Source organism: Trichomycterus rosablanca, chromosome 9, assembly GCF_030014385.1.
Source record: "Trichomycterus rosablanca isolate fTriRos1 chromosome 9, fTriRos1.hap1, whole genome shotgun sequence".
Lineage (NCBI taxonomy): Eukaryota > Metazoa > Chordata > Actinopteri > Siluriformes > Trichomycteridae > Trichomycterus > Trichomycterus rosablanca.
Window position 1 is genome coordinate 27,473,493 of NC_085996.1, and position 72,089 is coordinate 27,545,581.

General features: G+C 40.1%; 2 protein-coding genes and 1 long non-coding RNA gene across 3 annotated transcripts in view; all 3 read right to left on the reverse strand.

Annotated features, from left to right (window-relative positions):
- The window catches only part of LOC134320870 (desmoglein-2.1-like), a 25,431-nt gene extending 9,472 nt beyond the window's left edge, over positions 1 to 15,959 (reverse strand). Inside the window, exons 1-11 of the mRNA XM_063002504.1 lie at positions 15,858 to 15,959; positions 13,827 to 13,985; positions 12,121 to 12,259; positions 10,942 to 11,111; positions 9,158 to 9,292; positions 7,821 to 8,006; positions 7,539 to 7,701; positions 7,154 to 7,490; positions 4,962 to 5,104; positions 3,801 to 4,022; positions 331 to 570 (exon numbers count right to left, since the gene is read on the reverse strand). Of these exons, the coding sequence (XP_062858574.1) occupies positions 331 to 570; positions 3,801 to 4,022; positions 4,962 to 5,104; positions 7,154 to 7,490; positions 7,539 to 7,701; positions 7,821 to 8,006; positions 9,158 to 9,292; positions 10,942 to 11,111; positions 12,121 to 12,259; positions 13,827 to 13,985; positions 15,858 to 15,959 (1,996 nt within the window). The remainder of the gene's footprint in view (positions 1 to 330; positions 571 to 3,800; positions 4,023 to 4,961; positions 5,105 to 7,153; positions 7,491 to 7,538; positions 7,702 to 7,820; positions 8,007 to 9,157; positions 9,293 to 10,941; positions 11,112 to 12,120; positions 12,260 to 13,826; positions 13,986 to 15,857) is intronic.
- Positions 15,960 to 21,131: 5,172 nt separating this feature from the next.
- Positions 21,132 to 24,482, reverse strand: LOC134320028 (uncharacterized). Its single transcript, XR_010013600.1, has 3 exons — positions 24,367 to 24,482; positions 21,698 to 22,120; positions 21,132 to 21,281 (listed from the first exon to the last, which is right to left on the reverse strand). It is a non-coding gene; the product is annotated as an uncharacterized LOC134320028 (long non-coding RNA).
- A 7,821-nt stretch (positions 24,483 to 32,303) lies between these two features.
- On the reverse strand, positions 32,304 to 50,873 carry LOC134320871 (desmocollin 2-like protein). The gene is made up of 13 exons (XM_063002505.1): positions 50,847 to 50,873; positions 50,589 to 50,747; positions 50,317 to 50,455; positions 49,188 to 49,357; positions 46,728 to 46,862; positions 45,069 to 45,254; positions 42,188 to 42,435; positions 41,938 to 42,080; positions 38,097 to 38,318; positions 37,756 to 37,980; positions 36,498 to 36,610; positions 34,257 to 34,559; positions 32,304 to 32,595 (listed from the first exon to the last, which is right to left on the reverse strand). The coding sequence occupies exons 1-13, from the start codon at positions 50,871 to 50,873 to the stop codon at positions 32,380 to 32,382; spliced, it is 2,286 nt and encodes a 761-aa protein (XP_062858575.1). The 3' UTR covers positions 32,304 to 32,379.
- Positions 50,874 to 72,089: the final 21,216 nt, after the last annotated feature.

Genomic DNA, 72,089 nt, shown 5'->3' on the forward strand with positions numbered 1-72,089 from the left:
AGGAGTAACTGAACTACGCTGCCACTCTCGCCATCTTCCGGAAGTCCCCTGATCAGCTTTCTTAAACAACATCGGCACCCAGCCATACAAATGCTCTTTCACCTGAATGTGCACAAATTCCCATAAACATATTTCATAGTCTTGTGAGAATCCTCAAAAAAGTGGCTGTTGTTATAGCTAAAGGATCACATAAAGGTCATTCTATTGTAATACAATTTTTTTTAGAAATGGAATGTCCAACAAGCTCATGGTTAGGTGTCCAAATACTTTTGTCCATAATATGTATATAATCTTCTAGGGATTCACAAAAATAGACTTGGTTACACTCACATATGAACAGAAGCAGGCCTCCCATCATTGCCCTAATTGCCCAAACCCCAAATCTAGCTGAAGATTTTTGTAGTTTGGCTGCTCTGACAGCACAAGTGCTACCATCCTGACAGGTGCACACCTCCACTTTAAGTTTCTGACTGTCCGTACAGCCCAAACCTTCTGCATCAAAAATCTCCATTGTTAGTTCATACACCCCTGGCCACAGAGGCTCCACGGCATGGAAGCTTACAGATGTTCCTTAAAAAGAGAAACAACAGGTTAATATGTAGAAATCAGAGGTGAAACGAGAACTAAAATAATGTACTTAGGTAAAAGTAATATTACTTTAATGATTTTTTACTTAAGTACGAGTAAATAACTCATTTAAAAATGTACTCAGAGTAAACATTACTTAGTTACTTTTTTAACAGAAGGAGGGTGTGTCTCTTCTGTGTAATGCAAACAGGACAAGTGGATATAAATCTCACAATAGTTGTTTTTAATTAAAATGTAATAGAAAAAAACATGTTGATACAACATTTAAAACATTTAGGGATGTGTAATGTGTCATTTTAGTACAGACCATCCCATAAAACGTCAAACTGATTCTATTGAACGGCTCTTTAAAATGAACAAAAGGAACAGAGTTGTGCCTCTGGGAGTCGTTATACAGTATATAGAGTATCTCACAAAAGTGAGTACACCCCTCACATTTTCGTAAATATTTTATTATATCTTTTCATGGGACAACACTATAGAAATGAAACTTGGATATAACTTAGAGGAGTCAGTGTACAGCTTGAATAACAGTGTAAATTTGCTGTGCCCTCAAAAAAACTCAACACACAGCCATTAATGTGTCAATACTTTGTGTGGCCACCATGATTATCTAGCACTGCCTTAACCCTCTTGGTCATGGAATTCACCAGAGCTACACAGGTTACTGGAATCCTCTACCACTCCTCCATGATGACATCATAGAGCTGGTGGATGTTAGACACCTTGAACTCCTCCACCTTCCACTTGAGGATGCCCCACAGGTGCTCAACAAGGCAGTTGTTATCTTGGAGGTGTGTTTGGGGTCGTTATCGTGTTGGAAAACTGCCATGCGGCCCAGTTTCCGAATGGAGGGGATCATGCTCTGTTTCAGAATGTCACAGTACATGTTGGAATTCATGTTTCCCTCAGCTCCCCAGTGCCGGCAACACTCATGCAGCCCAAGACCATGATGCTACCACCACCATGCTTGACTGTAGGCAAGAGACAGTTGTCTTGGTACTCCTCACCAGGGCACCGCCACACATGCTGGACACCATCTGAGCCAAACAAGTTTATCTTGGTCTCGTCAGACCACAGGGCATTCCAGTAATCCATGTTCTTGGACTGCTTGTCTTCAGCAAACTGTTTGCGGGCTTTCTTGTGCATCAGCTTCCTTCTGGGATGACGACCATGCAGACCGAGTTGATGCAGTGTGCGGCGTATGGTCTGAGCACTGACAGGCTGACCTCCCAGCTCTTCAACCTCTGCAGCAATGCTGGCAGCACTCATGTGTCTATTTTTTTAAGCCAAGCTCTGGATATGATGCTGAACACGTGGACTGAACTTCTTTGGTCAAACATGGCGAGGCCTGTTCCAGTGGAACCTGTCCTGGAAAACCGCTGTATGACATTGGCCACCGTGCTGTAGCTCAGTTTCAGGGTGTTTGCAATCTTCTTATTGGCAATCTTCTTATATACAGCCCTGCTGCCCATTCACACCTGGGATCTTGACACGTCCCTCAGGGAGGGACAATGACACAATTAGGTACAATTTGGACATGTTCACTGTGGGGTATGCTCACCTATGTTGCCAGCTATTTAAACATTAATGGCTGTGTGTTGAGTTATTTTCTGAAGATATTAAATCTATACTGCTATACAAGCTGACTATGTGAGAGGTGTACTAACTTTTGTGAGATACTGTATATATTTACCAAGCCAAAAGATCCGACTAGCCATCGCAAAATTCACTGCAGCAGTTTCTCAGACGCAATTTTTTAGCGTTTATTTTACTCAGTAACAGATGTTATTTAAAATGTAGCGAATTACAATTCCTAATACAAAACATACTTAAGTTAAAGTAAAATTACTGGTTGTAAAATAAAAGTACAAGTACACAAAAAAAACTACTCAATTACAGTAATGTGAATAAATGTAATTCATTACTTTCCACCTCTGGTAGAAATGCAAACTAAAAGTGTACATTTGACAATAGAAGAATTATAATGGGTAATATTGGATATAAATTGGGTAATATTGGGTATCATTTTATAGATTTCTGCATTAATTAATAATTAAAATGTAGACTGATAATGAGACAGAAATGTTTTTTAAAACATTTAATGCTTTTATTAAACATTCAGTAGCTGGTAGAACCTTTATAGCATCATTATGTACATAAATATATATAAAATGCTTTTTTCCCATTTTCTCCCAATTTAGCATAGACAGTTTGTCTTCCACTGCTGGGGGATCCCCGATTTTTTTGCAGTTGAGGAGGGTTGCTGCTCACGCCTCCTCCGACCCACACACAGCCCTTAAAAGAAACCCTTTTCCACCCATGCTCAGATGCCTCTCTCCATCAATCAGGGTCCTTACACAGCGTTTAAAGACCCTGCCCACATATTCCAATCAGCCCTCCCTGCAGGCACTGCCAATTATGCCCGCTAGATGACGCCCAGTTGACCGGAGGCAATGCCGAGTTTCAAACCAAGGAGTTCAGAATCCCTTAATGAGATTACATCCTTCTCTTTGTCAAAGAACTTTACTCCATTTATGTTTTTTTTGATAATGAGTAATACCCCAGTACTGTTTGATGATACGGTAAGCAGCCCCATAGCCAAATTGTTACCACCATTGTTCTGATCTGTCTAAATACTTGCATCCTGCATTTTTTTAAATGACTCCTAGCTTCTCTATTATCTTCATTATTAGTAGTCTGAGGGCAAATTGTCTGGTACACCTGTTTTATTTAAAAATATATTTTAAACATTTTTCTTTATCTATGTTTTATAATAATGAATACAAACTTAAACAACAAAACTGGAAATCACTTGTGTTCTCCTTCACTGTATGTACATATGATGGGCAGCACAGTGGCTAAGTGGGTAGCACTGTCGCCTCACAGCAAGAGGGTCCTGGGTTGAATCCCCAGGTGGGGCGGTCCGGGTCTTTTCTGTGTGGAGTTTGAATGTTCTTCCCGTGTCTGCATGGGTTTCCTCCGGGTGCTCCGGTTTCCTCCCACAGTCCATGACTGTGTTTGATATAACCTTGTGTGAACTGATGAATCTTGTGTACTGAGTAACTACCGTTCGTGTCATGAATGTAACCATAGTGTAAAACATGACGTTAAAATCCTAATTAACAAACAAACATGTACATTATGATTGTATTATGGAAAGGAATGAATATTGTACAGTAATAGTTGAAGTGTTATTCTGTTTGCTTTACCATTGACAGGAACCATTTCCCACTTTCCTCTAGTCTTCTTCTCTATAAGCTTAAATGTATAAGGGTCTCCAAACGGATGCATATCCACATCATGTGCAGTCACATTTATCACTTTAACATCAGAACACACATTTTGATAGGTGCTGGTCAGTTCCGGACAGTGGTCATTTGCATCTTGCACCTTTATGGCTATCGTTCCAGTAGCTGTCTTGGGTGGCACATCTAAAAAAATAATTAATTAAAATAGATTGCAAACCGTGGAACATACACCGATCAGCCATAACATTATGAACACCTCCTTGTTTCTACCCACACTGTCCATTTTATCAGCTCCACTCACCATATAGAAGCACTTTGTAGTCCTACAATTACTGACTGTAGTCCATCTGTTTCTCTACATACCTTTTTAGCCTGCTTTAACCCTGTTCTTCAATGGTCAGGACCACTACAGAGCAGGTATTATTTGGGTGGTGGATGATTCTCAGTACTGCAGTGACAATGACATGGTGGTGGTGTGTTAGTGTGTGTTGTGCTGGTATGAGTGGATCAGACACAGCAGTGCTGCTGGAGTTTTTAAATACCGTGTCCACTCGCTGTCCACTCTATTAGACACTCCTACCTAGTTGGTCCACCTTGTAGATGTAAAGTCAGAGATGATCGCTCATCTATTGCTGCTGTTTGTGTTGGTCATCTTCTAGACCTTCAGCAGTGGTCACAGGCTGCTGCCCACGAGGCGCTGTTGGCTGGATAGTTTTGGTTGGTGGACTATTCTCAGTCCAGCAGAGACAGTGAGGTGTTTAAAAACTCTATCAGCGCTCCTGTGTCTGATCCACTCATACCAGCACAATACACACTAACACACCACCACCATGTCAGTGTCACTGCAGTGCTGAGAATGATCCACCACCCAAATAATATCTGCTCTGTGGTGGTCCTGACCATTGAAGAACAGGGTGAACGCAGGCTAAAAAAGCATGTAAGAAAACAGATGGACTACAGTCAGTAATTGTATAACTACAAAGTGCTTCTATATGGTAAGTGGAGCTGATAAAATGGACAGTGAGTGTAGAAAAAAGGAGGTGGTCATAATGTTATGGTTGATCGGTGTATATTTTATATAAGTTTATATGAAAAACCATGCAATAACTCAGGTTGTTTTACCCTTGTTTAAACAGAGTATTTTTGCTGTGTAAGTTCCATTGACCAGATATGGAGACTCTTGATCTGGAATCTTTGTCAGTTTAATTTCTGAAGTTTCCTCATCAATGGACAGCCAGTTGTCTGGATCAAATCCTTTGGCATACCTGTATTTGCAATTAAATTATAATATTTCATCATTATAAATTAATATATTGGATTAACTCTATATGTACAGAAATATTAGAAATATTTAAATTGATTACGTGCAGTTGTCATTTTATATTGAAAAATATCACACTACATGCAGTTTATTTTAAAGTTGTTTGAATGTTATTTTTGACCTGTATTAAACTTGATGCAGATATTTTTTTAATTCCCAGCATTGCCCCCCAGATTTTGTCATTGCCACTTTTCTCAAGGCTATTTTTTTTTTATTATCTCTGAACCAATCACAAAAACGTGTTTTGCTGTTCAGTGTGAAGTTATTTCCTGGCTTATTTCTGATTGGCTCTTTGAGTCATAAAAAAAAGGCAGACTGCTTCGAGCAGCTCGGTAACGCAGACAGGTTCTGTCAGTGTGAACAGGAGAGGTGATTACATAGGGCAGTTTAAAACACTTTTTCAAGTTTAAACTCACTTCCACATGGTACCGTTTGCTTAACAGGGTGATTCATTGCTTAATATTACTTACTTTTAATATATCATATATAAATATATTTTGTGCAATTGCACCTACAAAATACAACGCTATTAAAATAAAGAAGGAAATAATAGAGAAATATGAGAGTTATTGTTGTTTCTGCTAGATACATTTTATAAAAAAAAAGAAGGAAATGTATTATGGTGTTTGGTACAGAACACGTACTGTACTGAAATGTGATGTGTGTTTTTTATGTACAGTACTACTGTGTATTGTAATTTATTATTGTTTATTACAGGAATGTCTATTCTATTACTATTAAGATTTAAGGGAAAATATACTTGTATTTATAACAAAAAAGACCTTTTAAGACATTAGAAAGGTTAGGTAAAGGGTTTGGGAGGTCTGGCACGGATTAATTGTATTTACATTATTTCTTATGGGACAAATACAGTAGGTTTAACTAACAAACTTAAGAACAGCCCTTCGGAACCAATCAAATTCATAAGTCAAGGGTCTACTGTAGTTTGTTAGCAGTTAGCTGCTAATTAGTAGCAGCTAATCTGTCAGACTTAACTTTACTTGATACATTTCTGTATATTTTTTGTGTGAATTTTGCATTTAATTAACATACATTGTAGGAAAACCTATAACCATAATTTTCCGATTTAAAAAAACAACCTAACTTGCCAATGTCACATCTGACATCCCCCCCCCCAGGCAAAGCAGTCCAGAACCGGGGCTGATTCCCAGTATCTTTTGATAAAATGCAGTGTTTGGGGTAAATACCTAAAATCCTTGCAACTGCTCGTTAAGAAACGTCTTCTTAAATTACTAGGTTATTTGCTAACCTGTTTTTAGCTGTTACAAGTCTCATTCAATCTTGGTTAATAAACATTAACATTCCACAATGCTACAAATCCTCAATTACCCTTGTCCAAGAATTTCTGAACAATGCAGCTGTTTAGTATGTATACAGCTATTAATTTTTAATGTGTATTTATTAGTTTATATGGTAAAACATTAAACCATGTTTACTGTAAATACTTGTTAAAGTTACAAATCACTGCTTTGTTAATAAATATGATTGTGATCATTGCTAACACATGTAGCTTGCATTAATATAAGTTATGATTGCTTGTGTAGCTTGTAATGTAGCAGCTAGATTTCATCAAAAATTTATAATAAAGCTGAAAACAATATATCTTGTGGCTCAATTTTCTCCCCTAATCTAGTCGTATCCAATTACCCTGATTGCGTTACACATCACCTCTAGCGATACAACCCTCCACTGCTAACTGAGGAGCTTTACAACTGACGCACGCCCCCTCCGACACGTGTGCAGTACCGACTGCATCTTTTCACCTGCACGTGCACGAGTTCATATGCGGATCAGCTTTGTGCACGAAGAGCCACACACTGATTAGCATTATTCCTTAACTCTGTGCAGGCGCCATCAATCAGCCAGCAGAGGTCGTAATTGCACCAGAGGTTGTAATTTGTACTTTGAGTTCAAAGACAAATTAGTTAGTATTAGCAAACTATGTATAAAATAAAATGTATTTACAACTTACCTTACATTTTCAGCAAGCTCTCCAGTGTCACCATCCAAAGCAGGAAAGGACCCAATGACCACAGGAACTTTAACTTCCTCTGGGTTCTCTGACACAGAAAAGTCCTTCACTGGCGGTGAATACACTGGACCATCAGGTAAGTTGTTCACAGCTATTTTTACCGGATAGCTCTTTCCACCTAGAGGTGGCTTTTTGTTACCAGGTTTAGTCCCTGGTTTAGTTCCAGGCCTAACACCTGATTGAAGACTGACACCAGGGTTACCTCCGGCACCAGCACCTGCACCTGCACCGGCACCGGCACCTGCACCTGCACCTGCATCTGCATCTGCACCTGCACCTGCAAATACACTTACATCCACCGCAGGATTCACATCTACTCCTACACCTGTTCCCACCCCAGTTCCAGCTGCTGTCTTATCCGGGGATCCTGAAGCTCCAGGATTGTTTAGATTAATGCCTAGTGATAAAGCAGTTTCATTTATAAAAGGAGCTACATTTGAAATGGATAAACCAAGGTCCAGATTTTTCACCTTTTCAAAATCCACAGGCTTCACACAGCAGTCATGGTTGGAGAGTCGACAAACAAAAGATAGAGAGAACAGAGAACATGAGTAAAAAATGCTGAGTAATAGTTAAAGTGTATGAGGAATTAACTGAGGCTATGTACCTTGACAAGCTTTAAAATGCCTTCATTGGTTTTAGGGTTCGTCTCTATAGTAAACATTTCGTCTTCATTACCACTGATTATGTCAAAGACAGCCAGCCAATTATCAGAGTTCTTCAAGTCTACATCCAAAGCTTTGATTCTCATTACAACCACATCAGCTGTTTCTTCATCAACAGAAGCGCTATACTAATTTGGGGAAAAGAAAGAACATTATTACAAATACTTTAAAAGCATTACAAAATTTTAACATAAGCAGATGTGTAATTATATTTGTAAATAATTAAAAATACCGGATATTCTGAATGAACTACTCATAAACCATGGTTTAATATTCACATATACACTGATCAGCCACCTTCTTGTTTCTACACTGTCCATGTTATCAGCTCCACTTACCATATAGAATCACTTTGTAGTTCTACAATTAGTGAGTGTAGTCAATCAGTTTCTCTGCATGCTTTGTTAGCCCCCTTTCATGCTGTCCTTGGAAGGGACCACCACAGAGCAGGTATTATTTATGTGGTGGATCATTCTCAGCACTGCAGTGACACTGACATGGTGGTGGTGTGTTAGTGTGTGTTGTGCTGGTATGAGTGGATAAGACACAGCAGCGCTGCTGGAGTTTTTAAATACCATGTCCAATCACTGTCCACTCTATTAGACACTTCTACCTAGTTGGTCAACCTTGTAGATGTAAAGTCAGAGACGATCGCTTATCTATTGCTGCTGGTTGAGTTGGTCATCTTCTAGAACTTCATCAGTGGTCACAGGATGCTGCCCACGGCGTGCTGTTGGCTGGATGTTTTTGGTTGGTCCAGCAGTGACAGTGAAGTGTTTAAAAACTCCGGCAGTGCTGCTGTGTCTGAGGGGTCCTGTGGGGGTCCTAACCATTAAAGAGCAGGGTGAAAGCAAGCTAAAGAACTATGTAGAGAAACAGACAGACTACAGTCATTAATTGTAGAACTATAACGTGCTTTTATATGGTAAGTGGAGCTGATAAAATGGACAGTGAGTGTAGCTTTTAAAACTTTAAAACTATCTTTGTACTAAACCAAGGCATTATGTTACATGCTTACAGTACATTAAGTTCATTAAGTACTGTGTGTTTAGTAAATTATTGGGATTTCTACACCTGTAGACTGTAACTGATGGATGTTTAGTATCACTGTGTTTAGTAGAGACATGAACACTACACTTGTTTATGTATTATTAGTTCAGGTAGAATTAATTTGTACAGTAATCAGATAAGAACAAAACAAGTTTTATGAGTAATTTATACAGAAATCTGAGTCATTTGGAACTTAATCACAAATTATTTTGTTTGCTTTTTTTGTTACCTCGTCTTTTTCAAGAGTAGGAACATTGTCATTGATGTCCGTCACTGCAATCTCTACTATACCAATTCCTGTATTGCCTTCTGGGGCACCAGCCAGATCCACACCTTGTACTATTAAGGTGTAGTGATCAAGAGTCTGAACAAAATAAATAAAAAGAGATGACGTGTACTGCCGTCAGATCCTTTTTGTTTTTAATAATACTGCATTTTTCATTTACATTTATACTCCACTCAATAACAGCATTTGTTTAAAGATGAATACTGCTTCACTTCTTACTCGGGAACATATTTCAATGAATTCACATCTAAACTGGTCACTGATTATTTGAAAAATGGTTACAAATCGACTAGAGAAAGCAAAAGAACATTTCCCTTGAAATATAGGCATCAGCTTTGAGGGCCACTTTAATTCATTAATGTATTTATCTTACAAAATTTTAACCTCCAATTAGAATGATAAGCACATTGTGAGTTCACAGTTGGTTGATTTATTTGGTTGCTGCTGCAAATAAGTTTTTAAGGGGTTATGTTGCAGGCCTCCTGGATGATTTCAACATTTTTGAAGTGAGAAGTTTAGGACTACAGTTTCCATTCCTGTCATAGACCAACTCATTGTAGAAATGCAATCGGAGGGAGAGTCTAAAACTCTTAATGTGAAAAAAAGTTTAACATAGCTTAATGTACTAAAGAAACTTTTCTCAGTTATTACTGATCATCTGATCAAGTTCTTTACACTGTGTTCCAGAAAGAAAGAAATAAGTTTTACATTTAGCTTTTTTGTTCCTAATTAAACTTATTACAGTGGTACCTTGAAACTCAACATCAATTGGTGCTGGGAGAGGTGTTGAGTTTAAAAGGTGTTGAGTTTTAAGGTATTTTTTCCATAAGGATGTATGGGAAACCTATTCATGCGTTTCATGGTCCCATGGACTTGCATATACCTTATTTTAGGCTAATGTAAAATAACGGGGTTGTTTTGACACTTATACACTTATATCTATAATACAAAAACAATGAAATAAAATGCTGATCCTTACAATTTCTCATAACCCTGGGCTGTAACACAGGTTTAAAAGTGAATCAGAAGAAAAATCCAGTTGAACACATGTGGAGCTTTTAGAGTGAATTTGACTTATTTCACACAAATGCAGATTCGCCTCATATCTGCACTTTGATCGTGTTTTAATGCACTGCTCAAGCCGTGCACTGAACAAACTTGAGTTTAAGAGAAACATTGAGTTTAAGGGTACAAATTTCTCAACAAAGGTATATGGAAAAAGCTTAACGTGACTTATTGTACTAAAGTTTGTTTGTTTGTTTATTTGGATTTTAACGTCATGTTTTACACCTATAGGCCACATCCACGACAGATACTGCAGCCACTCGTAACACAAGATTCACCTCACTTGCATGTCTTTGGACTGTGGGAAACCTGAGCACCCAGAAAAAACCCACGCAGACATGAGGAGAACATGCAAAATCCGCACAGAAGGAACCTGGACCGCCCCACCTGAGAATCAAACCCAGGACCTTCTTGCTGCGAGGCGACAGTGCTACCCACTGCTTTTTAAATAAGCATTAAAATGCGAAGTCTAAAAAAAATTGTGTAGTGAATAACAGATTAATAGATAGAAGTCATTTAAGAAATGAAACTAGAAGATTTTTAGGAATCACACGCCAAGATCATCTGAACATTGACTTGTAAATTGTTTGTTCATATAAATAAGGCTAGTTAGAAGGCAAACATTCAGAGCAAAAAGGCTTTAAAGCTTTACCAGCACTTACCTCTCTATCCAGTGAGCGCTCTTTAACATATATCATTCCACTGTCTTTGTCAATGCCAAACATGGGTTTGGAATCTTCTGGAAATTGCTTTACTATGCTATATGCAATTTCTGCATTGAGTGTTCCACTTTGGTCTGCATCATCAGCAGTTATCTTCAACACATGGGTTCCTGCAGTTTCATTAGAGGCATATTAGTATTAACTTATGTATGTATTTACTGCTTGTGTTTGTTTATGAAGATTAAGTTGAATCACCTGTTTGCAAAGGTTATGGCACAGAAAGCAGCAAACACCATTTAGAAGGAGTGTCACTTACTATAGCCAACACATGTTGAGTAGCCACATTTTTATATGATTTAAACATGTTTTTGCACTTTTTCATATATTTTTGTTTATGTATTTTCTCCCCTTTCAGCGTATCAAATTACCAATTGCATTATGCTTTCCCTCTACTGACGCTGATCCCCGCCCTGATTGAGAAGAGCGAGACTGACACATGCCCCCGTCGACACGTGCAGTAGCCGACTGCATCTTTTCACTTGCACAAGGCATAAAGAGCCACACCCTGATCAATGCATTATTTCTTGACTCTGTGCAGGTGCCATTAATCTGCCAGCAGAGGTCGTTACTGCCTCAGTTATGAGGAGTTTCTATCCGGCTCCCACCCTGTATGAACAACAGCCAATCGTTGTTCATGTAGGTGCTCAGCCCAGCTGGATGGCAGAGCCGAGTTTCAAACCAACTAATTCGAAATGTAAGCTCTGGTGTGCTAGCGCAGTGGTCCCCGAGCTAGCTTCGGGTCCGCAAGCTTTTTTTTTACCAGGCCGCGCAGAAAGAATGAATAATTAGAGATCGCTAGAAAAACAGTTTTCACTGCTTCTATTTCGGGTGTTATTGTCTTATTGTCACCCCTAGGTGGGAGCAGCATCTCGTTGCAGTGAAAACAGCTCAATTTACATAGTTTTTGAGCAATATTATTAAATAATATTACATAATATTAAATCCTCCCTTCTATGCCGGTCCGTGAAATTATATCTTATATGAAGATATATAATATATATATATATATATATTATATATTAACCACTGTGCCAACTGAGCGCCCTTGTTTTTGCACTTTACAATATTTAACTAAATTAGCTAAAGTGTACAATCTGCATAATGGTTTATAGTTCATACCTATTGGTCTACATTCTGGCACAGACACTTGGAATTTTTTGAACTTTGGGGGATTGTCATTTTCATCTTCAACCAATATTTTTATCTGAATTTCTTGCTCGGCCAAAGTTCCATCATTGTACTTCGCAATCCCGGTCAGCTACAAACAAACAGTACACATGTAATACAACAGTTTTAAGGATTAGACATGAAGCTTAGAGACATGAATCACAAATCACATATACACTACTCACAAAAAGTTAGAGATGTTTGGCTTTCGGGTGAAATTTCAGGATGAACCAAAAATGCACTCTAACCTTTACAGGTGAACTTAATGTGACCTTCTCTAAACTTTTGAATGCACATGTCCAACTGTTCAATGTTTCAGTACTTTTTGCACAACTTCTCTGCTGTTCTTTAACAAGGAGCTTAACAGCAAAAATCACAGGTGTTTGAATCATGAATTAGAATTGGTATTTAAACAGTCCTGCTCATCATGCTGTTCACATTTTGACATCATGAGTCCAAGACGGCACCTAACAATTGATCAACAGTACCTCGCCATTGCGAGGCTTCAAACAGGATGTTCTCAACGGAAGTGGCCTCTGGGCTTAGAGTGGCACAGAGTGTCATCAGCAGGTGGAAACAGAGATACAGAGAGACTGGAGGAGTCATAGAAAGGCATAGGATGACCCACACTGATGACCGCTTCATTGTGAACAGTGCCCTGTGGAACCGGATGATGAATGCCACACAACTCCATGCACATTTAAGGGAGGTGAGAGGCACCCAAGTGTCACGTCAGACCAATCAAAACCATTTACATCAGTGTGGTCTGCATGCTAGACGACCTGCAAGGGTACCTGACCACACCACCAGGCACAGGCGTCCAGGCATCACAGGCACCAGTGGGCCTCAGTGCTGTTCACTGATGAAAGTCGATTCACGCTGAGCAGAAATGATGCCCGCCAACAATGTTGGAGACATCAAGGAGAGCGCTAGACAAGCCTTTGGTGGTGGTGGTGGTGGTGGTGTTACAGTGTGGGAAGGTGTGTCGAGTCAATACAGAACTGCCCTACACTTGAATAACACAGCCCATACTACTTGAATAACATCATTAAACCAGTCATTGTGCCTCTGCATGAACAACACAGGCCTAATTTTATCTTCGTGGACAACAATGCTCCAGCTCATCGAGGTCGCATCATTAGGGAACGGCTGCTGGAGACTGGGGTACCTCAAATGGAGTGGCCTGCACTTTCTCCAGACCTGAATCCCATAGAAAACCTATGGGATCAGCTGAGTCGCCATGTAGAGGCTCGTAACTCTGTACCCCAGAACCACAATGACTTGAGGGCCGCCCTTCAAGAAGAGTGGGATGCCATGCCTCAGCAGACAATATACTGACTTGTGAACAGCATGAGACTTTGTTGTCAAGCTGTAATTGATGCTCAAGGGCACGTGACAAGTTAATGAGACATTGACATTTTTGTTGGGGTATACCCACCACTGTTGTTGGCTTTTGTTTCAATGAATTGTTTGAGATGAGGAAGTCACCATTGCATGCTTCTACTTAAATGCCCTACTATCATGATATAATATCACTGTAGCGTGAACTTTTTACGTTTTCCATAAATTTCACTTGAAAGCTAAATATCCCTAACTTTTTGTGAGTAGTGTAACAGTGTACAGTGATGCATTTGAAGAGAATAATAATTGTTACTCACGTTGTACTGTGATATTTCCTCTCTGTCCAGAGGATGTGTGAGAGTGATAAAGCCAGTTTTGTGGTTGACATTAAAAACGCTGTACGGCTCCTTGTCAGCACCGTGCCCTCTAAGGGCGTATGACAATTGCTTGCCGTCATCTTCTTTATCAGATCTAATCTGCAAGTGAGTGATTACTAAATCAAAATTGTGTTTTCCACTTGAGGTTTAGAATAGACTTGTATATAAAGATATATACATTTACTGTAAATGAGTGCTGTATGTTTACACATATTTGTATAAAATCTGGAAAATGAGGTGCTCAGGTGGTGCAGTGGTAAAACATGCCAGCACACCAGGGCTGACATCTCAAACATCTCACTAGTCTTGCTAACCTTAGCCAACCTCATATATATACACAAATCAGACAAAACATTAAAACCACCTCCTTGTTTCGACACTTACTGTCCATTTTATCAGCTCCACTTACCATATAAAAGCACTTTGTAGTTCTACAATTACTGACTGTAGTCCATCTGTTTCTCAGCACGCTTTGTTAGCCCCTATTTAATGCTGTTTGTCAATGGTCAGGACCACCACAGAGCAGGTATGATTTAGGTGGTGGATCATTCTCAGCACTGCAGTGACACTGACATGGTGGTGGTGTGTAAGTGTGTGTTGTGCTGTTATGAGTGGATCAGACAAAGCAGCGCTGCTGGAGTTTTTAAATACCGTGTCCACTCACTGTCCGCTCTGTTAGACACTCCTACCTAGTTGTTCCACCTTGTAGATGTAAAGTCATGGCTGGATATTTTTGGTTGGTGGACTATTCTCAGTCCAGCAGTGACAGTGAGGTGTTTAAAAACTCTAGCAGTGCTTCTGTGTCTTATCCATTCATACCAGCACAACACACACTAACACACCACCACCATGTCAGTGTCACTGCAGTGCTGAGAATGACCCAACCCAAAGGGTCCTGACCATTGAAGAACAGCATGAAAGGGGGCTAATAAAGCATGCAGAGTAGCAGATGGACTACAGTCAGTAATTGTAGAACTACAGTGAGTCTTGGAATTGTAATAATTTCTGCAAGTGATTAATTCACATTTACATACAATATTACTACCTTTGTTAAATCAAAATATACAGCAAAACCCATTTTTAACAATGAGATCCTTCATTTAAAACTAATTTTACCATTTTAAAACCAGCTTCGAACTGTGTTTTACATCGTCGTTTCGAAACACCCATTTACACGTCATAGCCTACCTAAGGCTTGAGGTTGTGCTGAAGAATTTTGAGTTAGTCTTTCTTCTTTATTACTCTGTAAACATTCTTGAAATACAACCAGTTCCAACTGTAGCAAAACAGCTCAGAACACAATACAACCATCAGCATTTTTGACAACAGGGACATTGTTGTTGGGTTTAAATGCCTCACCTTTGTACCACCAAGCATACCTCAGTACGGTTGAATCATGATTAAATTGCTGTATGTACATTATTCAACCATGCAGATTATAACATTTTCAAAGAACCCACACTATACTAAAACTAATCAATAAACATAAAAAAAGACCGTTAAAGAAATCCCAAGACTGTTTTTAAATGCTTTTTTAAACGTTTAGATGCGATCTAAATTGTACACACATCCTTGTTTTCAAATAAAAATAATATCTAGATTTGTTAATACTGATTATTCACATTATTGTTAAAAATGTTCACAAGCAGATTATTACTTATATTTTCCCCCTAGAAGAACATTAGCATTTCAGTCTGTACATGTAGAATGTCCTTGAGAATGCTTTTGATTTACTACACACGAGCTGTTAAAATGTCTATGTTTAAAAACCTTTAATTCAGGTTTACCCCCCTAATTTCTCAAGGCCAAATTTGTACCTAACATATTTTCTCTAAAGTCTAATTTAACACTAAATGACAATTTTCAGTCATTTTAGAGTAACTTAAAACTTTAAGACTTTTTCTTGGAGTCATTTAAGAAAGAAGTAATTACAAAATGGTGTAATAAATGTATTAAATAAAGAGTGCTTACTTTTGAAATGGCAGAGGTTCCATAGTCGTAGTTTTCTTTTATTTTAATTGGTGGGATAATCCACTCCCGCTTTGGTCTCTTGGATCCATCTGCATTTTTCATTGCCTAAAATATTAAAAAAGTATCTTTAATGAAATAGAATTAGTCTATCTATCTATCTATCTATCTATCTATCTATCTATCTATCTATCTATCTATCTATCTATCTATCTATCTATCTATCTATCTATCTATCTATCTATCTATCTATCTATCTATCTATCTATCTATCTATCTATCTATCTATCTATCTATCTATCTATCTATCTACCTACCTACCTACCTATCCTGCTTTTGATCCCCAGCTAGGGCGGTCTGGGTCCTTTTTGTGTGGAGTTTGCATGTCCGTGTGAGTTTCTTCCGGGTGCTCCGGTTTCCTCCCACAGTCCAAACAGACATGCAAGTGAGGTCAATTGGAGACACTAAATTGTCCAAGACTGTGTTTGATATAACCTTGTGAACTGATGAACCTTGTGTAATGAGTAACTACCATTTTTGTCATGAATATAACCAAATGTGTAAAACATGATGGTAAAATCCTAATAAACAAACAAATAATTAATACCTTAATCCATACAATTACATTTCATGTTTTATTGTAAGAAATTACTTCTGCGCCCCTAAAAGGAGGCTCATCTAACAGTGTTACTTCTTTAAAATTGATATTACCAGAAATATCAAGACTATTGACCAGCCCTATGATCATTACATGCTGGAGTATGGGCTATATGCATGGGGGAAATGCTTTAGCATTTTTGAAGAACAGTGCTTGAGTGTAACTCAGTCAGCTACTTGGTCCAACAGTTTGTTACATACCAAATGCTCACCAGTGAAAGGGTAGAACTCCATAAGCTGATGCAGCACTATAAAAAGACTTAAGAGTCAAACAATAAAAAATAGAAAGTAACATAATAGTTAGATGAAGAGGTACTGGTGGGCCCAAACAGTTGGGTGGATTTATTTTAATAAATGTTAATTGATGGTATAGCACAGTTTTCTTGTAGATGTTAGCTATTAATACATGTGCAAATACTGCGGCTCTGTCAGTGTTTTCTTATAAAACACTGTGTGGGGCAGAGGTCAGTTTTGACGTGATGATTTAGGTGATGCCTGGGGCTCTTTCCATTGTAACTGCTCAGTGTGATAAGCTTATTTAAAAAACTTACAATAACATCAGACATCAGTTTAATAGAGATTGACTTATGCCTTTGAAATCAGCATTTTGTCAGTCATTGATATTCAGAATGTTTAGTTCTTTACTTTTTTAGATTACAGTGATGGTAAAATTATAAATATTGTTATATATTTGTGGCAACCTTTCCATATTCCAGCATGACTGTGCACCTGTACACAAGTGGGCTGAAAATAGTCCTGACCTTAACCCAGTTAAACGCTATTGAGATGAATTGGAACATTAAACATGGTTAGTTTTATTTAGTTTTAGTTGTAACTTCTTCTTTTGAAAAACACCCTACATAAGCATACAAAATATATAAGGTAATATTCTGAATTCTCACAATGATAAAAAATGAGTTAAAAATAAATAAATAAGTAAAAATCATCCAATGAATAAAGTTCACTCACCACAATTATAAACACTAGCAGAAATAGAGTGAGTCGTTCAAGCCTTAAGGAAGCCATGGTCACACCAGTCCTGCATTTACAGGTAAACCAGTCTTCACTTTCTCCTCGTCTCTGGTTTCTCTGATGTATATGAGTAACAGTAAGAAGGCAATGTAAAAATGTTTTTGCACTTTTACTTTAGACACACCCACAAGTACAGTGGAATTCATGTCTATATGCTCTTGATGTCCTTCCCCCTGCCTCTAAGCAGTGATCAAATCCTCAAGGTTGATATATTACTATTATTTCTGGACAAATAAATATAATTCTATTCTGTTAATTTACATTTGCATTTGCATTAAATGTCTTGAGGATTTGAAACCTGTTAATAATTTTATAGGTTAATGTTGGTCATTTATCAATTTTCACTAATTGCTTTATTGATTGCTTTATTGTGGTCATGTCTAGAAGCAAGTCAGGAACACACCCTGAACAGAAATACATCCAGTTAATGTGAGAGGCACTTACATTATAAAATAAAAAAATACAAATGTACAAAGGTAAAACTACAGATGCATTTTGTATGAATTTGTATGAAAAACTATTTACTATAAATAAAAATTCTCCCTTCAAAACTACCTGAAATAAAATTACAAAAATATACAATAAAAATTAATAAAAATATTAAAATTAAATACACCATTAAAACTAAACTAATAAAAACAAAATTGATTTTCAAGTAAAAACAACATAATTATGTCATGTTTTACACACTTTAGTTACATTTATGACAGGACAGGTAGTTACTGGTTACACAATATTCATCAGTTCACAAGATTAACAACAAACAGTCAAGTCAAAGTTAAATTTATTTGTATAACGCTTTTTACAATAAACATTGTCTCAAAGCAACTTTACAGAATCTATGACCAACAGACAAAAAAAACCCTATGAGCAAGCCGAGGGCGATAGCGGCAAGGAAAAACTCCTTTAAAATACAAGAAGAAACCTTGAGAGGAACTTTGTATCTCCAATTCATGTCACTTGCATGTCTTTGGACTGTGGGAGAAAACCAGAGCTCCCGGAGTAAACCCATGCAGACTCCACACAGAAAGGACCCAGACCGCCTCACGTGAGGATTGAACCCATGACCCTCTTGCTGTGAGGTGACAGTGATACCCACTGAGCCACCGTGTCACTTGCAAAACTCAGCTGTCTATTACTTGACCTGTTACACTAGGATGTCAATATGAGACTAAAGATTAGTCATATTCTCTTATTTATTTATTTATTTATTCACATGTGAAAAATTAAAGGTTACACAAATAAAACTCATCAAAAATGTGTTGGTCTTCATAAATCTTACAATGGTTTTAAAATAACCAGGTTCGCAATGGATTTGGTTACCTCAGAAACACACCAGACAGAGCGCCTATCCATTGCAGGGCTTTAACCCCCCCTAAAACCTAACCCTAACCCTAACCCCAACTCTACCTTGCCCCCCACAACATAGACAATAATCTTTATGTAGGTGTCCTATAGCAGTGGTTTTATACCAAGCGGGCTCAGTAAGATATTATTTGCAAAAAGATGATACCTTATAAATCAAGGGGGTTCCAAAATTTTGTTTGAACACAGGTAGGTCTAAGAGAAAAAAAGGTTGAGAACTGCTGCCCTATAACTCTCAATTGAAATCCAGATCACTGCTGTAGTGGGCTAATGTATTTTACTGCTGCACCACCTAAACTGCTGTTATTATTAAGATTATTATTAGTAGTAGTAGTAGAAGTTGTCAAATCAATTCTGACTCCTGGTGACCATGAACAGTGTTTCTCCAGAATATTCTGTCTTTTGTTTGTGTCTTCATGCTTCTAAATGGCTTGTTCATTTTTCCTCCAATTGTATCCATTCATCTTATTGTTGGCCGTCCTCTTCTATTACATTCAACTCTGCCAAGCAAGTACAAGTACAAGCAAGTTACATTCATTCATGGAGTTTTTAAACACCTCACTGTCACTGCTGGACTGAAAATAGTCCACCAACAAAAAATATCCAGCCAACAGCACCCCGTGGGCAGCGTCCTGTGACCACTGATAAAGGTCTAGAAGATGACCGTAGGACTCAAACAGCAGGAATAGATGAGCGATCATCTCTGACTTTACAGGTGGATAGAGTAGAGTAGAGTAGAGTAGAGTAGAATAGAGTGAACAGTGAGTCCACAGCGCTGCTGTGTCTGATCCACTCATACCAGCACAACATTGGGAAAAGAAAGAATTTGTATTTTTAATTCTACATTTGTACAATTGTGTTCTTAGATTTTTTCCAGCCGCTTCAGTGTTGGTGGGAACTGGTGCTTGTCTATGGCGTCAGATCAGTGCCAAAAGTCGAGAGCACATTTTATTTGTGCGCGAGCAGGATTTTCTCTGCTCTCGCACGAATTCACCCTGCTCGTTCACGAATGAGTTGTGCTCGCGCACGAAATTGCATGCGCGCGCTCGAAACGCTGCTCTCTCGCTCAGATCGTATGCGCGCACTCAAAACAAACTGCGCTCGTGCTCAAATATTTCTTGCTCGCTCTCAGAACTGCACTTGCCCTCGCGCTCGGAGTCTGCACGTTAAAACAGTGCCAAAAGTCGTCGACCAATCAAAATGTGTTTTCGGCTTCGACCAATGAGCTCCAACTTCCCGTTGTAAAGAGAGTAATGGACAATCAACGACCTCAGGTAAGATTATTAATTATTTTAATTTTAGACTTAGTTTAGAGTACATCAAATCATCATTTTAAAAGGTTAGAATTTGTTAAAGCTTTAACAATCAGGCATATTCTGACTATACTCATCTTTTAACCTGTATGTCTAATTATCTTAAGTTTCTTGTTGTCTAGGCCTTACTAAAGACATAAAACTTTGGAGGGGTAGCAGCATAAATAGCAGTATGTAGTAAGCAGTCTGGCTTATGTATTGATCTGAATTATTTACATTTCATTAGCACACATGAAATGATTATTATTGATTAATTAGCGGAAAAAAATAATATTCCCGAAGATATATTAAATGATGCAAATTCACATGTTGGTGAGTGAACATGTGGAAACCAGAATGTCATCCATCAGGGTATAGACAGTTCCACAAGTGACTGGACGCCCTAAATTAGTGAATGAACTTAAATCCATGCTAGGATTCCCACTGGCCAAATTTGAGCATACTGGCACAAATGTCCTTGATTGTCTAAGTTATACATTTCTTCAACATATATTTCCCTATACTGTTTGTTTCTGCATTTTAAGGCTATTGTTGTCCTTGAATTCTATACAGCTACCACTTTTTCACAGATTTTATTCAGTCAACAAAGTATTACATTTTAAATCATTTATTTTGTCTTACAGAATTGAAAGGCTGTTGGTTGATATGTGGACAGCTGTGACCTCCACATATTATGATATCCTGCACAATCTTGAACAAGTTGAGATGCTGGACATTGCAAATACCCTGCACCTCTTTCTGGTACATCTTGTGTTTCTTGCCCGACCTTCAGATCTTTGTTGAAGGCTGGAACCAACATCCCCTTTCATGACCCCGGAACAAATGTGGCAAATGTAACTTTTGTACTGACTCTGACTTGTACTGACTCTATTCTCATGGATATTATATATAAATAAATAACAGTACACAGTTTGTTTTACTTATTTATTGAATGGGCACAAATATCCACAGACGAACTGGTCTGATGTGTTCCTGTCCTGTGAGCCATTGAAAGAATGTTCTTGGACAAAGAGAGGGCGAACCAGCTGTCTTAACCATAGCTGGTAAAGTCTGCATTAGCCTGTTCAGAAAGAAACACCAAAAAGCAAAATAAGCATTGACCTTTGTATAGATTACAATGTTTCTCTTCTCACAAGCTGGTGTTATAGCAGGTGAACGAAGCAGAATTGGAATTAAGGGCCATATTTAATGCATTAACTCAATAATTATAACGATGTCCTAATATGATAGTATTGTCCTTATAATTTAATTATAGGAGTAATAAAAATGAAGATAATATTAAATACATTGTTATCTTTCTCCACACTAGCTGGCATGAATTTCTATACAATCCAATAGAAAATATTTTTGCCACACTGAACATTAAGCCTAAATAAAAACATTAGTGTTAACAATATCAATACACAATAAGTGCACCATATTAAATGCAGACTGGTTGGTATTATGATATTGTTGATATTGCAGATATGTTTTCACCTCACTGCTTGGTGTTCTGGGTGGCACGGTGGCTTAGTGGGTAGCACTGTCGCCTCACAGCAAGAAGGTCCTGGGTTCGATCCCCAGGTGGGGCGGTCCGGGTCCTTTCTGTGTGGAGTTTGCATGTTCTCCCCATGTCTGCGTGGGTTTATTCCGGGTGCTCCGGTTTCCTCCCACAGTCCAAAGACATGCAAGTAAGGTGAATTGAAGATACTAAATTGTCCATGACAATTGTGAATCGAATAAACTTGTGTAATGAATAACTACCGTTTCCTGTCATGAATGTAACCAATGTGTAAAAACATGACGTTAAAATCCTAATAAACAAACAAAAAGCTTGGTGTTCTAACACTACTTGCTTCCTTGCTGGATTCTGGTGGGGGGAGGGGAACGCTGTCATTGTATGTGGCTTTTTCTTGAACACTGCAAATGATTCAGAAACCTACATTTAAAACATTACATTATGCATGGTAAATATGCAAAGTTCACACTTATTATACAGTTCACACTTATATAATAGTAAATAAAGCAAAAGCCTGACATACTGTAAGGTATCAAAAACTATTAAATTGCTGTAATAATAAAAAAACAGCAAAACATTCAATTGTAAAACATTTTATTTTAAAGAGTTGAGGTTAAATTATTTAATGTGTCATGTTTGATATTCTAGTCTTGGTTGGGAAAGTGAATATACAGTGTATCACAAAAGTGAGTACACCCCTCACATTTCTGCAGATATTTAAGTATATCTTTTCATGGGACAACACTGACAAAATGACACTTTGACACAATGAAAAGTAGTCTGTGTGCAGCTTATATAACAGTGTAAATTTATTCTTCCCTCAAAATAACTCAATATACAGCCATTAATGTCTAAACCACCGGCAACAAAAGTGAGTACACCCCTTAGTGAAAGTTCCTAAAGTGTCAATATTTTGTGTGGCCACCATTATTTCCCAGAACTGCCTTAACTCTCCTGGGCATGGAGTTTACCAGAGCTTCACAGGTTGCCACTGGAATGCTTTTCCACTCCTCCATGACGACATCACGGAGCTGGCGGATATTCGAGACTTTGCGCTCCTCCACCTTCCGCTTGAGGATGCCCCAAAGATGTTCTATTGGGTTTAGGTCTGGAGACATGCTTGGCCAGTCCATCACCTTTACCCTCAGCCTCTTCAATAAAGCAGTGGTCGTCTTAGAGGTGTGTTTGGGGTCATTATCATGCTGGAACACTGCCCTGCGACCCAGTTTCCGGAGGGAGGGGATCATGCTCTGCTTCAGTATTTCACAGTACATATTGGAGTTCATGTGTCCCTCAATGAAATGTAACTCCCCAACACCTGCTGCACTCATGCAGCCCCAGACCATGGCATTCCCACCACCATGCTTGACTGTAGGCATGACACACTTATCTTTGTACTCCTCACCTGATTGCCGCCACACATGCTTGAGACCATCTGAACCAAACAAATTAATCTTGGTCTCATCAGACCATAGGACATGGTTCCAGTAACCCATGTCCTTTGTTGACATGTCTTCAGCAAACTGTTTGCGGGCTTTCTTGTGTAGAGACTTCAGAAGAGGCTTCCTTCTGGAGTGACAGCCATGCAGACCAATTTGATGTAGTGTGCGGCGTATGGTCTGAGCACTGACAGGCTGACCCCCCACCTTTTCAATCTCTGCAGCAATGCTGACAGCACTCCTGCGCCTATCTTTCAAAGACAGCAGTTGGATGTGACGCTGAGCACGTGCACTCAGCTTCTTTGGACGACCAACGCGAGGTCTGTTCTGAGTGGACCCTGCTCTTTTAAAACGCTGGATGATCTTGGCCACTGTGCTGCAGCTCAGTTTCAGGGTGTTGGCAATCTTCTTGTAGCCTTGGCCATCTTCATGTAGCGCAACAATTCGTCTTTTAAGATCCTCAGAGAGTTCTTTGCCATGAGGTGCCATGTTGGAACTTTCAGTGACCAGTATGAGAGAGTGTGAGAGCTGTACTACACACCTGCTCCCTATGCACACCTGAGACCTAGTAACACTAACAAATCACATGACATTTTGGAGGGAAAATGACAAGCAGTGCTCAATTTGGACATTTAGGGGTGTAGTCTCTTAGGGGTGTACTCACTTTTGTTGCTGGTGGTTTAGACATTAATGGCTGTATATTGAGTTATTTTGAGGGAAGAATAAATTTACACTGTTATATAAGCTGCACACAGACTACTTTTCATTGTGTCAAAGTGTCATTTTGTCAGTGTTGTCCCATGAAAAGATATACTTAAATATCTGCAGAAATGTGAGGGGTGTACTCACTTTTGTGATACACTGTAATGTTCACTATCGTGTTAGAGATAGTTCATCATATCATTTAGGTGGCTATAGCTTCCAGATCTACCCACTTTGATTTACTAAAATAGTCCATTTTTGTGCTGTGGCACTAAACTCGTGAACACATTAACTTTTTTACTGTATAAAGGCTTTACTTTATTAATTAACATGTAAAATACACAAAAGCTATTTTATCAAGTTAGGGGTACCGCTTTAGCTAGCTTTCCAAAGTCAAATTTTATCGAGTTTATATTCACATAATGACACAAAGTTAACTTTACATTCTCTTTAACACTTTTTTTTAATTAAAAATAGTCTAAAATTAAAATAATTAATAATCTTACCTGAGGTCGTTGATTGTCCATTACTCTCTTTACAACGGGAAGTTGGAGCTCATTGGTCGAAGCCGAAAACACATTTTGATTGGTCGACGACTTTTGGCACTGTTTTAACGTGCAGACTCCGAGCGCGAGGGCAAGTGCAGTTCTGAGAGCGAGCAAGAAATATTTGAGCACGAGCGCAGTTTGTTTTGAGTGCGCGCATACGATCTGAGCGAGAGAGCAGCGTTTCGAGCGCGCGCATGCAATTTCGTGCGCGAGCACAACTCATTCGTGAACGAGCAGGGTGAATTCGTGCGAGAGCAGAGAAAATCCTGCTCGCGCACAAATAAAATGTGCTCTCGACTTTTGGCACTGATCTGACGCCATACTTGTCTGCAACTTTTCTTGACCAGCATGAGCCATCCATGGACCATCCATCTGCCTTACAAATGTAAACTTTGTCTTTATCTATACTGGGCTCATTTAATTAAGGTTTAGTTTTTGGGCTGCTTTTCATTGATTATTGGGCTGATTTTTCTTTGTACACTGATCTTTCTGCTTGCAAGATACTTTGGTGTTTTAAAAATTTATTTCATTATTATTTATTAGGATTTTAATCCTAATCAATTCGGTTACATTCATGACGGGACAGGTAATTAATCGTTACACAAGATTCAAAAGTTTAGTGTCAAACACAACATTCATAGACAATTTTGTATCTCCACTTGACCTCACTTGCATGTCTTTGAACTGTAGGAGGAGACAGTAGTTCCCAGGAAATCCACACAGACATGGGGAGAACATGCAAACTCCACACAGAAAGGACCCGGCTTCACCCAGGAATCGAACCCAGGACGGACCTACTTGCTGTGAGGTGAGCCACCATGCCATCCAAAAATGTATTTTAAATGTATTTATAATATGCAATTTTTTTATTGAAATAAATTACTGAAAACATTCAGCCAGTTTTCTCCTATAAATGCAGCCTCTGATATACAGGATGCTGAATCCTGGGATAAATAAAAATCTCTCAGTTAACTTGATTAACTGTAATAAATTAACTAAAAAGGATTTCTGCCATCAAAGAGAAATGGGTGACAAAACTTTGTGGTCCCAATTGTGAAGATTATGTTGCTTAAGCTAGTACATGATCTAGTACTAGCTTAAGTACTAGAGTTTGCCTACAAAGCCAAAAATGGACCAGCCCCAAGCTACCTTCGTGGTCTAATCAAACCCCGCTCTGTACCACGCAACCTCTGAGCCTCTAGTCTCGCTCGACTTGAGCCTCCACCCAGGACTAAAGGAAGACAAGCATCAAGGCTCTTCTCTGTTCTAGCACCCAAGTGGTGGAATGAACTTCCTCTGTCTGCCCGAACGAGTCTCTTGCTGTCTTTAAAAAATGATTAAAAACCCACCTTTTTACTAAGCACTTAAGCTGACTTGTACTTATTTACTAAAAAATTTTTTCCATTTCCGAAAAAAAAACCCCAAAAAACACTGGTTCTAACAGGTTTCAGCAGATTTGTGTTCTTCGACTGTTGTTTACTTAAACTTGAGAAATGAAATGTTCACTATGGAAGCACTTCTGTAAGTCGCTCTGGATAAGAGCGTCTGCTAAATGCAGAAAATGTAAATGAAAATGTAAATGAAAATGTAAATGTAAATGATATAAATATAAACATTTGTGTGTAGAACTTAACCCTGCTCAACCAGCTCCACTTGTGCCTCGCCTTAACACATCTTTAACATTGCTGAAGAGGCATTCCCTCTGCTCTGTAGTAACTTGCTTTATACAACCACACCCAAATATAGACTAGGGTTTGGCCTAGTTTCAAGTAGGAAAAAAAAAACATTTAAAAGTATTTGCCCCTTAGCGGATTTATTTAATTTTTGTTAATTTGTCACATTTAAATGTTTCAGATATTCCAGCTCATTTTAATATAAGATAAAGAAAACTTGAGTAAAAACTAAATGCAGCTATTAAATGATCATTCTGCTTATTAAAGAGAAATGTATTCAATACCTACAGTATATTACACAAGTAACCAATTAGTTAAGATGGACTAATTCAGAGATGGACTTGCTTTGGATCAAGACATAAATGTCCTGCTGTATAACCCGACTGTGCTTCAGCTTTAGGTATAAATCTTGGTCTAAAAAACTTGAACGGCTTTGACCTCAATCATATCCAGCATTTTGGGTGGAATTGAAAACATTGTCTGTCTGCCAGAGTTTGAATAGATGTTCTTGTGTCTGAATTCCAGTGCTTTAATTTGAAATTAATTTAATTAATTTAATTTTGATGGACTGTGATTGATAAGTTAAATGAAAACACCTTATAGTGCAATGTATATGACTTTAAATTCTTTACATCTTTTTTGGCATGAACAAACTGCTCTTGTTTGTTGTAGGCGCTTTGAGCACTCCTGACACAATGCTGTGTTAATCAGCAGCCAAGTTATTAAAAAAGATAAAGACAGCTGAATTATTTTTGTTTAAAAAAACTATTATCTAACATGTGTAAAGGTGTCAAAATACACTTTGTGGTTTTAGAAGAACATGGTAGTCCTGCCAGTCTCACTTGATTTACTTGAAGCCTGAAGAAAAGGAAAAAGTCATTTTATCAGCTCCACTTACCATATAGAAGCACTTTGTAGTTCTACAATTACTGTCCATCTATTTCTCTACATACCTTTTTAGCCTGCTTTCACCCTGTGCTTCAATGGTCAGGACCACCACAGGACCACCACAGAGCAGGTATTATTTAGGTGTTAGTGTGTTGTGCTGGAATGACTGGTCGCTCACTGACTGGTTGCCACTAGATGTGGCAGCTCGGAGGCAACTTGGCGTTTGCTCTGAGCTGAAAATTTGGCTTTTGATCGCTATGCATAAAGTGTTCAACAACTCGCTCCGAACAGCTCGCTAATTGCGAATGCTAAATATGGGGTGAGGGGAAACCAGGGAGAGGAGTGTAAAAAAAGCGGGATAGGGGCATAATATAGTTTCTATTAGAATACATCGACACACACACACAAGCTTTACAATATGTGTGATCTTATCATCCTCGCTAAACCATAATACCAACACTGCATTGCAAAAATATTTATTAACCTCCAACTCCCTACAGAACAGACAATCCCTGCTGGTCGAATACCCCAATCAACTCGAATTCATTTATTTTTCCTACTTGCTTTTACACTGCACGTCAACGCACAAACAAATTTGACCGTTAGCTGATCGTTGACGTGCATTTTTGGACATGGTATTGTTAAACCCCTCATCACTTCTTGCATGTGAAATAGTTTCACGAGTATATTCATGGGCCGCTGTTGGCTGGATGTTTTTGGTTGGTGGACTATTCTTAGTCCAGCAGTGACAGTGAGGTGTTTAAAAACTGCAGTGCTGAGAATGATCCACCACCCAAATAATACCTGCTCTGTGGCGGTCCTGGGAGAGTCCTGACCATTGAAAGGAGGCTAACCCAAAAACTAGAAGGGGTGTAGGTGAAGTTTTTGTAAAAAATAAAGCAAATCAAAGCATGTTTATTCATTGATAAAATAACTTTTCTGGGTGTTATCACATAGTTATCACATGTAGAGCATCTGGCCTAATTTCGTCTGGGTTTCTTTTCACAGCGAGTTCAGTAGAATTTAACAATCAAATGGTGTTAAACAGTAGACAGACACACATGCACCTTTAAGAACAGACACTGCCTGAAGCATTACTGTACGTGTATAGGAAAAGAAAACAATTTAAAGTATGCACATAGCCACAATAACACAGACACTAACATAGAAAACATCGACCCACAACAACCATGTGAATTATGAAACTTATGAATTATAAAAAAACAACAGTGGTGCGCTAGTGTAATACATCGCTGCCCCACCCCAGTGCCTACAATCCAACATACAGAGTAGAATCAATGCAAATCTGTTATAGATGCCACAGTTTAATTATTTAAGCATAAAAGTGCTTTTTAGAGTGCTCAATACGTTCTAGGTACAAATTTTAAAAACAAATGACATGACTTTTCTACATAGTCACCTTCAGATGCATTTTTTAAGCGTCGTACCAACTTTTTATTTTCATCAGCAAAAATAGTTTTTGGTCGAGCGCATAGTACTAATGTACTGCTGCTTTCACATCATTATCATCACATGAAAATCTAAAAGAGCTTCTCTGAGCGTCCAAAAAAGTGGAAATCAGATGGTGCTGAATCCGGACAATAAGCTCTCTCAGTCTCTCAGACACGACATATTACTACTCCTCCCACCCTCCCTGTTTCCAACCAAAATATAAAAGTGCAGAAACTTTTTTGAAGATCTCTTGTACATATTGAAGTCGAAAGACAAACTGCAACCCATGTCAGGCCATTTTTTTTAAAGGAACGGACGGCAGAATTTATGTATTAATAAATTTATATATATATATATATATATATATATATATATACAGTGTATCACAAAAGTGAGTACACCCCTCACATTTCTGCAAATATTTCATATCTTTTCATGGGACAACACTATAGAAATAAAACTTGGATATAACTTAGAGTAGTCAGTGTACAGCTTGTATAGCAGTGAAGATTTACTGTCTTCTGAAAATAACTCAACACACAGCCATTAATGTCTAAATGGCTGGCAACATAAGTGAGTACACCCCACAGTGAACATGTCCAAATTGTGCCCAAAGTGTCAATATTTTGTGTGACCACCATTATTATCCAGCACTGCCTTAACCCTCCTGGGCATGGAATTCACCAGAGCTGCACAGGTTGCTACTGGAATCCTCTTCCACTCCTCCATGATGACATCACGGAGCTGGTGGATGTTAGACACCTTGAACTCCTCCACCTTCCACTTGAGGACGCGCCACAGGTGCTCAATTGGGTTTAGTCCATCGCCTTTACCTTCAGCTTCCTCAGCAAGGCAGTTGTCATCTTGGAGGTTGTGTTTGGGGTCGTTATCCTGTTGGAAAACTGCCATGAGGCCCAGTTTTCGAAGGGAGGGGATCATGCTCTGTTTCAGAATGTCACAGTACATGTTGGAATTCATGTTTCCCTCAATGAACTGCAGCTCCCCAGTGCCAGCAACACTCATGCAGCCCAAGACCATGATGCTACCACCACCATGCTTGACTGTAGGCAAGATACAGTTGTCTTGGTACTTCTCACCAAGGCGCCGCCACACATGCTGGACACCATCTGAGCCAAACAAGTTTATCTTGGTCTCGTCAGACCACAGGGCATTCCAGTAATCCATGTTCTTGGACTGCTTGTTTTCAGCAAACTGTTTGCGGGCTTTCTTGTGCGTCAGCTTCCTTCTGGGATGACGACCATGCAGACCGAGTTGATGCAGTGTGCGGCGTATGGTCTGAGCACTGACAGGCTGACCTCCCACGTCTTCAACCTCTGCAGCAATGCTGGCAGCACTCATGTGTCTATTTTTTAAAGCCAACCTCTGGATATGACGCCGAACACGTGGACTCAACTTCTTTGGTCGACCCTGGCGAAGCCTGTTCCGAGTGGAACCTGTCCTGGAAAACCGCTGTATGACCTTGGCCACCATGCTGTAGCTCAGTTTCAGGGTGTTAGCAATCTTCTTATAGCCTAGGCCATCTTTGTGGAGAGCAACAATTCTATTTCTCACATCCTCAGAGAGTTCTTTGCCATGATGTGCCATGTTGAATATCCAGTGGCCAGTATGAGAGAATTGTACCCAAAACACCAAATTTAACAGCCCTGCTCCCCATTTACACCTGGGACCTTGACACATGACACCAGGGAGGGACAATGACACATATGGGCACAATTTGGACATGTTCACTGTGGGGTGTACTCACTTATGTTGCCAGCTATTTAGACATTAATGGCTGTGTGTTGAGTTATTTTCAGAAGACAGTAAATCTACACTGCTATACAAGCTGTACACTGACTACTCTAAGTTATATCCAAGTTTCATGACTATAGTGTTGTCCCATGAAAAGATATAATGAAATATTTGCAGAAATGTGAGGGGTGTACTCACTTTTGTGATACACTGTATATATATATATATATATATATATATATATATATATATATATGTGTGTGTGTGTGTGTGTGTGTGTGTGTGTTTTAATTGAATGCAATAGTCAGTCAGGAGCATTTTAAGGGGGAAAAATACTTCATCTTAAACAAGCAGATTTTTATTTAAAACAGTTTAGTAAAAAGCATTTACACAAACAACCAACAACAGTGTCCAATAGAAAAGTGGAACAATTACAGCAGTTTCTAACAAGTTCCTTACTTTATAATAATCAACATTTGATATCATTGTAATACAATACATTTTTCAAATAAATACAGCTGTTTTAATTATTTTTTCCCCCTCCTCATCCATACTAAAGAAACATGCTCACTTATAAAGCATAGGTAGCTATATGGGACAAGGCCTGGCGGTTTACATCACAGCTTCTAGATCCAGTTAAGGTGCATTGGAAAATGTGGAAGTCAGTAGTTTGCTTTATGGGTACTTGAACTCAGTTTACTCAAATAGGAACAATATTTAGTCCTTTTGAGTCAGACAGGCATGAAAATACATAAGAAAAAAGGGATACTCTGTTGGTTCTATACATGCACAGATTTAGGGGTTGCCTAAAAAATGATTCTGGTCAGCAAACCTGACCTGGCACAGTTTTATGCGCTGGTTGCCACTCCTGACGCAGCCCTCCCTATTTTAACTGGCCATGGGACCTGCACTGAGACAGCACTGACAAGTGCACCTCCCAATGGCTAGGCTTTTTCGCTCATCCCAGACAACTTTAGACAAAGCCAACCTTTCCTGATTAGAAGATAGCACCACTAAGATTTGAATCCCCAGATCACAGCAGAAGTCGGCCAGTGTATATTACAGCTGCGCCACCCAAGTGCCCGTTTGTTCAATTTTTTTGTTTAAAATCAATTATTTATACATTAATTGTCTCCAAACATTCATTATTACTGGTCAAGGCCATGGTGTGTCCAGAGCGACCAGGAAACATACCACTGACACAGGAAGAACATGCAAAACTCCTTAAAAACAGTGACTGGGTCCTAAGGACATATGTTGCTGTGCTACAAAATTTGCTCATTGAAGTATACACGGGTCAAATTGTTAGACTTTCCATAAAACCACAGACATTAACATGGAACCCCCACCCCACCTCACCTTTTGTAGCCATAACAGGCTCCCACCAGGCACTGATGTTGAATGCAAAAGCTTAACGAAACCAATCTTCACAATACACAGTTGTGCTGGAACTGGCCAGATGTATTGATTTTATACACCAGTTAACAATGAGTGTAAATCACCTGAACTAAGTAATTAGAAAAGGTGTCCACATATGTTTGTATCTAAGCTGGCTTTTAAATACATCTGTGTTAAAAATGTTTTTATCCATGCAATAAAAAAATGCTATACAAAATCTTACAGCCTATCAAAGACAATGGAGAACCCACTGGTTGTTAGAATAAACTGTACAGACGGGTTCTACTAGATGTTAGTGACACACCAGCACCAACGTTCCATAAAAGAGCAAAACTGTGCAAGCACAAAATAATTCTAAAGTAAGTCTAAGTCTAGGAATGATTGACATTTATTTCATAATAAAAATCTAGCTCAATATAGTACAAAAAGCACAACAGCCACTTAAAAGAACAAATAAAAAAACACTTGCAAACTACAGTAAAAACGCACAAGCAAAAGTCAAATGCCGGTATTTTAAAATGCAGGTGGCATCAGCTTTGCGGAAAACAAAACCCATGTTTGATACTTGGACTGTAAAAATGTTTTAGGGTAGGACAGTAATAGACATTTTATAGTGACACACAAACACACACACATTAAATGGGGCAGTTTTTTTTTCCTGAAGTTCACCCCGACCAGTAATACATTTGGCTGTACAGTGCTGACGGGCTGCTAATCACAACAAACCAGTGTATCCACATCCCTCCGTTTCATTTTCTTCTACTCAGGAGAAGCAGAGGCGTTCCTTCCAGTCATTTCTGACACCGGGTTACAGCCTGTTCCCGTCCATTTTGCTCGTGCACACATCGGCCAGGGTTTTGAATTTGGGTCCGAGCGAATCGAGGAAGTCCAGTGTGTTCTGTTCTTCTAGGATACTACAGCACCCGACAGACCCTGCGGGAGAGCCCGTGCCCTCGACCCCGTAAGGCTTCAGGATATCGTCGGCGTACCGTTCCCTTGGCTTCTGGTGAAGGTTTATCATTCTCTGCCATAGAGAAAAGAAATGAGATGAAAGCTTGAGTGGGACGTTAGGAGGACAGATTGTTCAGAGAAAGCAAAAGGGTCCGTGTACTTCTGGTCATTCGTTTTTCAATTCAAAAAAACAAAACGTGCTATATAAAAGAAAAAAGCCTTTACATTGTATGATTACAGTAGTAATCATACAATGTAAAAAAAAAAAAAGAAATTGTGAACTGTACATTTTAAAATTAATATAGCATGTCACTAAGGAACAACTACATTTATTATATTAAAATTTACATTCATCATGTTATAATATATTTATATCCTTTTTTTTTTACTGAGTAGGTCTTTTATTTTGTAATACAGGTATAATGAATCGTACATGTCACTGTGTTTGTTTATTAGGATTTTACCGTCAAGTTTTACAAGTTTGGTTACATTCATGACAGGAACGGTAGTTACTCATTAGACAAGGTTCATCAGTTCACAAGGTTATATCAAACACAGTCATGGACAATTTTGTATCTCCAATTCACCTCACTTGCATGTCTTTGGACCGGGGGAGGAAACTGGCGCGCCGGGAAGAAGACCCACGCAGACACGGGGAGAACATGCAAACTCCACAAAGAAAGGACCCGGACCGCATTCCCGGGGATTGAACCCAGGACCTTCTTGCTGTGAGGCGACTGTGCTACTCACTTAGCCACCATGCCACCCACATGTCACTGTGTAACTATTGCAACCTTTAATGCATTTTAAACAGTTTTCTTCTTCTTGCACTTTTTAGACGCTCCCTTAGTTTGCCCACACAGATAAACCTCATTTTAAAAAATATAACTAAAAATGAACAAAGATGGAAAATTAACTTTGACATTTATTTGACTGTTTGTTCCTTTCTTACTGCAGAATCAGTTCGTGCAATTCTATTTATTTTTTGAATGTTTATTGGCCAAGATCGAGTCAAAAGAACCTCGGGCATCAGGCGAACATCCACTATAAAACTAACATGACCACGGTGGTGTCCAGTGTCCAGTACGGTAATCCCTTCCCCATATTGTTTTATTTTTATTTGCAAATAGATGAAATACACTGATCGGCCATAAAATTAAAACCACCTTCTTGTTTCTACACTCACTGTCCATTTTATCAGCTCCACTTACCATATAGGAGCACTTTGTAGTTCTACAATTACTGACTGTAGTTCATCTGCTTCTCTACATACTTTTTTAACCTGCTTTGCCCCTGTTCAACCACTACAGAGCAGGTATTATTTAGGTGGTGGATCATTCTCAGCACTGCAGTGGTTTTAATGTTATGGCTGATCAGTGTATATGCACATCAAATATACTAATATAAAAGATCAGAACAGGGGATGTGGTGTCATTATTTTTTCTTCTCAAAACTCCTGCTTGACTTTCCTGGTCTTTATAGAACAAATATATACATGTCAGCACGTGCACACGCTTGCATGTTTACTTCCGGTAGAAGAGACAGGAAATGCTGAATTCAAATCAAATTGAATGACCAAAGGTACACGGACCTGAAAGACACACAGGCTGCAAAATCGTTACATTTAGGTCTAAAATTTCAGCAAAAAACAGAAGCATAAGCAGTTACACCCTCAAATTATTTGCATCTATAATAGCCACCATAGTAAGCAACAAAGTAACCAGTTGGACTTACCTCCTGTAGATGCATCCCGGTGGTTGTCCACCTGTCAAAGGTGGACATATCAGAAGTAAACTTGTTGATGGTGCCTCCGTAAACGCCTGTGCCATACTGTCCGGAGTTAAGCGTATTGATCATATGGCTCTGCATGTTGGTCTGATACATGCTGTCTCTTTGAATGGTGTGCTGCTCAAAGCCTCCTATTCCTCCTCCTCCTCCTCCTCCTCCCATGCTAATTGAGTTCTGATGCTCCAGATAGCCACCCTTCAAGCTGTCCATCGTATCTAGTCCGCTTGCAGGGATAATAAAAGGTGCCTTCTGTTGTGGGTATGCAATAAATAGTAATGTAAAAAACAATAACATCTTAGATTACACTTTATAATATTTGCTTACAAAAAGGCAAAGTACATGGGTTCCTTATGCTTCAACTGCTTCTATGTGTCAAGATTATTTAGTTCAAGTTTTTAATGTTAAATACACTCATGGACAATTTTTTATCCTCAGTTCACCTCACTTGCATGTCTTGAGACTGTGGAAGGAAACCGGAGCTACCGGAGGAAACCCACGCAGACTCAGGGAGAACATGCAAACTCTACACAGAAAGTACCCAGCCCGCTCCACCTGGGAATCGAACTCAGGACCGTCTTGCTGTGACATGACCGTGTTAATCTAAGTACAACCCCAATTCCAATGAAGTTGGGACGTTGTGTAAAACATAAATAAAAACAGAATACGATGATTTGCAAATCCTTTTCAACCCATATTCAAGTGAATACACTACAAAGACAATATATTTAATGTTCAAACGGATAAACCTTATTGTGTTTTTGCTTATTTTTCACTTATTTTTAATTTGATGCCTGCAACACGTTCCAAAAAAGTTGGGACAGGGGCAACAAAAGACTGGGAAAGTTGAGGAATGCTCAAAAAACACCTGTTTGGAACATTCCACAGGTGAACAGGTTAATTGGAAACAGGTGAGTGTCATGATTGGGTAAAAAGGGAACATCCCCGAAAGGCTGTCATTCACAAGCAAGGATGGGGTAAGGTTCACCACTTTGTGAACAACTGCGTGAGCAAATAGTCCAACAGTTTAAGAACAACGTTTCTCACTGTGCAATTGCAAGGAATTTAGGGATTTCATCATCTAGTCCATAATATCATCAAAAGATTCAGAGAATCTGGAGAAAGTAAGTGGCAAGGACCAACCAACATTGAATGCCCGTGACCTTCGATCCCTCAGGCGGCACTGCATTAATCACTGACATCATTCTGTAACGGATATTACCACATGGGCTCAGGAACACTTCAGAAAACCATTGGCGTCCGGCTTCTCTGGGCCCGAGCTCATCTGAGATGGACTGACGCAAAGTGTAAAAGTGTCCTGTGGTCTGACGAGTCCACATTTCAAATTGTTTTTGGAAATCATGGACGTCGTGTCCTCCGGGCCAAAGAGGAAAAGGACTGTCCGGATTGTTATCAGTGCTACCTGTAAGTTCAAAAGCCAGCATCTCTGATGGTATGGGTGTGTGTTAGTGCCCATGGCATGGGTAACTTGCACATCTGTGAAGGCACCATTAATGCTGAAAGGTACATACAGCTTTTGGAGCAACATATGCTGCCATTCAAGCAACGTCCAAGCAACGACAATGCCAAGCCACCTTCTGCACGTGTTACAACAGCGTGGCTTCGTAGTAAAAGAGTGCAGGTACTAGACTGGCCTGCCTGCAGTCCAGACCTGTCTCCCATTGAAAATGTGTGGCGCATTATGAAGCGCAAAATACGACAACGAAGACCCCGGACTGTTGAGCAACTGAAGAATGGGAAAGAATTCCACCTACAAAGCTTCAACAGTTAGTGTCCTCAGTTCCCAAACGCTTATTGAGTGTTGTTAAAAGGAAAGGTGATGTAACACAGTGGTAAACATGCCCCCGTCCCAACTTCTTTGGAACGTGTTGCAGGCATCAAATTCAAAATGAGTGAATATTTGCAAAAAACAATAAGGTTTATCCGTTTGAACATTAAATATCTTGTCTTTGTAGTGTATTCACTTGAATATGGGTTGAAAAGGATTTGCAAATCATCGTATTCTGTTTTTATTTATGTTTTACACAACGTCCCAACTTCATTGGAATTGGGGTTGTAATAAGACGCTGTCAAACAGGTTGGAATGAGCCTGAGTATCTGTGTGCTGAATTAAATGTTTGTTACACTGTTACACCAACACCTGGAAAAAATAGGGTTTAAAATGCTTACCGCTTCCTCCCCTGGAGCCTCTGAGTTCGATTTGAACAGCGAACCATCAGCATCGTCTAAAGCAAAGGCCATTTTCTCTCTTTTTGTAGTGCATGCGAAGACACACAGCAGGCCTGTCCACATAAAAAAAAAGTATTTAATGACTAGCATGAAACTATTTTGCATTATTATGTGCTAGTATTTGCTACGATGTGAAATGTGTTGAATTTTACATTTGTCAGATTGTTAGGGTCCTTATCCTGGATTGACTTTTTGTGGCTTTGAAGCTCATCAGTAGGATTTAATTTGCCCTTATATTAATAAAACAAAGTTTTAATGACTAGTATTGGGGCGGCACGGTGGCTCAGTGGGTAGCACTGTCGCCCTCGCAGCAAGGTTCTGGGTTCGATCCCCAGGTGGGCCGTAGTTTGCATGTTCTCCCCATGTCTGCATGGGTTTCCTCCTACAGTCCAAAAACTTGCAGTCAGGTTAATTGGAGACAGTGAATTGCCCTGTAGTTCAATGGGCGTGTGTGTGTGTCTGCCCTGCAATGGACTGGCACCCTGTCCAGGGTGTTACTATGTGCCATGCACCCATTTAAGAGCTCAGTTTCAAAAGAAATCAGTTTTGCTGTGTATGATGTGGTTTGCAGCAATATGTGCTTGGCCTTGCATCAAACAAAGCACAAACCTGACCTTCTGCTTAAACTAATACATTACCTTGCTTAAAAACACTGCAGGCAGACTTTGACTGTATATGTTCAGTTATGAAAAGCTACAGTGTGTAACTATGACAGGAGCTGCACAGAAAGAGAAACCAAGCTTTTTTGTGACTTTGTGATCTTCAATAGGATTTAATTTGCGCTAAGATTAATGAAACAATAAAGTTTTAATGACTAGTATTGAAGCGGCACGGTGGCTCAGTGGGGAGCATTGTTACCTCAGTTAGAAGGTCCTTGGTTCTTGGTGTTACAGCCCTGTCCAGCGACCGTAATTGGGTAAGTGGTAAAGGAAGTAAGTGAGTGACTAGTATTGCAGAGCTTTTTTTTTGCATAACCAAATTATATAATACAAAACTGCATGTGAATAAACTGTTGAAAAGCTACAGTGTGTAAATATGACAGGAGCTGCACAGAAAGAGAAACCAAGCTACACAAATGCTGCAATAATCTTTTATGAGAGACATAAAGACCTGTGTCATACTGTCTGAATCAAAACAACGTCATTTGCTTGTGTAAAATTTTTTGTAATACAAAACATGACCACTAGAGGGCACTTACACAAAAGCAGAAGCAGCAGCGGGGCCAGCAGCAAAGCAAGGATTCCCCCGGCTCCCAGTTTACTGGAAACACTTTGAGCTTTACACTCCCCATTCCTGTCACAACCACACACCCTTACAGTTACAGTCTGTACTTCTCCTGAACCCTGAAGGTCCTGTACTTGCACTGGGACCTTGTAAATATTGTTGGCCAAGTCCACAGTCTGCTCCAGTACTGCTGAAGTATCTATAAAATAATAAAATCATACTTTTACATCAGTAAAACATCAACACCGTTTTTTGGGTGGTTTAATTTGATATCTTAGTACGTTTATCGAAATTCTATTATGTCCAACAACATACCTGTGGCTCTTTTGAGCTTCCAGGTCCCTTCAGCCTCTTTGCCCACTGCAAACGTAAAGGGTCCCGAGAACGGCGGCTGGTCATAGTCGACAGCCTCAATCAACGTGGAGCCCCATGCATTGTCATTAAAACACAGGACCTTTTCTAGACTCACAATCTTTGGTTTGTTGTCGTTCACATCTTCAATCAGGATAAACACTGTACCAGTACCAGTCTTCCGAGCTATAAAAAAACAGGGTGGCATTAGGTTAATATATATACTGAACAAAAATATAAACGCAACACTTTTGTTTTTGCTCCCATTTTTCACGAGCTGAACTCAAAGATCTAAGACTTTGTCGATGTACACAAAAAGCCTTTTTCTCTCAGATATTGTTCACAAATTTGTCCAAATCTGTGTTAGTGAGCACTTCTTCCTTTGCCGAGATAATCCATCCACCTCACAGGTGTGGCATATGAAGATGCTGATTAGACAGCATGATTATTGCACAAGTGTGCTTAGGCTGGCCACAATAAAAGGCCACTCTAAAATGTGCAGTTTTATCACAATGCCACAGATGTCGCAAGTTTTGAGGGAGCGTGCAATTGGCATGCTTACTGCAGGAATGTCCACCAGAGCTGTTGCCTGTAAATTGAATGTTCAATTCTCTACCATAAACCGTCTCCAAAGGCGTTTCAGAGAGAGAATTTGACAGTACATCCAACCGGCCTCACAACTGCAGACCACGTGTAACCACACCAGCCCAGGATTTCCACATCCAGCATCTTCACCCCCAAGATCGTCTGAGACCAGCCACCCGGACAGTTGCTGCAACAATCGATTTGCATAACCAAAGAATTTCTGCACACACTGTCAGAATCCGTCTCAGGGAAGCTTATCTGCATGCTCGTCGTCCTCATCGGGGTCTCCACCTGACTGCAGTTCGTTGTCGTAACCGACTTGAGTGGGCAAATGCTCACATTTGATGGCGTCTGGCACGTTGGACAAATGTTCTCTTCACGGATGAATCCCGGTTTTCACTGTACGGGGCAGATAGCAGACTGCGTGTTTGGCGTCGTGTGGGTGAGCGGTTTGCTGATGTCAACGTTGTGAATCGAGTGGCCCATTGTGGCGGTGGGGTTATGGTATGGGCAGGCATATATTATGGACAACGAACACAGGTGCATTTTATTGATGGCATTTTGAATGCACAAGAATGACGAGATCCTGAGGCCCAATGTTGTGCCATTCATCCACGATCATCATCATGTTGCAGCATGATAATGCACGGCCCTATGTTGCAAGGATCTGTACACAATTCCTGAAAGTTGAAAACATTCCAGTTCTTGCATGGCCAGCATACTCACTGGACATGTCACCCATTGAGCATGTTTGGGATCCTCTGGATCGGCGTATATGACAGCATGTTCCAGTTCCTGCCAATATCCATCAAGGAGTGGACCAACATTCCACAGGCCACAATCAACAACCTGTTCTACTGTATGTGAAGGAGATGTGTTGCACTGCGTGAGGCAAATGGTGGGCACACCAGATACTGACTGGTTTTGGAAGCTTTACAGCAGCAGAATGTCAAAATGCAGGACTGACATATTTGAGCTGGTAAAGTTGTTGCTAAATAGTCTCTGCTTGTTCTGGCTGTAAGAATGCACCACTGGCTGGGTGACGGACTGGGTATATTCAAATAAGGCAACTCAATTTGCATTCCTTAGGCAAACATTTAGAGCTAAGACTGAGAGCACCTGACTGATAGGGTGGAATATAACTTGAGCTAGAGTAAGGGGGCATTCACATGAGAAGTGTTTTGCGCTTCACTCATCGAGAGCGGTACTGTAAAACACCAAAGTGTGAATATGAGACAAATCTGCATTTGTTTGGAATAACAGACAAATCAACTCTAAAAGCATCCACATGTATCTGTGTAGCTTTTCAAAAAGAGTCTAAAATTCTGGATAAAAAAAGCTTAATGTGGTTTAATGTACTAAAAGAACAACAAAGGAACACTAAACTTCTCTTATTATTACTGATCATAAGTTCTCTCCACTAATTATATTCCTCTGTTGTTTTATTATAATAAGTCACCCTTCACTTTGTTCACAATAAGCGTTCTTCATACTGCTTGCATCTGTGTCATATCAAACAGTTTGTCTCATTGGAGGCACTTTGAAAAGGTTAGTGGCAAACTGGATTAAAGTTCAATCAGATGAATCAGATGCCGCTTAGGGAAGTGCTGCGACAAGTGCCAAACTCCATAGGAAACGATGGCACAGCCAGTGCAAATGCAGTTTTGCTGCTTCTCATGTGAATGCGCCCTAACAGCGTTCCTCTGTACAACTCACCACTAACCATTTGTAGCTTTTGACATAATTATATTTTGGCCTGTATATCCTTGTCAGGACAGTTAGTACTAGATTGGTGTCATAGGTGTCAAAGGAAAACCCAACTCTCACTCAGTGTGCCATGCTGTAAGAACATGGGGACCATAATACTGCTGGATGAATAGATGTGAAATTGTCTTTTACCAGAAAAAACACACCAGAGCCTTATACAATCTGGGGCAACTTATCATAGCGCAAGCACATAGTGCCAAGCCTTAAAAGTAAGTAAAACCAGACACACTCTTTTAAACACCTGTAATCTAAGTAGTTGGTCCAGGCGGGACGGTGGATTAGTGGGTAGCACTGTCGCCTCACAGCAAGAAGGTCCTGGTTTCAATCCCCGAGTGGGGCGGTCCAGGTCCTTTCTGTGCGGAGTTTGCATGTTCTCCCTGTGTCCGCGTGGGTTTCCTCCAGGTGCTCCGGTTTCTTCCCGCAGTCCAAAAACATGCAGCTAGGCTAATCGGAAACTCTGAATTGTCCTATATGCATCTAGCCGCTAAATGCATGCACCAGTGCATTGTAGTGCTGGTCCCAAGCCCGGATAAATAGGGAGGGTTGTGACAGGAAGGGCGTCCGATGTAAAAATTGTGCCAAATCAGAGAGCCGACCACGCAACCGAACGGTACAAAGGCCGAGGAACAAAAAAAGTCTAAGGAGTTGGTTTATTCTGTCAAATCAGTGCAATTTCAGTCCCCAGGACATTTCTAAACATGTATAAATGTATATTCCATATGCTTTTAATATTCATATTTTATAAGAAATTCATAATAACATGGTTAAAATACATGTTTCAGTCATGTCCCAAGGTTTTCTGTATCTACTGAGGGGTGACATGGTGGCTCGGTGGGTAGCACAGTCGCCTCAAAGCAAGAAGGTCCTGGATTCGATCGCCAGGCGGGATCCTTTCTGTGCCTCGGGGACCTCTGATTTCCTCCCACAGTTCAAAAATCATGCAGTCAGGTTAATTGGAGACACCGAATTGCCCTATAGGTGAATGGGTGCATGTATGTGTGTGTATGTGTGTCTGCCCTGCGATGGAATGGCGCCCCATCTAGGGTGTTACTGTGTGCCTTGCGCCCTTGAAAGCCCCTTGTATATCTGATAATATTATAATTGTTATGTTTATTTTAAAAATAATTTTTTTGATAAATCATGAGACACAGTGTTCATATTCCTTTAGCATTAACTCCATGCTGCTATATTTCATGTACTGTATTTACTAATACTATGTTAAAAACATGTTACTTTGTCATGTAACTCATACAATCTTCCACTTAAACAAAATTGTCTAAGATTGACGAATATACATTCTGAGTAGTTAAGTATGTGTGATACTACTACACATAAATGACACTCATTTGGTGGAATGGCTCAGTTAAACTAGAACATAAACCAATTGGTATGTTTTAAAACATAATTGCAAAGCATCTACAGTTCAATTAAAATCTATTATCCTTGTACTCACTTTCATCCACGGCTTTCACAGTAATGTTGTATGTGTTATTGTAGACCAGAGGAGATTCCCTGTCGATGGTTTTCGCCGTTTTCAGCTCGCCAGTGCTCTCCATCACATTGATCCAGGAGCCTGGGTCAGTTATCTTATAATATCTGCAAGAGAAAAAAAATGCTCTTTAAATAGTGACCCTCAGTGACAGATCAGACTATGTCTCAACAGTGAAAATCACAATTACTATACACCACACAAATGCTTATACTTTATGCCCTTGCTGCTACTGGTGTCCGGATCTATGGCTGAGTAGGTTCCGATCGTAGTTCCGTTAGGGACGTTCTCTTTGACATTGAGGCGAAGTATGGCTGGAGAGAATTCTGGTCCTTCGTCCTCGTTTTCCACGGTGATCTCCACTGATGCCTTGTTCCAGACAGGGGCAGTTTTAACAGAAGGATTCTCATTACGTGCCATAACCTCCAGGTTCACAACCTTCTGCTTCTCATAATCCAGAGGCTATAGAGAAAAGGGGAACGGACAAACCGTCAGGTCAAAGTACTGCTTTGTAGAGTAGAATTTTTACTGGAAAAACATTTTGCATTTTCAAGCCATTTAAATAATATTAAATGTTTAACTTTTGGTCTTTATTTAACAGCCAGTAACTTCTTAGTGTATGCAATGTTAGAATGGTGGTAGCCTAGTAGGTAGAGCTTTGGGCTATCAATCAGAAGGTCTGGGTTCAAATGCCTTGAGGTCCTTAACCCTCTCAACTGCAAGGGCGCCATACAATGGTTGACCAGGCACATCTGTGTATATATACACTACTTACAAAAAGTTAGGGATATTTGGCTTTCGGATGAAATTTCAGGATGAACCTAAAATGCACTCTAACCTTTACAGGTGAACTTAATGTGACCTTCTCTAAACTTTTGAATGTCCAACTGTTCAATGTTTCAGTACTTTTTGCACAACTTGCTGTTCTCTAACAAGGAGCTTCATGGCAAAATTCACAACAGGTGTTTGATCCATGAATCGGCCAATAAATGTCCTGGTTCAATTAGAATTGGTATTTAAACAGTCCTCCTCATCATGCTGTTCACATTTTGACATCATGAGTCCAAGACGACACCTAACAATTGATCAGCAGTACCTCGCCTTTGCTAGGCTTCAAACAGGATGTTCTCAGACGGAAGTGGCCTCTGAGCTTAGTGTCACAGAGTGTCATCAGCAGGTTGCAACAGAGATACAGAGAGACTGGAAGAGTCACAGAAAGGCATAGGAGTGGACGTCCTTTAGCCACATCCCACACTGATGACCGCTTCATTGTGAACAGTGTCCTGCGGAACCGGATGATAAATGCCACACAACTCCAGGCACATTTAAGGGATGTGAGAGGCACCCAAGTGTCACGTCAGACCATTCGAAACTGTTTACATCAGCGTGGTCTGCATGCTAGACGACCTGCAAGGAACCAGGCACAGGCGTCATCGTCTTGCATGGGTCAGGGAGCATTTACACTGGACGAGGGACCAGTGGGCCTCAGTGCTGTTCACTGATGAAAGTCGATTTACGCTGAGCAGAAACGATGGCCGCTGGATGTTGGCTGGATGTTTTTTGGTTGGTGGACTATTCTAAGTCTAGCAGTGACAGTGAGATGTTTCTTACCAACTCATACCAGCACAATACACACTAACACACCACCACCATGTCAGTGTCACTGCAGTGCTGAGAATGAGCCACCATCTAAATAATACCTGCTCTGTAGTGTAATAATACCAGCATAAAAGGCAGCAAACAAAGCATGCAGAGAAACAGATGGACTGCAGTCATTAATTGTAGAGCTACAAAGTGCTTGTATATGGTAAGTGAAGCTGATAAAATAGACAGTGAGTACAGAAACAAGGAGGTGGTTTTAATGTTATGGCTGATCGGTGTATGTTGTTCCTTTAATTTAACACAGTTTATTCATTTTAAATGATCAATTTAGATGCACTGTCAATTAGTCACAGGTTAAATACATGCAGAAGATTTTTTGTTATCACGGTATGTTTTAACATGGTCAAAAGGGAGTGGAGCACGGCTCAGCCTCCCAGCAGCCGTTTTTTAAAGATGAAAGATGCAAAAACAGGACTTCATATTTTATTTAGTGGCTTTTTGGTTTATAAACCAAACCGAGTAACTGCTCCAAAAGTTTGAGAATATTTCTGATGTAATAAAGAAGTTTGTGTAACTGTTATAAAACATATTACTTCTCATTCATAAATTATGATTAGATTAAAATCATACCTAAACATGAGGTGCTGTTAAAAGTTTTGGAATGTGGGTTGTCAGAAATGTAAAACGTGTCTTTTTACGGAGCATCTGTAATGAATAAAATGGGGCATCTGGTGCGTTTAAGCTCGACTCACAGCAAGAAGATAAGATATATTCAGAAAGCTTTATATCATTGCTTATCACAGAGCTATGACGGTCTGGAGTATCTATTATAGATACAATAAAAACACTCACAAGCTAAAGGTGGAGCTGACAAACGCCTAGAGGACAACTTGAGCCAAACACAATCTCCAGAGGAAGCATGAATAACAACTGGAGCAGATCTTAGTATGAGAGAAAACATTGTGCAATAACATAAATTACACAATAATTACAACCCCATATCAGAAAACGCTGGGACAGTATGAAAAATGCAGTGTTCCTTGCTTTTCCATTTATTTGATTGCATACAGTTTGAACCCAAGATTTTATTTTTTAATTGCTCAACTTCATTTCATTTATTATTAAACATCCATTCCCGCATTTCAGACCTGCAACACATTCCAAAAAAAAGTTGGGACAAGGGCAATTTATGGCTAGTAATGAGGAACACCTGTTCCCACCCCAGTTCCGGCTGCTGTCCCACCCGGGGATCCTGAAGCTCCAGGATTGTTTAGATTAATGCCCAGTGATAAAGCACTTCCATTTATAAAAGGAGCTACGTTTGAAATGGATAAACCAAGGTCCAGATTTTTCACCTTTTCAAAATCCACAGGCTTCATACAAAAGTCAAGATGGTAGAGTCGACAAACAAAAGATAGAGAGAACAGAGAACATGAGTAAAAAAATGCTGAGTAATAGTTAAAGTGTATGAGGAATTAACTGAGGTTATGTACCTTGACAAGCTTAAAAATGCCTTCGTTGGTTTTAGGGTCCGTCTCTATAGTAAACATTTCGTCTTCATTACCACTGATAATATCAAAGACAGCCAGCCAGTTATCAGAGTTCTTCAAGTCTACATCCAAAGCTTTGATTCTCATTACAACCACATCAACTGTATCTTCATCAACAGAAGCGCTATACTAATTTGGGGAAAAGAAAGATCATTATTACAAATACTTTAAAAGCATTACCAAGTTTTAAAATAAACAAACACATGTACGATTATATGTGTAAATATTTAAAAATTCAGAATATTCTGAATAAATTACTCATAAAACATGGTTTAATATTCACAAGTGTGTATGTACACCTATCAGCCACAATATTAAAACCACCTCCTTGTTTCTACACTCACTGTCCAATTTATCAGCTCCACTTACAATATAGAAGCCCTGTGTAGTTCTACAAATACTGACTGTAGTCCACCTGTTTCCCTGCATGCTTTGTTAGCCCCCTTTCTGTTCTTCAATGGTCAGGACTCTCCCAGGACCACTACTGCAGGTATTATTTAGGTGGTGGATCATTCTCAGCACTGCAGTGACACTGACATGGTGGTGGTGTGTTAGTGTGTGTTTTGCTGGTATGAGTGGATCAGACAAAGCAGCGCTGATGGAGTTTTTAAACACCTCACTGTCACTGCTGGACTAGTATAGAATAGTCCAGCAACCAAAACTATCCAGCCAACAGTGCCCCGTGGGCAGCGTCCTGTGACCACTGATGAAGGTCTAGAAGATGACCAACTCAAACAGCAGCAATAGATGAGTGATCATCTCTGACTTTACATCTACAAGGTGGACCAACTAGGTAGGAGTGTCTAATAGAGTGGACAGTGAGTGGACACGGTATTTAAAACTCCAGCAGCGCTGCTGTCTGATCCACTTATACCAGCACAACACACACTAACACACCACCACCATGTCAGTGTCACTGCAGTGCTGATAATCTTCCACCACCTAAATAATACCTGCTCTGTAGTGATCCTGTGGGGCTGATCGTTGGAAAACAGGGATAAAGCAGGCTAAAAAAGTATGTAGAGAAGCAGATGGACTACAGTCAGTAATTGTAGAACTACAAAGCACTTCTATATGGTAAGTGGGGCTGATAAAATGGACAGCGAGTGTAGAAACAAGGAGGTGGTTTTAATGTTATGACTGATCAGTATATATCAGTATCCACAAACAGAGGATCAAGCACTCCTCTTCATTATTATTACTCTATGTGCAGACCAGCCAGCAGAGGCTGCAATTGCACTGGACCAACAGACTAATACAATCATGTCTGTGAACGTGTCCGGCTGGTCAACAGCACAGGTACAGTTCAAACACAGACCTTATTAGTGGTGTCACCCAGTTGTCTAACAAACATCTCTACCAACTACAACGTCAAGCTTTTATGTGTTTAGTAAAGTATAGGGATTTCTACACCTATGTAACTGATGGATGTTTAGTATCACTGTGTTTAGTAGAGACATGAACACTACACTTGTTTATGTATTATTAGTTCAGGTAGAATTAGTTTGTACAGTAATCAGATAAGGACAAAACAAGTTTTATGAGTAATTTATACAGAAATCTGAGTCATTCTGAACTTTTTCATTCTGCTTTTTTTGTTACCTCATCTTTTTCAAGAGTAGGAACATTGTCATTGATGTCCGTCACTGCAATCTCTACTGTACCAGTTCCAGTATTGCCTTCTGGGGCACCAGCCAGATCCACACCTTGTACTATTAAGGTGTAGTGATCGAGAGTCTGAACGAAATAAATAAAAAGAGATGACGTATACTGCTGTCAGATCCTTTTTGTTTTAATAATAATAATGCATGTTTTCATTTACATTAATACTCCACTCAATAACAGCATTTGTTTAAATATGAATACTGCTTCACTTCTCACTTGGGCACTGATAACTTTTCGGGAACATATTTCAATAAATGTACTTCAAAACTGGTCACTGATTATTTGAAAAATGGTTACAAATCGACTAGAGAAAGCAAAAGAACATTTCCCTTGAAATATAGGCATCAGCTTTGAGGCCCACACAAAAATTAAGACTCAATAATTGGCTAGATGAATAATTACATTTAATTAATTCATAAATGTATTCATTTGTTTATTAATTTATTTTACAAAATCTGAACCTTCATCGGCACATTAGAATGATAAGCACATTGTGAGTTCACAGTTTGATTTATTTGGTTGCTGCTGCAAATAAGTGTGTTGGAATATGCAATGCTGCTGATTTGGTTAAGTTTTTAAGGGGTTATGTTGCAGGCCTCAACTCATTGCAGAAATGCAAACTTTTAATGTGAAAAAAGGCACTTTTCTCAGTTATTACTGATCATCTGATCAAGTTCTCTACACTGTGTTCCAAAAAGAGAGGAATAAGTTTTACATTTAGCTTTTATGTTCCTAATTAAACATATTTCAGTGGTACCTTGAAACTCAACATCAATTGGTTCTGGGAGAGGTGTTGAGTTTAAAAGATGTTGAGTTTAAAAGGTATTTTTTCCCATAAGGATGTATGGGAAACCTATTCATGTGTTTCATGGTCCCATGCACTGATGGTCTGTAACGCGTTACTTAGTAACGCGTTACTCTAATCTGACCACATTTTTCAGTAACGAGTAATCTAACGCGTTACTATTTCCAATCCAGTAATCAGATTAAAGTTACTTATCCAAGTTACTGTGCGTTACTATTTTTGTCATTTTCCTTAGTGAAAAGATATTTTTGCTTTCTTCTTGGCAGGGGCGGAGCCAGGGGGTGGCCAGTGGTTGCCATGGCCACCATAAAGTAATCTTCGGCCACCCCTCTGGCCCCCCGCACCTCAGATGAGTAGTTCTTCACCAAAACAGTGCAGTTATACACTCAACATAAATGTCAACCACCAACACAATTACAGAAGTAGTACTATTTATTATTATGTAGTATTCATGGCGCGCTACGAGTAAAAGCGCCAGCTGGCTCTGCGCATTCCAGTGTTGCCAGATTGGGCGATTATCCGCCAAATTGGGCGAATTTTGTTGGAAAACAATTTAATAGCAGGTAAATAACACTTCTATTTAAAAGAAAATCTTCCGTTTTAAGAAGCTCCAGCATTGTAGAAGGCTATTAAAAGTAAAGTCAATTTTCAATGCTGATTTAGCGTAATAGTGTTGGTCAGTCTGTATCATATTCTTGAAAGAAAATTCAAATTTGTTGTTCATGCATTCACACTAGCATGTTCTGGGATTCAATTGAGTCTCATCAGTACACACAAGTTGGCAGCCAAATAATAAAGTATTGCAAAGGAATATCTTTGAAATATTCCGCATTATATAACTAATAAAGTAACTTGTAATCTAACTTAGTTACTTTTAAAATCAAGTAATCCATAAAGTAACTAAGTTACTTTTTAAAGGAGTAATCAGTAATCAGTAATCAGATTACTTTTTCAAAGTAACTAAGCCATCACTGGTCCCATGGACTTGCATATACTGTATTTTAGGCTAATAAAAATTATGGGATTGTTTTGACACGTATACACTGAAAAAACAAACAAATATAATACAAAAAACACACTGATCCTTACAATTTCTCAGAACCCTGAGCTGTAACACAGGTTTTAAAGTGAATCAGGAGGAAAATCCAGCTGAACACAGATACATGTGGAGCTTTCAGAGTGAATTTGACTGTTATTCCACACAAATGCAGATTCGTCTCATATACACACTTTGATGACAATTTAATGCATTGCTCAAGCCATGCGCTGAACGTTGTTTATTTGAAATGAAGTAAATATATTTTTAAAAAACAAACTGAACACGTTGAGTTTAAGGGTACACATTTTTTGACAAAGGGCATTGAGTTTCAAAGTACCACTGTATATTGAAAAAGCTTAACGTGACAATGTGCACATTTTGTCTAGAGAATAATAGATTTTTAAGTCATTTAAAAAATGAAACTAGAAGATTTTTTAGGAATCACACAACAGGATCATTTGAACAACGACTTGTAACTTGTTTGTTCATATAAATCAGGCTAGATAGGAAGGTATTGAGAGCAAAAAAACTTTAAAGCTTTACCAGCACTTACCTCTCTATCCAGTGAGCGCTCTTTAACATATATCACCCCACTGTGTTTGTCAATGCCAAACATGGGTTTGGAACCTTCTGGAAGTTGCTTTACTATGCTATATGCAATTTGTGCATTGAGTGTTCCACTTTGGTCTGCATCATCAGCAGTTATCTTCATCACTTGGGTTCCTGCAGTTTTATTAGAGGCATATTAGTATTTACTTATGTACATATTTACTGCTTGTGTTTGTTTATGAAGATTAAGTTTAATCACCTGTTTGCAAAGGTTATGGTGCGGAAAGCAGCAAACACCAGTGTCACTTACTATAGCCAACACATGTTTGAGTAGCCACATTTTTATATATATTATATATTATTATTATATTATATATTATATCTATTTTTCTTTATGTATTTTCTCCCCTTTTAGCGTAACAAATTACCTAATTGCATTATGCTTCCTCTCTACTGACACTGATCCCCGCCCTGATTGAGAAGAGTGAAACTGACACACGCCCCCTCCGATATGTGTGCAGTAGCTGACTGCACCTTTTCACCTACACAAGGCCAGTTCATATGTGGATCAGCTTTGTTTACAAGAGCCACACCCTGATCAATGCATTATTTCTTGACTCTGTGCAGGTGCCTTCAATCAGCCAGCGGAGGTCATAATTGCCTCAGTTATGAGGAGTCCCTATCTGGCTCCCACCCTGTATGAACAACAGCCAATCGTTGTAGGCGCTTAGCCCAGCTGGATGGCAGAGCTGAGTTTCAAACCGACGAGTTTAAAATGTAAGCTCTGGTGTGCTAGCGCAGTGGTCCCCAACCACCGTGGGCTATTTATTACCAGGCCACACAGCAAGAATGAATAATTAGAGATCGCTAGAAAAGCTCTATTCTAGCCTCAATTTACATAGTTTGTGAGCAATATTATTAAATAATATTACATAATATTAAATCCTCCCTTCTATGTCGGTCCATGAAATTATATCTTATATGAAACCGGTCTGTGGTGCAAAAAAGGTTGGGACCAATGAGCTAGCGTGATTAACCGCTGTGCCACCTGAGCGCCATTGTTTTTTTTTGTATTTTTAATATTTAATAATTAGCTAAAATGTACAATCTGCATAATAGTTTAAAGTTCATACCTGTTGGTCTACATTCTGGCACAGACCCTCTGAATCTTTTGAACGTTGGGGGATTGTCATTTTGATCCTCAACCACTATTTTTATCTGGATTTTTTTCTCGGCCAAAGTGCCATTATTGTACCTCGCAATTCCAATCAGCTACAAACAAACAGTACACATGTAATACAACAGTTTTTAGGATTAGACATGATGCTTAGAGACATGAATCACAAATCACATATAACAGTGTACAATGAAGCATTTAAAAAAGAGAATAATAATTGAAACTCACGTTGTACTCTGATATTTCCTCTCTGTCCAGAGGATGTGCGAGAGTGATAACGCCAGTTTTAGGGTTGACAATAAAAACGTTGTATGGCTCCTTGTCAGCACCGTGCCCTTTAAGTTCGTATAAAAGTGGCTTGCCTTCATCTTCTTTATCAGATATAATCTGCAAGAGAGTGATTACTAAATCTAAATTTTGTTTTTCACTTGTTTTGTTTTAGAATAGACTTGTATAGATTTATAAAGATATATACAGTACATTTACTGTAAATGAGTGCTGTTGTTTACACATATTTGTATGAAATCTGGAAAATGAGGCCCTCAGGTGGTGCAGTGGTAAAACATGCTAGCACATCAGGGCTGACATCTCAAACATCTCACTTGTCTCTAACCTCAGCTCACCTACTTGCAGGCTGGGTGCCTATACAGACAGTGAATGGTAGAGAGATTCCTCATAACTGCTGCAATTATGACCTCAGCTGGCTGACTGATGGCAATAATGCATATCGATGTATGAACCTGCCTCATGCAGGTGAAAAAAGATGCCAGCTACTGCACACGTGGGAGGGTGTGTTAGACTTCAGTTCGGAGTGGAGGTCAGGAGAGGTAAGCAGAGAAACCAAAATGTGATTGGGTAATTGGATGTGACAAGATTGTGATATATGTATATGTCCTCCTTGATTTTACGCTGCACATCAGCGCACAAACACTTTGATCACTCGCTACTTGTTGACATGCATTTTTGGACGTGGTATCATTAAACCCCTCGTCACTTCTCGCGTTTGTTTTCGTGACAAAACGTAGTTTGGGAGACCAGAGAAGCTCGCCTGTGATTCCAGTTGGTGATAGGTCGTGTAGTGTGAACCCCCTATCGCCGATCAGTCGTGTAGTATAAAATACACACCGACTGAAAGACTCCAGAGTGCAAAAGATTCAGTCGTGTAGTGTGAACTGTACAGCGACCTGACAAATCAGAAAGTCGTGTAGTGTGAACTTGGCATAACACAGACATCCTGTACAGGAAAGGACAGAGCCTGCTCTACTTCCTAAGAAGGCTGAGGTCTTTTAACATTTGCAGGAAACTTCTCCACATGTTTTATCATGTTTTTTCTATGCTGTGCTGTGCTGGGGTGGCAGTATTAAAAAGAAGGATGAAGCACGGCTGGACAAACTGATCAGCCGTGCTGGGGTAGTGGTCGGCATTGAACTGGAATCTCTGGTGACTGTGGCTGAAAGAAGGACACTAAGCAAACTTCACTCCATCATGGACAATGTGAACCACCCCCTGCACACTGTTGTTGTAAAACAGAGGAGTATGTTTAGTGACAGACTGCTGTGACTGAGCTGCTCCACGGACAGATTAAAAAGGTCATTCATCCCCAGAGCCATTAGGCTCTATAACTTCAGCATTCGTGGACAACGGGTGATCACTAAGGACTGAGCATATATACATGTACAGTATATATGTGTACTTAAGTATATTCATACAAATGCATATATTGTATATGCTAATGTATATATAGTTATGGCTATATTGGCCCAATCCAATGTGCAATACTTGTCACTTATCACTTTATATTTAATATTTAATCTATATTTAATCCGGACCGTGTACTGTATACTTGGAACTGCACCTTCCTGCACTTTTAATTCCATTCCATTTGGTTATTTTGTTTATTTACACTCAATCCATTCTCATCATTAATAACTGCTCTGTAGCTATGCGGTTTATGTAAAACTCAGGTTACATTCAATCTGTCAAAGTGTTTGTACTTTCTCGAATTTATGTTGTTGTCATTTTTTTCTTTATAGTGTGTATTTGATTTGATTTGACGTACAATGCTACTGGGACTCTAATTTCCTTTGGGATCAATAAAGTATCTATCTATCTATCTATCTATCTATCTATCTATCTATCTATCTATCTATCTATCTATCTATCTATCTTAACAGAAAGAGACAGAATATCAACAAAAAATCCAGAAAACAAACATTAAATAAAGGTTATAAATTAATTTGTATTTAATTAAGGGAAATAAGTATTTGATCCCCTACTAACCAGCAAGAATTCTGACCCTTACAGGCCGGTTAGGTGCCCATGAGGCACACAAATTAGTCCTGTCCCTGTATAAAAGTCACCTGTCACAGAATCAGTTTCTTCCATTCAAATCTCTCAACCACCATGGGCAAGACCAAAGAGCTATCAAAGGACGTCAGGGACAAGATTGTAGACCTGCACAAGGCTGGAATGGGCTACAAGACCATCAGCAAGAAGCTTGGTGAGAAAGAGACCACTGTTGGCGCAATCATTCAAAAATGGAAGAAATACAAGATCACAGTCAATCACCCTCGCTCTGGAGCTCCATGCAAGATCTCACCTCGTGGGGTAAGAATGATTCTGAGAAAGGTGAGGTCAGCCCAGAATTACACGGGAGGAGCTTGTCAATGATCTCAAGGGAGCTGGGAGCACAGTCATCAAGAAAACCATTAGTAACACACATCACTTTTGTTGATATTCTGTCTCTCTCTGTTAAAATAAATCATAAAAATTATAGACTGTTCAAGTCTTTGTAAGGGGGTAAACTTACAAAATCAGCAGGAGATCAAATATTTATTTTCCCCACTGTACATACACCAATCAGACATAACATTTGTTTTGACATGCGTTTGTTTTCGTGACAGAACGTAGTTTGAGAAACCAGATAAGCTGACCTACGATTCCAGTTGGTGATAGATCATGTTGTGTGAAACCCTCTATCACTGATCAGTCGTGTAGACTGATCAGTCAAGATTACTATCCAGTCATATAGTGTGAACCGCACAGCAACCTGACGACTTGGAGTCATGTAGTGTGAACTTGGCATAAGTGCTATGACAAAAGCTATTATAAGTGTACATAAAAAAAACATATGCACTGAAATCACACATGAATCACACACAAAAGTCATTATGTGCATTAATAATTAATAATAAATAATTAATAATAAAACAAAAAATTTTGATTTTAAACCTTTCCTATACGGCAACTTTTAATTTTACAAACATTTTAAAGATACTTTGAGCTGACTGTTTGTGTCCAGTAAGATACTACTAATTTCACGAGTTTTTTTTATTTTTTATTTTACTTTTTAATTTTTCCCCTTTTTTCTCCCCCTTTAGCACGTCCAATTGTTCAATTTGCATCGTGCTTCCTCTCTGTCTATGCCGAACCCTGCCCTGACCGAGGAGATCAAAGCTAACCCATATCCCCTCCGAAACATGAGCAGCAGCCAGATGCGTTTTTGCCACCCACACATTGATGAGTTTGGCGCCACCTACTGTAGCGTTGCATGCGGAGAGACACACCCTAAGGGCACTCTTCCTCATCTCTTGTGCAGGTGCCTCTAATCAGCCGGCAGAGGTCTTCGCATTCGTAATCGCATTCTGACAGAGAGAGACCCACATCCGGTTCTTTGTCCCACCCCCCAACTGAGCAACCGGCCAATCGTTGCCCATACAGCCACTCAGCTTCGAACCGGTAAAGCAGAGCTGGATTTGATACTACGTACTCAGAATCCAGTCCTGGTTGCAGCGTGTCTTTTTACCACTGCGCCACCTGAGCGGCTTTTTCATAAGGTTCTTATACAATGTTCTGCACACAAACACACATAACATTCCTTAAATCTGGGGAACATTGTAAATCTGTAAACATTAAGTAATATGAGTAATGTGAGTGTTAGCTACATTAAGTAAGTAATGGGTTTGGTGTCTGAAACACAACACTATAATACAATGCTATAAATGTGGGAAACTGATGTCTACAATATTAGACAAAATCCGGCTTTAACATTAATTTGAATTAAAGTTGAAGTCATCAAATATATATATGGAGAAATTTAAGAAAGAAGTAATTACAAAATGGTGGTGTAATATATTTATAAAATAAAGAGTGCTTACATTTAAAATGGCAGAGGTTCCATAGTTGATGTTTTCTTTTATTTCGATTGGTGGGATAGTCCACTCGCGCTTTGGTCGCTTGGATCCATCTGCAGTTTTTATTGCCTAAGAATAAAGTATAAACATTGTAGATGCTTATGATATGTTATTAAATTTTATAGATTTTATTGCAAAAAATTACTTCTGCGACCCTAAAAGGAGGCTCATCTAACAGTGTAACTGCTTTGGATTAAAATTATCAGTCAGAAATATCAAGACTATTAACCAGCCCTATGGTCATTACATGCTGGAGTATGGGGGAAATGCCTTAGCATTTTTGACGAACAGTGCTTGATTGTAACTCAGCCAGCTCATTCAAACAGCTCAGCGTGTCTGACATGAAATGCAGCCGCTGTTTGTTTAATTTGCGGTTTGTTACCATAAATACGCCTCAGACCGCCTAAGGCAGCGCGAATATAGAACGTTTTCTGATGGAGAAATTTTAACCTACAATCTGACATTCATATGAAGTCAAGGGCCTCTGCTGGACAACTTGGAACTTCCACATATTATACTTGTGTGAATCAGGCTTTTCCCACATGAAAATAATGAAGTGTAAATATCGGTCCATCCTTACTGATGATCACCTGAAAAACTGCTTGAGCATCAGCAGCTCCTGTCCAGATGTGATAAGTGTGATAAGCTTATTTCTAAAACTTACAATAACATTAGACATCAATTTATAAAGATTGACTTTTATAAAGACATGCCTTTAAAATCAGCAGTTTGTCAGTCATTGATATTCAGAATGTTTAGTTCTTTACTTTTTTAGATAACAGTGATGGTAAAATTACAAATATTGTTATATATTTGTGGCAACTTTTCCATATTTCAGCATGACTGTACACTTGTACACAAGTGGGCTGAAAATAGTCCTGACCTTAACCCAGTTAAACACTATTGAGATTAATTGGAACATTAAACATGGTCAGTTTTATTTAGTTTTAGTTGTAAATTCTTCTTTTGAAAAACACCCTACATAAGCATGCAAATCTACAAGAAGTTATTCTGAATTCTCACAATGATAAAAAATGAGTTAAAAATAAATAAGTAAGTAGAAATCATCCAATGAATAAAGTTCACTCACCACAATTATAAACACTAGCAGAAATAGAGTGAGTCGTTCAAGCCTTAAGGAAGCCATGGTCACACCAGTCCTGCATTTACAGGTAAACCAGTCTTCACCTGATGTATATGAGTAAAAGTAAGAAGGCGATGCTAACCATCTCATGGTTGTTTTTGCACTTTTTGCTTTTGCTTTTTGCTTTAGATACACCCACAAGTACAGTGGAATTCATGTCTATATGCTCTTGATGTCCTTCCCCCCGCATCTAAGCTGTGATCAAATCCTATATAGCACTAAAACACTCACTGTTTTTATTTAATCTGCTGCATCACTTTATTTTCAGTCATCAAGGTTGATATATTACTGTTATTTCTGAACAAATCATTTAGATATTATATTAATAATTAATATAATTCTATTCTGTTTTTTTTTTTTACATTTGCATTAAATGTCTTGAGAATTTGTCTATAAAAAATATTTTATAGGTTAATGTTGGTCATTTATCAATTTTCACTAACTGCTTTATTATAATAAAAGGGCGGCACGGTGGCTTAGTGGGTAGCACTGTCGCCTCACAGCAAGAAGGCCCTGGGTTCGATCCCCAGGTGGGGAGGTCCGGGTCCTTTCTGTGTGGAGTTTGCATGTTCTCCCCGTGTCTGCGTGGGCTTACTCCGGGTGCTCCGGTTTCCTCCCACAGTCCAAAGACATGCAAGTAAGGTGAATTGAAGATACTAAATTGTCCATGACTGTGTTTGATATAACCTTGTGAATCGAATAAACTTGTGTAATGAATAACTACCGTTTCCTGTCATGAATGTAACCAATGTGTAAAAACATGACGTTAAAATCCTAATAAACAAACAAATAAAAAATATTATAATAAAAATATTACAATTAAATACACCATTAAAACTAAACTAACAAAAACAAAATAGATTTTTGAGTAAAAACATATATAATTATAATATGTATTATCATATATAATATAATCATGATTTTTTTTTCATGCTTACATAATACCTTAAAATGAATTTCCAGAGTACTACATTACATATTATTTCCTTTCTGTTTGAGTTGCCTGGTGCTATTCTTAAGTAACACTGACATTTTTTTGTATCATAGTCAGCTCAATAATTATTTACACTCTTGGTGTGGAGGATGGGTAAAACAAATAATTAAGAAATGTCTTTATGTTTTGTTAGCTTTATCTTACATTTAATTATGTTACAACCCCAATTCCAATGAAGTTGGGACGTTGTGTAAAACAAATAAAAACAGAATACGATGATTTGCAAATCCTTTTCAACCCATATTCAATTGAATACACTACAAAGACAAGATATTTAATGTTCAAACGAATAAACCTTATGGTTTTTTGCAAATATTCACTCATTTTGAATTTGATGCCTGCAACATGTTCCAAAGAAGTTGGGACAGGGGCATGTTTACCACTGTGTTACATCACCTTTCCTTTTAACAACACTCAATAAGCGTTTGGGAACTGAAGACACTAATTGTTGAAGCTTTGTAGGTGGAATTCTTTCCCATTCTTGCTTGATGTACAACTTCAGTTGCTTAACAGTCCGCGGTCTCCGTTGTCGTATTTTGCGCTTCATAATGCGCCACACATTTTCAATGGGAGACAGGTCTGAACTGCAGACTTTTGTATCTCCAATTCACCTCACTTGCATGTCTTTGGACTGTGGGAGGAAACCAGAGCTCCCGGAGTAAACCCATGCAGACACAGATAGAACACGCAGACTCCACACAGAAAGGACCCAGATTGCCTCTCGTGGGGATCGAACCAATGACCTACTTGCTGTGAGTTGGCAGTGATACCCACTGAGCCACCGTGTCGCCCGCAAAACTCGGCTGTCCATTACTTGACCTGTTACACAAGGATGTAAATATGAGACTAAAGATTAGTCATATTCTCTTATTCATGTATTCACATGCAAAAAATTAAAGGTTACACAAACAAAACTCATCAAAAATGTGTTGGTTTTCATAAATCTGACAATGGTTTTGAAATAACTGTCACAATGAGGGGCGGCACGGTGGCTAAGTGGGTAGCACTGTCGCCTCACAGCAAGAAGGTTCTGGGTTCAATCCCCAGGTGGGGCGGTCCGGGTCCTTTCTGTGTGGAGTTTGCATGTTCTCCCCGTCTGCGTGGGTTTCCCACAGGTGCTCCGGTTTCCTCCCACAGTCCAAAGACATGCAAGTGAGGTGAATTGGAGATACAAAATTGTCCATGACTGTGTTCGATATAATCTTGTGAAGTGATGAACTTTGTGAAACGAATAACTACCGTGTGTCTGTCATGAATGTGACCAAAGTGTAAAACATGATGTTAAAATCCAAATAAACAAACTAATAATCACAATGAGCTCCTGTGTGCCACACACCCCTGTCCGTGAGCACACTCTGTCTCCTGCAACGCCCCCTTTCTCATTGGTCCCAGACTGCTAATGAGCCCCAGCTGCCTCTCATCTAGGAAGAGTTAAGAGGGGAGCTGGGGAACAGTTGGATTGGGGATTATTTTGGATTTGTTACTGTACTCTGATGGCCTGGAACTCTTGAGTTTGGATTTGCCTTGTTACCTCTAGTTAGGATTTGCCTTGTTACCTCTAGTTAGGATTTGCCTTGTGTTGGTTTGTTTTGTCTTGTTAGCCTTTTGTTTGTTCGCTTAGGGTTTAGTCCTTGTTAGTCTGTTTAGTCTTTGTTAGTCTGTTTAGTCCTTGTTAGTCTGTTTAGTCTGTTTCGCCTGTTTAGCTTTAGTTAGCCTTCGTTAGCCTGTTTATCCTTGTTAATCTATGTTTATCCTAGTTCACAGTGTTTTGTCTAGTTAGCCATGTTTAGCTGTGTTTAGCCTTGTTTGTTCTGTTAGCCCTGTCTTGTAATTAATAAACTTTAGTTTTGTTTCCACATCTGTGTGTGTGTCCGCCCCCTTTTGTCTTGTCTTAGCCCCCTTGTGACAATAACCAGGTTCGCAATGGATTTGGTTACCTCAGAAACACACCAGACAGAGCGCCTATCCATCGCAGGGCTTTAACCCCCCCTAAAACCTAACCCTAACCCCTACCCTACCTTGACACCACAACATGGACAATAATCTTTATGTAGGTGTCCTATAGCAGTAGTTTTATACCAGGTAGGCTCAGTAAGATATTATTTGCAAAAAGATGATACCTTATAAATCAAGGGGATTCCAAAATTTTGTTTGAAAACAGGGAGGTCAACGAGAAAAAAGGTTGAGAACTGCTGCCCTATAACTCTCAATTTAAATCCAGATCACTGCTGTAGTGGGCTAATGTATTTTACTGCTGCACCACCTAAACTGCTGTTATTATTAAGATTATTATTATTAGGAGTAGTAGAAGTTTTCAAATCAATTCTGACTCCTGAGTGTTTCTCCAGAATATTCTGGCTTTTGTTTGTGTCTTCATGCAATTGTATCCATTCATCTTATTGCTGGCCGTCCTCTTCTATTACATTCAAGCAAGTACAAGCAAGTTACATTCAACTCTGCCAAGTATTTTACTAAGAAGTAGATCTTTGCACCTGATATTATTTGCTTATATCCAGTATTAGAATAATAATCAAGTTGAAATTTAATGTAATGAACTACAATGACACATATGAAATACATATACTGATCAGGCAAAACATTATGACCACCTCCTTGTTTCTATTTTGTCACCTCCACTTACCATATAGAAGCACTATGTAGTTCTACAATTACTGACTGCAGTCCATCTGTTTCTCTACATGCTTTGTTAGCCCCCTTTCATGCTGTTCTTCAATGGTCAGGACTCTCTCAGAACCACTACAGAGGTGGTATTATTTGGGTGGTGGCTCATTCTCAGCACTTCAGTGACACTGACATGGTGGTGATGTGTTAGTGTGTGTTGTGCTGGTATGAGTGGATCAGACACAGAAGCACTGCTGGAGTGTTTAAACACCTCACTGTCACTGCTGGACTGAGAATAGTCCACCAACCAAAAACATCCAGCCAACAGCACCCCATGGGCAGAGTCCTGTGACCACTGATGAAGGTCTAATAGATGACAAACTCAAACAGCAGCAATAGATGAGCGATCGTCTCTGACTTTACATCTACAAGGTGGACCAACTAGGTAGGAGTGTCTAATAGAGTGGACAGAGAGTGGACACGGAATTTAAAAACTCCAGCAGCGCTGCTGTGTTTGATCCACTCATACCAACACACACTAACACACCACCACCATGTCAGAGTCACTGCAGTGCTCCTTGCAGAATTACTATAAGTTGACTGCATTCATTTAAATAATTCCCCTTCGGAAAAAATAAGTACTTACCTACCTACATTGGAGGGGTTGAACATGAACTGCCCATTTAAGGTCTTGCCACAGCATCTTATCAGGATTCAAGTCAGTACTTTGACTACTTGAGTACTCGGCCAGTCCAAAACGTTTAATTGGCTTCATTTGAGCCATTCAGAGATGGACTTGCTTTGGATTATAAATGTTCTGCTGTATAACCCGACTGTGCTTCAGCTTTAGGTATAAATCTTGGTCTAAAGAACTTGAACGGCTTTGACCTCAATCATATCCAGCATTTTGGGTTAAATTGGAAACATTGTCTGTCTGTCATCAGAGTTTGAATAGATGTTCTTGTGTCTGAATTCCAGTGCTTTAAATTTTGATGGACTGTGATTGATAAGTTAAATGAAAACACCTTATAGTGCAATGCATATGACTTTAAATTCTTTACATCTTCGTTGGCAGGAACAAACTACAGGACTTTGAGCACTCCTGGCAGCAGCCAAGATATCAAAGAAGATAAAGACAGCTACATTATTTTTGTTTGAAAAACTATTATCTAACGTGTAAAAGTGTCAAAATACACTTTGTGGTTTTAGAAGAACAGGGTAGTGCTGCCAGTCTCACTTGATTTACTTGAAGCCTAAAGAAAAGGGAAACATACTGTATATACAGTATACATTGATCAGCCATAACATTAAAAGCACCTCCTTGTTCCTACACTTACTGTCCATTTATCAGCTCCACTTACCATATAGTAGCACTTTGTAGTTCTACAATTACTGACTGTACTCCATCTGTTTTTCTGCATACTTTTTTAGCCTGCTTTCACCCTGTTCTTCAATGATCAGGATGCTCACAGGACCACTACAGAGCAGGTATTATTTATGTGGTGGATCATTCTCAGCACTGTAGTGACACTGACATGGTGGTGGTGTGTTAGTGTGTTTTGTGCTGGTATGAGTGGATCAGACACAGTTTTTAAATACTGTGTCCAATCACTGTCCACTATGTTAGTTACTCCTACCTAGTTGGTCCACCTTGTAGATATAAAGTCAGAGACGATCGCTCATCTGTTGCTGCTGTTTAAGTTGATCATTTTCTAGACCTTTATCAGTGGTCACAGGACGCTAGTGTATATCAGAATATAATATGCTTTAAAATATGCTGTGGCACACTAAATTGTGATCAGGTGCATCTTGTCTGCATTAATTATCCTTGAAATGTGTCTAAAACTCAACTGGATGTGATGTGAATAGTCTGGATATAGTCTGGAAAAGGCGCAAACTTGGATCTATAATGCCAAGTTCACAGTACACTTTCTAAATCATCAGATCGCTGTACAGTTCACACTACACGACTGGATCTCTTGCAATAGAGAGTCTTTTAAGTCGTTGTGTATTTCACACTACATGTTGAGTTGCTGCCGAGCTGCTAAATCTAGCGCCGACCAGTTGGCGAGCGAAAATCAGGGCAAAAATCGTGTAATGTGAACAAGGCATTAGGGTCCACTTTCTACACTGCATTGCCAGAACAACCATGTTGCAGACCAAACCAGCCAAACCAACCAATGGCATCCAAGGAACTGTCCGTGGCTCTCTACCAAATCTTCTTGCCAAATTTGGCCTTTGGAGAGACTTAATCTGTGGAGAAATCTGAAGATGCGAGTTAACAGACCTCTGCATTCAATCTCATAGAGCTTGAGAGGATTCACTATGAGGATTGGAATAAACTGCACAAATCCAGTTTTACAAAGCTTGTAGAGATGTATCCAAGAAAACCTACAGCTGTAAGTGCTGCCAAAAGGATTTCCACAAGGATTTCCATCATTAATGTTTTGACTTTGTTGTAATGTAATGTTACTTTGGGTAATTAAGTGAACATGATGGGTAAAATAGCAAATATACTGTATGTATTAAAAATCAAATCCAAAATTTTAAAACAGCAACCATAAATAATTAATATAGGCTTTATGGGACAGTGATCACGTGGTTAGAAATGCTAGCACTTGCTAGAAACATGTGTTAGGAAGTATGTAGGACAGATGCAAAATGCATGTGTTTACATGTCTTGTATGGCACAGAATCTACTCATGTGTAACATCACTTCAGAGCAAGAGCAGATCATCATTTTAGGGTTATTTATTTTATCACAATCTTATTGATTTGTAAGCAAAAGTGCACCAGTTACTGCAATAGCTTAGTCATAGTTTCTTATTTAGTGAAACAGCTTCAGGGTTGGAAGTCACTGAAGTTTCATTTTCAACAATACTACCCTAGCTAAACCACATTCCAAATGACAATTCAGTATCAAGGTTTTAAAAGTTTAAAGTTTAAAAAATTGTGCACTTAGTATTTCTACAATTACTAACTGTAGTCCATCTGTTTCTCTGCATGCTTTGTTAACTTCACTTCATGCTGTTCTTCAATGGTCAGGACCCCCCACAGGACCACTACAGAGTAGGTATTATTTGGGTGGTGGATCATTCTCTGCACTGCAGTGACACTGACATGGTGGTGGTGTGTTAGTGTGTGTTGTGCTGGTATGAGTGGATCAGACACAGCAGCGCTGCTGGAGTGTTTAAACACCTTACTGTCACTGCTGGACTGAGAATAGTCCACCAACCAAAAACATCCAGCCAACAGCGCCCCGTGGGCAGCATCCTGTGACCACTGATGAAGGTCTAGAAGATGACCAACTCAAACAGCAGCAATAGATGAGCGATCGTCTCTGACTTTACATCTACAAGGTGGACCGACTAGGTAGGAGTGTCTAATAGAGTGGACAGTGAGTGGACACGATATTTAAAAACTAGCACAACACACCACCACCATGTTAGTGTCAAAACATGGAGTTGCCATGGTGATGGTGGACGCTGGCGCATGTGGCTGCCGCTACCGTTATCGTATTTTATCGTATTTTATCATATTTCATTGTATTTTTATCGTATTTTTCTTTTTATTTTTATCTTTTTACACACTCATGTTATTACTACCGCTCCTGTTGCTCTATTTCTTTTTCATCGGATAATCTCAGCGCCTGTTGGATACTAAAAGACTGTGGTGTGTGTGTTGGATCATTTTAAAAGACGCGGACGCTGGTACGTTTTTTTCACATCCTGAAACGGTCTGCATTACAATTTACAGCTACGTGGTGAACGGTGGGTGAGTTTTCCTGCGATCGGCACAATGTTGACCTATTCTGCTGACCAGCTGATGAAGTTCAACAGTTACACTACTTCATCGTGTATTCTAGTCATCAAACAGCTTGGGCTCCTTCACCGGCCTCGTTATATTCACAGGGGCTCCCGGAGAAAGCTTGTCCAAGTGAGAAGGAACTGCTCGGATGGTAAAGTGGGGTTTTCTCGGCATGCGCCATATACTCCCAATGGCCAGAACTCCCGAGCAGTATCTCCGTGTAGTCTCGAACCGCGTTACACCTGGCTTGTACCTGTGGTGCCTGATCAGCCCGCTACACACCTCCAGCCACGGCAGAGACTCCGAGTCACAAAACAGAGGAGTTAACACTGTCAATCTCAGAGCACTGGAATACACACCGTTACCCCAGTCTCATTCTGTGTCAGTCCATATGGCACTGATAAATGCGCGCTCTGTCCATAATAAGACGTTTATTTTAAATGACTTTTTCACTTCTCATGGTTTGGACTGTGGGACTGCTGAGGCATGTAAACTGTTTCCCCTGATTGTAGCGTAGTCGTGTAGAGGATTGGGTTCACCTTGAAAAGATCAGGTTGTACTCCAAAATAGGTTTTATGCCCCCAATGGGGTGTTTTATTAGCACCAACACACACCAAAAAGAGAAAAGAAAAACTGTGCAAAAAGAAAATCAAACAAATTAAAATCAACAAATACCCTTCGGGATTATTACGGTTTATCTAGCCCCAATCAGCAATCCCTTTTATAGTTATCTGACTTACTAGCAGTCAGGTTGAAGGTAGTAGCACCCTGGCCACCCTCTCACAGCATGCATCATCCACCCTCTTAAACTGTCCCATTTTCCCTCCATTTAACCCCTAAACCCCGCCCCTACTTTGCAGGACTGAACCATTCTGAGGCTGGTGGGGTTACATAGATATATCCATACATAACAAAGACAAACACAGACACAATATACATACCATTCACCATATCACCACATCCCATTTACCGGTAAATATATTCTGCTCTGGATATCCATACTTATCCGCTAATTGACTCTACTTTGCAGACTCCTGGCAGCTACCCTCCCCCTTTCTACAACATGGCCGTGGGCTCTCTCGGCCAGTATAAAGGAAGCGCTGGAAGGCGCCGGCTCTTTCCCTAAGGAGCTGTATAGTAAACAATCTGAGGTAAGTAACTGTGCACACTTATATACAGTGTATCACAAAAGTGAGTACACCCCTCACATTTCTGCAAATATTTTATTATATCTTTTCATGGGACAACACTATAGAAATAAAACTTGGATATAACTTAGAGTAGTCAGTGTACAACTTGTATAGCAGTGTAGATTTACTGTCTTCTGAAAATAACTCAACACACAGCCATTAATGTCTAAATGGCTGGCAACATAAGTGAGTACACCCCACAGTGAACATGTCCAAATTGTGCCCAAAGTGTCAATATTTTGTGTGACCACCATTATTATCCAGCACTGCCTTAACCCTCCTGGGCATGGAATTCACCAGAGCTGCACAGGTTGCTACTGGAATCCTCTTCCACTCCTCCATGATGACATCACGGAGCTGGTGGATGTTAGACACCTTGAACTCCTCCACCTTCCACTTGAGGATGCGCCACAGGTGCTCAATTGGGTTTAGTCCATCACCTTTACCTTCAGCTTCCTCAGCAAGGCAGTTGTCATCTTGGAGGTTGTGTTTGGGGTCGTTATCCTGTTGGAAAACTGCCATGAGGCCCAGTTTTTGAAGGGAGGGGATCATGCTCTGTTTCAGAATGTCACAGTACATGTTGGAATTCATGTTTCCCTCAATGAACTTCAGCTCCCCAGTGCCAGCAACACTCATGCAGCCCAAGACCATGATGCTACCACCACCATGCTTGACTGTAGGCAAGATACAGTTGTCTTGGTACTTCTCACCAGGGCGCCGCCACACATGCTGGACACCATCTGAGCCAAACAAGTTTATCTTGGTCTCGTCAGACCACAGGGCATTCCAGTAATCCATGTTCTTGGACTGCTTGTCTTCAGCAAACTGTTTGCGGGCTTTCTTGTGCGTCAGCTTCCTTCTGGGATGACGACCATGCAGACCGAGTTGATGCAGTGTGCGGCGTATGGTCTGAGCACTGACAGGCTGACCTCCCACGTCTTCAACCTCTGCAGCAATGCTGGCAGCACTCATGTGTCTATTTTTTAAAGCCAACCTCTGGATATGACGCCGAACACGTGGACTCAACTTCTTTGGTCGACCCTGGCGAAGCCTGTTCCGAGTGGAACCTGTCCTGGAAAACCGCTGTATGACCTTGGCCACCATGCTGTAGCTCAGTTTCAGGGTGTTAGCAATCTTCTTATAGCCCAGGCCATCTTTGTGGAGAGCAACAATTCTATTTCTCACATCCTCAGAGAGTTCTTTGCCATGAGGTGCCATGTTGATTATCCAGTGGTCAGTATGAGAGAATTGTACCCAAAACACCAAATTTAACAGCCCTGCTCCCCCATTTACACCTGGGACCTTGACACATGACACCAGGGAGGGACAACGACATATTTGGGCACAATTTGGACATGTTCACTGTGGGGTGTACTCACTTATGTTGCCAGCTATTTAGACATTAATGGCTGTGTGTTGAGTTATTTTCAGAAGACAGTAAATCTACACTGCTATACAAGCTGTACACTGACTACTCTAAGTTATATCCAAGTTTCATGTCTATAGTGTTGTCCCATGAAAAGATATAATGAAATATTTGCAGAAATGTGAGGGGTGTACTCACTTTTGTGATACACTGTACATATATACACAACCTAATCTTGGGGATGAGGCAGGCTATCTGACCTCATCACACCCCCCCCCCCCCCCCCTTAAGCTAGTCACTCCCCAGAGTGACGTGAGAGGAAGTCCGCCGTCACATTCTGTGTACCCTTCCGGTACCGCACCTGAAACTTAAAGGGTTGCAACGACAAATACCACCGGGTAATGCATGCATTGCTGTCCTTCATTCTCTGCATCCACTGTAATGCACGGTGATCAGTCTCCAGAATGAAGTCAGCCCCCATGAGGTAATATTTCAAAGAGTCAAGTGCCCACTTCACTGCAAGGGCCTCTTTTTCGACAGTCGAATAGTTCATTTCAAGTGGAAATAGTTTCCTACTGATGTACAGGATTGGCTTGAGGTTGTCCGCCTCCCCCTGAAGCAACACCGCTCCTAATCCACATCCTGATGCATCAGTCTGGACCACAAACTGTTTCTCCAGGTCTGGACTACACAGAACAGGTTCTGAGCACAAACTCTCTTTGAGATCAATGAAGGCAGCTTCACATTCCGCTGTCCACTTAATACGTTGAGGCATATCCTTCCTGATCAAGTTCGTTAGGGCTGCTGCTCTGCTGGAGAAGTTCGGAAGGAACCTCCTATACCAGCCCACCAGCCCTAGAAAGGACCTCACCCGTCTTTTCGTTGTCGGTGCTGGAGTCTTCCTGACTGCCTCTACCTTGTCCACCTGCGGGCGTAGCACACCACCACCTAAGACATAACCCAGATAAACCACAGAGCCTTTAGCCAAGTTGCATTTTGATGGATTGGCAGTCAGGCCTGCCCCCACAATCTTGTCGAGAATTACCTTCACATGCTGTAAGTGGTCTGTCCAGCTTGTACTGTAGATGATCACATCGTCAATGTACGCTGCGGCGAAGGCTTCAGTTCCCTTCAACACCTCATCCATCAACCTTTGGAATGTGGCACCAGCTCCGTGCAGTCCAAAGGGCATCACCGAAAAGTGGTAGAGACCTGATGGTACTCTAAAGGCAGTTAGCTCCTGCGCTGCTGGACTTAGTGGCACTTGCCAATAGCCTTTACACAAGTCCAGTGTTGTGAGGTATTTTGCTTTTCCAAGGCGTTCGATCAGCTCATCCGCTCTGGGCATTGGGTAAGGATCGAAGGCAGATGCTGCATTCAGTTTGGAGAAGTCGATGCAGAATCGAAGACTTCCATCTTTCTTGGGTACTAGGACCACTGGACTACACCATTCACTCTTTGATGGTTCTATCACCCCCAGCTTCAGCATAGTTTCCACCTCTCTCTTTAAATCGGGGACCAGGCGTGCTGGCACTCTACAGCTTGTCTGTCTGAGTGGATCCGGCTTCAGCAAACGGATGTTATGCTGTATGATGCTTGTTCTGCCTGGTTCCTCGCTAAAAAGGTTTGATGGAATCACCTTCCGGAGCTCTTTTTGCTGGTCCGTGCTGAGATGTGACAGATCTGGTGAAGTGCTGGTTCCTCTTGTACCTGGAAAGTACTGCTCATTGTGCTCCTCCTCCTCTCCAACCGCTCTCACCAATAGCTGTTCTGCTGTCCTTGTCTTGGGATCTCTCCACTCTCTCAGCATGTTGATGTGGAAGCTTTGGAGATGTCTTCTTCTATCCGGAAGCAACAGTTCATAAGTGGTTTTATTGACCCTTCGTCTCACTTCATATGGCCCCTGCCATTTCGCCAACAGTCCGGTGTCCGACGTGGGCAGCAGGACAAGTGCTTTTTCTCCAGGCTTCAGTTCTCTGTCCCTTGCAACCTTGTCGTACCACTGCTTCTGGCTGTGCTGGGCCTTCTCCATGTTGCTTCTGACCATCTCCGTTAGCTGTGTCATCTTGTCCCTCATCTTGAGTACATGTGACAGAACATTACGTTTTTGCTCGTTGCCTTGCTCCTCCCAAGCCTCCTTCAAGACGTCCAGTGGACCCCTCACCTCCCTTCCATACAGGAGCTGGAACGGTGAAAATCCAGTGGATGCTTGGGGCACCTCTCTGTAAGCAAAGAGTAAATACGGCAGCCACATATCCCAATCAGCACCAGTCTCTGAGACGAACTTCTTGAGCATGCTTTTGAGCGTTTTATTGAAGCGTTCTACGAGCCCATCAGTCTGAGGATGGTATGGGGTGGTCTGTATACCTTTTGTCCCTAACAGCAAGAACACTTGTCTAAGCTGTTTAGATGTAAAATTTGTGCCTTGATCTGTTAGGACCTCTCTTGGTATTCCCACCCTAGAAATCAGCTGAATTAGTGCATTGACTATTTGGCGTGTTTTGACTTTTCTGAGCGCAAACGCCTCAGGGTACCTGGTCGCATAGTCGCAGATCACTAAGATGTACCGGTTACCCCCACGACTTCTAGGAAGGGGTCCTACCACATCCATCGCAATACGCGAGAATGGTTCATCTATTATGGGCATGCTAACCAAGGGGACCTTTTCAGCTTTCCTTTGAGGAGCTGTCAGTTGACACTCTGGGCACTTTCTGCAAAACTCTATCACATCTAGGAACAGTCTAGGCCAGAAAAATCGTCTCGCTATCCTGCTTAGAGTTTTGTCCTGTCCCAAATGACCTGCCAAGGGCTCCGAATGTCCCATCTTAAGTATCTCCTGCCTGATAGATGTGGGTACCACAAGCTGCTCTATGTTACTTTTCACTCTGAACAAAATGTTATTCTTTACAATGAACTGAATATCTTGATTGCTCACCTCGTTTTCCTGGCTACATTTTGAAAACAGAGGTTTAAGTGATTCATCCTGTGCCTGTAACTCTCCTATGTTCACAGGTAATGCTATGGTGCTGTTTTCTGGGATGTTTACCTGTTCAGTTAAAGCTGTGCCTTTAACTCTTTCTTGCCTTCTCTCTCTACGAGATTTTTTGGTTTTAGGGGCTTCATTAAAGGGCAACTCACGCATTATATTGATGTTTTTTTCGGCCTCCATTTGCCTTGTTTGACCTCTAGTTATCACAAAAGCATCTGCAGTTCTGTGCTTAACTGTTAGTAGATCTATTAAAATTGGCATATCTCTACCAAGGATTACTGCATATGGTGTTTTCTCTAACACACCAACATTCAACAGGTAAGTTTGGCCTAAAATTTCAATGTTAATGTCTGCTGTTGGATAGACTTGCTCCTCACCATGAATGCATTTTATTCTAAGTTTATTTTCATGTTTTAACTGCATTTTTGGCACACATCTAGCAGATACTAGTGTCTGGCTTGCTCCTGTGTCTATTAGCGCTTTAAACTTTTTGTTGCCAATCTTCACAACAATAACATTATCTTTAATATCTTCAGCAGGTTTAAAGCTATTCTCTTTTCTAGGGATATAACACAGTTGAGCTTAACTATTTTGCATCTCGGGACATGCACTCCTTTTGTGTCCAATTCGATTGCAATTAAAACATTTAAATGCTTTATCAGGGCAAGCTTTGGAACTACTCTGATCCTTTACCGGCATTTTACTAGTGTTACGCCAACACCCCTGTGTGGCTACTCTACTATTTTGCAGTTTCAGACCACCCCTAGCAAATCCACCTTCAGACCTACCTGGCTCGTAGTAATGGCGTGGTTTGTTGTTGTTCACCAGCCTGAAGCCTCCGTCTGCTTGTCTTGCTGCCGCAAACGCCTCTGCCATCTCCACAGCTTGCTCGGCTGAAGATGGACTGCGCTCCACAATCCAGCGTCTCAGCTCCGGACTCACCATGCTCAGGTACTGCTCTAAGATGATCACATTTCCAATCTCTTCTTTGGTTTTTTCACTCGGTGTCATCCACTTCTCGTAGAGTGATTTCAGCCTGGTGAAGAGCTCTCGTGGCGTTTCATCATCTCGAACTGTGCAGTCTCTGAACCTTTGTCTGTAAGTCTCTTTGTTTATTTCATACTTTTTCAGAATTGCGTTTTTGATTTTGCTGTAGTCTCCTGTGTCCTCGCTGTCCATGGCCACATAAGCTGCTCGCGCTTTGCCATCTAACAGCGGAACGAGATGTAATGCCCAGTTCTCTTCAGGCCATTTAGCTGCTTGTGCCATACGCTCAAAAGTTGTTAAATAATGTTCAATGTCGTCGCTTTCTTTGAGTGTCGGCATTCTTGGCGATGGCCACATGGTGCTTAAGTTGAGCTGCTGTTGTGGGAAAGTCTCTGTAGTTCTCTGTATTCCGCCAGCAGACTGAGTGTTTCGAAGGATACGGCCCTGTGGCGATTCACGCTCCTCATCCATTCGATCCCTTTCAGCCAGGCGCCCTTGTACTTCTTGTTGAAGTAAACTAAACTGATGCTGCATAGTGCGCCACCTTCTATCATGTTTGGCCGTTTCTTGCAGCCAGTGTTCATCCTTCACTCTTTGTTCTTTCATGAAATTTTGTAGCAAGTTACATACTTGCTCTATGCCGCCAGCAGAACTGCTTGGTGTGGCCTCAGCCATTCGGCTCTCCACATCCTCTTCTTCCTCCGTATGTTCAACGTGTTGTGAGCTGTGAACTGCTGGGGGTTTCTTTGGAGCCATCCTTTCCGTAACAAGGCTTGTCTTGAACTTCACACTTGTTAGTCCTTGGGTTAAATTTCAAGAATTTTCCGCTGCCACCATTTGTGGGACTGCTGAGGCATGTAAACTGTTTCCCCTGATTGTAGCGTAGTCGTGTAGAGGATTGGGTTCACCTTGAAAAGATCAGGTTGTACTCCAAAATAGGTTTTATGCCCCCAATGGGGTGTTTTATTAGCACCAACACACACCAAAAAGAGAAAAGAAAAACTGTGCAAAAAGAAAATCAAACTAATTAAAATCAACAAATACCCTTCGGGATTATTACGGCTTATCTAGCCCCAATCAGCAATCCCTTTTATAGTTATCTGACTTACTAGCAGTCAGGTTCAAGGTAGTAGCACCCTGGCCACCCTCTCACAGCATGCATCATCCACCCTCTTAAACTGTCCCATTTTCCCTCCATTTAACCCCTAAACCCCGCCCCTACTTTGCAGGACTGAACCATTCTGAGGCTGGTGGGGTTACATAGATATATCCATACATAACAAAGACAAACACAGACACAATATACATACCATTCACCATATCACCACATCCCATTTACCGGTAAATATATTCTGCTCTGGATATCCATACTTATCCGCTAATTGACTCTACTTTGCAGACTCCTGGCAGCTACCCTCCCCCTTTCTACAACATGGCCGTGGGCTCTCTCGGCCAGTATAAAGGAAGCCCTGGAAGGCGCCGGCTCTTTCCCTAAGGAGCTGTATAGTAAACAATCTGAGGTAAGTAACTGTGCACACTTATATACATATATACACAACCTAATCTTGGGGATGAGGCAGGCTATCTGACCTCATCACACACACACCCCCGCTTAAGCTAGTCACTCCCCAGAAAATTGACTTTACTTTTAATAGCCTTCTACAATGCTGGAGCTTCTTAAAACGGAAGATTTTCTTTTAAATAGAAGTGTTATTTACCTGCTATTAAATTGTTTTCCAACAAAATCCGCCCAATTTGGCGGATAATCGCCCAATCTGGCAACACTGGAATGCGCAGAGCCAGCTGGCGCTTTTACTCGTAGCGCGCCACGAATACTACTAAATAGTACTACAGTACTTCTGTAATTGTGTTGGTGGTTGACATTTATGTTGAGTGTATTACTGCACTGTTTTGGTGAAGAACTACTCATCTGAGGTGCGCTGCTCCTGCGTGCAGAAATGCTTCCGCAAAAAAATTGCCGGCAAAGCGGTGGTGGGGGGGCCAGAGGGGTGGCCGAAGATTGCTTTATGGTGGCCATGGCAACCACTGGCCACCCCCTGGCTCCGGCCCTGCCAAGAAGAAAGCAAAAATATCTTTTCACTAAGGAAAATGGTAACGCACAGTAACTTCGATAAGTAACTTTAATCTGATTACTGGATTGGAAATAGTAACGCGTTAGATTACTCGTTACTGAAAAATGTGGTCAGATTAGAGTAACAGACCATCAGTGGCTCTGTGAGGGTCCTGACCATTAAATAACATTGTGAAAGCAAGTAAAAACAGTATGTAAAGAAACAGGTGGACTACAGTCAGTTATTGTAGAACTACAAAGTGCTTTTATATGGTAAGTGGAGCTGATAAAATGGACAATGAGTGTAGAAACAAGGAGGTGGTTTTAATGTTATGGGTGATCAGTATTTTTCTATATGACAAATAA

What these genes read in the sequence shown, in the direction of transcription:
- LOC134320871 (XM_063002505.1), bottom strand. Translation starts at nt 50,873, where the DNA reads ATGTGTAAACAACAGCACTCATTTACA. An exon ending in AGTAGCAGCAAGGGCATAAA is followed by an intron (nt 42,081 to 42,187) that starts GTATAAGCATTT and finishes TTTCTCTTGCAG; the next exon opens with ATATTATAAGATAACTGACC. An exon ending in CCGGGATGCATCTACAGGAG is followed by an intron (nt 32,596 to 34,256) that starts GTAAGTCCAACT and finishes TCTCTATGGCAG; the next exon opens with AGAATGATAAACCTTCACCA.